We start from the raw sequence: 62,381 nt of genomic DNA, 5'->3' as shown, positions 1-62,381 counted from the left end.
AAAGAAAGAAAGAAAGAAAGAAAGAAAGAAAGAAAGAAAGAAAGAAAAAGGAAAAGAAAAAAAAATTTTAAAAAGGATCAAGTCAAGGTGGTAGAACATTCTGGCTAAGATGCTACCATCAGGACCACTGTATCACTGGAACCTCAACACCATCATCACAATGATTATTATCACCATTTCCCTACAAGCTTGCATCAGTCTCTCAAGTTTCAAAGTCCTAGGTAAAAGCATGCAGTTGCTGTACCTATATCACATGTCTACACACTGGCTGTCAGAATTACACAAAGGAATGGTTGAGCCCTTAGGCTCTTGTGCTAGGAGCACTAACTGAAGAGATGTTCAAATGGTAACAACTTGTAAAAGAACACAAATGCTCATTGAATGATATAGAAAAGAGTAAATTTGGGACTCAGTAGCCAGTTTGCAAAGATGAAACTAAGTATAACTAGGGTATAAGCGAGGAGAAGAAAAAATTTTCAGGCAAGGATATAAAATATAAAAACACGTAAGATCAAACTGAAGAGATTTCCACACACACAAAAGTTCAATCGTGTAATAAAACCACAGACTAAAATTCTGTCTCAACGTTTACAGAATCTTAGACTCAGGGACTAGATATGAAACAATGACCCTTTCTTCATATGTTTTGAGTTACGGATTTGTATTGGTATGGCTGAATTAAGAAATGCTGGCATCAGAAAAATTCAAAGCAAATAGACAAGACAAAATAAACATGATATGAGCAATAAACATAACTTTTAAGTGGGTATAAGAAAATCAAATTGGGATCATGCCTTTATGCAGTGGCCACTGGTTAGGTCATAGGAAATAAAGTATTCAAGATTAGCTTGTGTGTGTGTGTGTGTGTGTGCGTGCATGCACTCTAACACTCTCTAAGGCTGGAGTATCTGGATTAAAGGGAAAGAATAAAATAAGCAAATAAATTAGCTATTGATCTGCCCCACAGATACTTCTTTCTACTCTGCCCCTACCCTAAGTTCTGGTAAATTTATACAGATAGCAGAGAAAACATCAAAAAGGAAAGGGACGGTAAAATGTAATTATTCAAATGATTTTGAGCTGGCTCCATGACTGTTTGTCTATAGTGGAGCTTGCCTCTTTCATATCCACATGGGGAAAGGATTGGGCAACGTGCCATCTATTTAAATGTAGTGGTGACCCCAAGGTGGTGCATTCTCATCTACATGTTTCCTTTGGGTTCACTTGCGGAGGTGTGCTAAGGATGGGCAATAAACTCACCTTGGAATATTGGAAGTCATACACTGTGCTTTTAAACAGTGGTCGGTGAGCATATATGCTCTTGAATGAGATAGAGTGATGCCACTTAAATTTTCACTGACCCCCAAAATCTAAAAATAGGAAAAAATGTGAGAAGGACAAAGGAGAGCTGGAGGAGGAGAGCCAGGAGCCAAAGGACAGGGAACAGCAACAGCAGGAGGACTAGAATCAGAAAGAACTGGCCTGTCTTTTATTAATGAGGACGATGAGTGGTTTTTCATAGGATGAAGGAGGAGAATGTAAGCCTTAAAAAGAAAAGAAAAGGAACAGCTAAAAACACGTATGTGCTAGAGCCAGCATATATCATCTTTCCAAGCCAGTTGTGTGCATCTCTCCCCGACTCCTACCTCTGTGATGTCACACTGATAACCTGACATTGGCCATGATGGAAGGATTCACACCATGGAAACCGATGACTATTACAGATCTTTTTTTTTTAATTTAATTTTATTATGTTATGTTAGTCACCATACAATACATCATTAGTCTTTTTTTTTAATTTTATTATGTTATGTTAGTCACCATACATCATTAGTTTTTGATGTGGTGATCCACGATCCATTGTTTTCGTATAACACCCAGTGCTCCATGCAGTACGTGCCCTCCTTAATACCCATCACCGGGCTAACCAATCCCCCCTCCCCCCTAAAACCCTCAGTCTGTTTCTCAGAGTCCATCGTCTCTCATGGTTCGTCTCCCCCTCCGATTTCCCCCCCTTCATTTTTCCCTTCCCACAGACCTATACCTCTGAAACCAATAACACATTAGATGTTAAAAAAGAAAAAAAAAAGACTATTACAGATCTGAGCTTTTCTCTCCCCCCAGCCCCCTCAGAGAGCTACTGGTTAAACATTTATCATGACACCACCGGCTAGAAACCACAGAGTGGGAGGAATCCCAGGAAGAAGAATAGTGGGAACAGTGGAAGCATACACGGCATCTAGTCATGGAAGCCTTTCTTTAAGATTTTATTTATTTAAGAGAGCACGCATGAGAGAGACAGAGAGAGAGCACATGAGTGGGGCAGGGGAGAAGCAGAGAGAGAGAGAGAAGCAGGCTCCCCGCTGAGCATGGAGCCCCACACAGGACTCAACACAGGGCTTGACCTCAGGACGCTGGGACCATGACCTGAGCCAAAGGCAGCTGCTTAACCGACTGAGCCGGCCAGGCGCCCCCATGAAGCCTGTCTGTAGCAAAGAAGCAAGTGGAATGAGGGGACGGCAGCATCCAGAAGCTGTAAAGGCCACTGATGATGCCTGGGGTAATCAGATTGGTAGTTAAACCAAAGCAATACGGATGATCACATACCTGGCTTAGCATTTCTGTGAAATTCTGGCCACACAGTTCTACCAAAGGGAGGCAGAGTTTGGGCGTGCTGGTTGAATGCTATCTGAGGAGACCAGGAGGCCTTGCCCTGCTCTGGGGGGTGTCTGGCCTGCCTGCACTGGAGAGGCTGCACTGAAGGGCAGCGCCGTGCTGCACTGCAGCCTCAAGTCATATACCATTTGGAGCTGGGCAGAGATGACGATGCGTTATGGTGGCGAATCCCAAATCTAGACAATTCTTGCTACAGAACAGGAAATCATGAAAAGCGTCTACAGCGGCCTCGGTTTATCTCTTGAGATTAGTAAAAATAGCTACATATATGAAATTCTGTATAAATAAATAAATAACAACTTTTCCTCTGCCGTATAGGTCCATTTCTATTCATTTTGTCCACTTACAAAAATATTTTTCACAAAATAATTTTGTGACTAACTCCCTAATCAACATCATTTTTATCAAGCCATTTCATGGCTCATATATTAAACATCACAAGTAAAGTTATAGAGATCATTTCATTTGCATGAAATAACCATGAGGAAATTATGCAATTAAAATGATGTTAAGCTTTCTTTTCACTGCATTAGAGAGTCAGCCCTGCTACTACAAGTGCTTGGTTCCCCTATCTCTTTTGTTTCCCCTGATTCAGTGTTAGGAAGCAAACTTTATATGTATCCTTGATGAAACACCTTCAGGAGATTAAGCACGGCATGCATCATGGCATGTAACATTTCCTGACATCTACCTGCTCTTAGTTGGTAATTCCCGTATTTCTTATACATAACTTAAACATATTTGCAATACTTTTTCACATGTATCAAGAAATACTAATAGATTTTTTAAAATTCTTTAAAGATTTATTTATTTGAGAGAGAGATCACGAGCAGGGGGGAGGGGTAGAGGGTGAAGCAGACACCCCGCTGAGCAGGGAGCCTGATGCGGGACTCAATCCTAGGACCCTGGGATCATGACCTGACCTGAAGGCAGATGCTTAACTGACTGAGCCACCCAGGCGCCCTGGTCCTTGCAAATTTTAAATTTGTATCTTTTATTCTACAAATGTTCTCTATTTAGTTTCTTCATATAGTTTTTAAATTCATTTTGAATTTATTTGGTATGTGATATAAGGAATAGAGTTAATGTAATATTTCACAAATGAATATTAGTCAGCAACAAATTGTTCATAGGGTTCTCATTTTATTCTCTGAATATCTGTATCTGTATTTTTGATCTTGATAACATGTGCCTTCTCTCATTTTTCTTGATCCGTCTTTGATAGTTTATTTTCTATTTCATATTAGTTCTTATCTCAATTACTCTCTTCTTCTTACAGCCTTTGGATTTAATTAGGTGTTATATTTCTACCCTTTACAGGTGGATTATTAATCATTGATTTACAGATTTTTTTTCCCTGACATATGAGTTGAAGGCTATAAATTTCTTTCTGACCAACAATTTAGCTCCCTTTCACAAGTTTTGATATGCCATATTGTATTTTCACTTGTTCAAAATATTGTTTGGAGTTTTCATTCTGATTTCTTCCTTGAAACTTAGATTACAAAGAAGTATACCGTATTGTGACTAGAGAATTTCTTCTTAAGGAAATTAGTTGAGATTCTCCTTTGTGACCGAACGTATGATCAAAGTTGGTGACTATTTCAGGAAATTTTAAAAATAATGTATGTTCTCCATGTATTAAAAACAAGTCTATACATATTTATTATCTAGGTCAATTTTAATTGTGTCAGTTATTTTTAAGAGAAATATACTGAGAATTTTGAGAATTTATCAGTCCTTAAAAAAAAAGGTGATGAATGTTCTCAGTTCTTACTTAAAGACCAATATCAATGTGGTTTGGATTCTACACTAAAATTTATTTTCTCACAAAATTTTGAAGATATTAATCAAATGTCTGCTATCATATAATGTTTTTAAAATAGTAATATGATTTCAGTTCCTTTTCCCTAATTTTTTCTCTTTTCATTTTGTCTTCTTTATATTCACTGTGCTCTGAAATGTGAAACACATCCCATGATGGATCTATGTATGTTGTTTTTAAATTGATCTTATATAACCCTTGGAATCCTTTTAATCCAAGATTTCAGGATTACTTTAGGACGTATTATCTGGGATGACAACTTTTATTTTTCCCTACTTCCAGTATTCCATCATCACTACCAAACTATACACACACACACACACACACACAGAGTCCTCCTGTTATTTACTTGTAGGACTCCTAGTAGATATTTTTGAATATTTATATTAACTATGCCTTTTTAAAATCACATTTTACTTTTCTCTTCATCTGGGACAATCCTTCCACTTGCTCTTCCAATTGATTTATTCCATCTTCATCTAAGCCCATTCTTTATTCTGTTCATCTCTTGAATTTTTATATTTTGAAGATGGATTTTTCTGTCACCTGTTCCCCAATCTCTTGTGAGAGGGATGTAATCTTTCTAAGTATACTAATCACACTTACTTTAAAGCTTTCTCTTTGCTTGTTTTACACCATTGCCCAGGTCGTAGTTATATTGCTGAGTTTGTTGCCTGCCTTTCCTACATTGATTTTTCTCAAAGCTTGATAATTCTTGGTTTCATCTCATCTTTGTATTTCATAATTTCCATTTGCCTGTCTAAGGGTGTAAGTTATGAATACCAGATCTTTTCTTCTTTGAGAGCAGCAGTGATATAGGATGCGTGCAAGAAAAAATATGAAATTAACTTGTTTTCTGGTTTTGCAGTGTTTTTTGCCTCCTAAAGGTTGTTATTTGCCTTGGTCACTACTCTGCATTTCAAGTTCTAGCTCCCACCATCTGTGACTTAGCATGGACCCAACATTTCTGCTGCCTGCTGCTTGGCAAGGGAAAGTGACAGTGCAGCACACAAGAGTCAAGCCTGGTTGCAGTTTCATATTTAATCTCTCAGTATTTGCCTCTGACTTTCTCCTACTCATTACTTCTATTATCTCTGAGTTTGGATACCCTGCCCTGCTCCTTGCATCATATGTGTCTTTGGGAAACTTAATTTGTAACTTTATGTCCATCTAGCCAACCCATTTCTTTTTTTTTTTTTTAAAGATTTTATTTATTTATTTGACAGAGATAGAGAGAGCAGGAACACAAGCAGGGGAACTGGGAGAGGGAGAAGCAGGCTTCCCACTGAGCAGGGAGCCCGATGTGGGGCTCGATCCCAGGACCCTGGGATCATGACCTGAGCCGAAGGCAGATGCTTAACCACTGAGCCACCCAGGCGCCCTATTTTCTTTTTTCGAAAAGTCCTCTTATATTGTGTCTTCTAGCATGCTTATAGATGTTTGTGATACTTTTCTGTAATTTTAAGCTATCACAGTCTGTAGGGAATGTAGAATATGTTCAGCCATCATCCTGATTGAAGCCGTGGTGAAAAGGGACAAAGTTGAGACTCTTAACCCAGTTCTATGACGTGAAACAATTCTGGTCCCACTACACTGGGCAGTAACACTTAAAAGGCACGCTAAACATATAAAATTGGTAACCAGAAGGTAATTTAGCCCTCCTGTTCTCACTGGATTGATTAACTTTTATAAGTTTACCCCTAGGTATATGGGAAGCATATTTTTTCTTTAAATCCCAAAGGCAAGAGCACCTCATGTAAAATCAGATCAATTATGAATTTACTTGATGCTTATAAAAGTCCCAGGAGATAAGAAGGCTTATGTGCTAGCTTTGCTTTTTAATATAAATAATAGGACCAATCAGCAATATTACTGTTGAACCTCGACAACAAAATTTATAGACTCTTTGTTTACTAGACAGAAGGCTTGCTGAATATATAATGGCCTGCCTTTTTATTTATTTGGTGATTGAATTATTACTTCCATTAGCAGAGCAGAACTCCTTTGCCATCAAAACTATTTTTTTTAAGTACACAGCATATCTGATTCCAATCTGAAATCATTTATGCTGGTATTATTTATTATTAGAATTATTGATTAGGTCAAAATTAAGGACAATTCAAAACTCAAAGCTTTCTGTCCCCATTTTGCTCTTTCTCCTGGCTTTTCTTTACCACTTGCCAAGATTTACTAATAGCCAAATAAAACCACTGTATTCATCAGGCACCAGGATTTGTGACATGTGGTTATTTTAGCTAATAAGACAAAAGCATATATGTGTTTTTCTCCTTGCTTGGATTTATGTACACAATCAACACTTAACAAGCTTCTTTCGGAGAACAAGCTGAGTCATTTGTATTAATGTGTATGAGGATGTCATGTTACCTCTAGCAGTCATTTCTTCCCATTTGAAATTAGAATATAAAAATATTTTCCCCTCAAATTAGTACCAAGCCACCCCTAGAGATGCCATCTGTTTTCCAAAAAAAATTGCTTATGATATTTATTCTTCCCTTTCCGCTTTTGGTTCTCCTTTTTTGGAAGTCAAAGTCTAATAAAAATGGTTCAAAGTACTTTGTCCTAGGGAATCGTTGAAGTCAAATTCCCCTTGTAACACATATACTCAACAAAATAAAGCAGCAAATCTAGATCCTTTGTGAGCTCTCTTATGGTGTTCTGGACAAACATCCAAGTCATTAAGACAATTTTCCCCAGAAGCTCCTCAAAACAGGATTAAGACAACCCTGGGAACAACTAGATAATCCTGCCACTTTCAACTTTCCAGAACAGCAAGCTGGCTATTAAAAACTTTGTCATGATTTGGCATTAAGGAAATTTGTCTGTAATTATTATTCCTGTTATACAGTCTTGCTTTGAGCAGAATAAATGGGAGGAAAGCCCAGCAAAATAAATCTAGCTTTGTCTAGCTGTCTGGCTTGATCTAGGTAAAAGGTTTCTCATACCTATGTGTTTGAAAAAGTTACACAGGTAACGGAGGATTGATTCCTTAGCCCTTAGGGACCAGGATTGGTCCCAGGGCCTAGAGACCCTATATAATTGACTTCTGGTCATGCCATTCTCATATCCCATCATGTTATATTATTCCATGAGTAGCATGACTGGGCAAAGACTCTGAAGCACTGATCTAAATAACTACTAATCAGCTGAAATCAACTCAACTCATGTAACATCAATGGTGAGAATTTTGCCCATTTCTAAAGTAAATCAGGAAAGGGGGGAGCTTTTGTCTATTATCCAATTGCTCACTACTTAATCAGAATGAAAGAGAGAGATGAAGTGTGCAAAAATTGGAGTAACTCTATACTTTACTATTTCAGTTTTCAGAAAATAATTTCTTCACTTTTCAGTGGCAAAAATCATCACTACTCTGGCGATAGAGACACACTGTCCTCAGGTGGTGATATTGTATTATGGTAAAACAATGCAAATATTACCAAGAGAACCAGATATTTTTATCTGCCACTTTCAAAGCAAAATCATTAAACACACTAAACAGTGACTCCTATGAAAAATCCTGCATAAGCAAACTGTATATTTTAAAAAAAATGGTGTAATGTAACTCTCCCCCTCTTTACTAATACTTAATTTTTAATTGTTAGTTTTTTAAAAATATAATTTCCCCACATACGTATCCTGGTTAGAATAGTCTTTTATCATTTAATCTATTTGTTGTAAGTTGAATGTAAAATCTATTCCTAGTAGTTTGCCTTTTATCCTCTGTTTCACTCAGCATTAAAAGCCTCATTGCATTTTGCTTGTATGCCAAGGCTAGGTCAGGAAGCAAACTGCACTGCCTAGAACACAGTAGAGACTCAATAAATGAGTTGACTTACTGACTGACTTCAGTTTCTTTTTCCTTGTACTCTATAACAGCCCTGAAGACTCATTTCTTCACCCTTCAGCATAGAAAACAACAACAAAGAAGTTAAAAGCTATTTTCTTGGGGTGCCTGGGTGGCTCAGTTGTTTAAGCGGCTGCCTTCTGCTCAGGTCATGATCCCAGGGTGCTGGGATCGAGCCCCGCATCAGGCTCCCTGCTCTGCGGGAAGCCTGCTTCTCCCTCTCCCACTCCCCCTGCTTGTGTTCCCTCTCTTGCTGTGTCTCTCTCTGTCAAATAAATAAATAAAATCTTAAAAAAACAAAAGCTATCTATTCTAAAATGATAATTTTCTTCTAGTTCACTACCTTCCTCATATGCATTTTTTTCCTAATATGGAAAATCTGTTTTTCAATTAGTTCTTCTTTTCTTTTTCTTTTTTTTTTTTTCTTTGCCCTGCTGTGCTTCTCAAGCAGTAACTACTGGACTAATTTCATACAACTAGAAGATTGCTTGTCCATCAACTGGCCATTACTGATAATGGATTTAAATACAAACTGCCTCAGGTAAAGGAAACATGTCTCTAACAGCATAGCAGAATATTTTTTGAACCATAAATAAGGTTTTAAATGATTTCACCACAGGCTTCAGCACTGAGAATTTCTTCTTGGTCAAGCTAAGTCATATCTGGACCGTGAGAAGTTGTAAGATGGAATCATGGAGGAGTGCAAGGACCATAGGGTGGAATTTAGTGGATGTTTATGCTAAGGTAAATTACAAGACATTAAATGGGTCTCAAGCAATCACAGGTGTTAAGAATTTTTGGTGTATTTGAAAATTAAGGTAAATGCTTTGGACAACAGTTCCAAGGGCAATGCAATCTGTAATTAACAGGTTCAAATATGAAACGGTAATTAAACACAATGAACAACAGTGTAGCCATTCATTAATCCAATTTAGTGCCTTTTAGAGCCTAAAAAAAAACAAGTATCCCCTAAGTTAAGAACCAACATCCATGGTCCTATCAAAGTGATAGAAAATATGAAGATTCCCTCTTATAAAGGTATAAGGGAAAGCAATCAAATACAGCTACCACTGCACCTGCCGGTGAAGCTCTTAGAGGGAGGGGATGATATAAATTTCTTCTTCTTCCATATTTTTCCCAGGATTCTCCAAGCCAAGAAGCCAGAACTTCAATAGAGATGGAAGTCGCCTCACACAAACACGGAAGGGCAATTGATACCCATTTTGAGAACTAGCCTGAGCCCTCTCACTGCCCTTGGGAGCTCTGATGGGTATCAAAAGACAAGAGTTAGGAGTAATTGCTCATTGTTGAGAGGAGGAGCTACAGTGAGCTACACCTCCCCAGATGAACAAGATCTCTGAGAGACTTAGCTCTCCTAACAGGTCAGGAGTCAGATGGTATGTGAGTTTGTTTTTTGTTTTTTTTTTAATTCCCAAGATGTAGGAGCAACTCTGCCTGGAGATCAAAATCCTGTACTAGAGGAACTCTTGAGAACTGTTCTCAGTCTTTCTGCTTTTCTACAAGGTAAATTGGAAAAAGGTACAACATTTGTAATTTTTAAAAAAAGAAAAAAGACAAGTGCTTGAAATGTAGAAGAAAGGAGGAAAGCATCCTAAGCAAACTGGGATGCTTTGTTAAAAACTGTGAAGCCAATTTTGGTATCAGATGTGTAGATAGAATAGTATCAGGATCTTTTAAAAGAAATGCCTCAAGGGAAAGTAGGCCAGTTAATATATGATGAAGAACATGCAATTAATCATGACTGAAGTAAAAAGAGATGAAATATAAAATTTTAATAAGAAAAAATATCTGGAATGATTTTAAAGAAACATAGCAGTTGGATAGAAAAAAGCAGCAATTAAAAAAGCATATTTAAAGTATACAAGCTTATAGAAACCATCCAGATTGTACACACCTAAATGTGTTAAGTGAATTAGTTGCAGAATAGCCTTAATCACAAGCTGGTGAAAAGAAAGTAAGAGTGGTTTTCAAAGTTAAAGTGTGACAAATTATGCAAATATAAATAAAAAGCCAGGGAATAAATACAAAGAAAAAATGTTTATACAGAAAAATATTTATGTAAACCTTTATTAAATATCAAGAAACATATTTTTAAAGGTAACATAATAGGCTCAAATACAGCCACATTTAGAGAAGAAGGTACAGAGGTAACACTAAAGAGAAATAGTTCTTTTTTTTTAAATTTTATTTATTTATTTGAAAGAGAGAGAACACATGAGAGGGGATAGGGTCAGAGGACGAAGCAGACTCCCTGCCGAGCAGGGAGCCGGATGGGGGACTCGATCCCGGGACTCCAGGATCATGAGCGGAAGGCAGTCGCTTAACCAACTGAGCCACCCAGGCGCCCGAGAAATAGTTCTTATGGAGCAATTAAATTTGAGCACAAATTTTCTAAGGCTTCCCATTTCCCCCTCTTCCTTTCTAGCCTGCATTTTCTCCTTCAAACAACTCTTGGAGAGTAGTTGAGAATATTAGAATCAGGTGAAGAGATGGGAGCCACAGATATTGATAAAACTTTTGGGGAAACAGAAAGTATGTGTGGTATAATCAAACAAACAAGTATTGGGGGCTTCGATTTCTGAGATTCTGGTCCTATAGCCATCATTACTGGTTGTAATCTTTGGACAAACCTATTCACCTCTGTGAGCTTCAAGTTTTGTTTTGTGTTGCTTTTCTATCTATAAAATGAGAGAAGTTGGGCAAGATACTCTCCAATGTCTTTGCTTTATGTTATGCATAGTATTGTAATTTTTTCTCAGACTTGTCAGACAAACGTTGATGAAATATTGATTGAGGCATTGCAAAGCATTTGATAAAGCTTTGTATGTAAAAAAAAAAGCTGGAAAATTAAGTTGAAGAGTCACATTTACTAAACATACTTCAAAAATGTTGAAATAAGTGCTAAAATGCATTCATTATAGGAAACCACCCTAGCAATGGCCACAGGATATATAATGTCTTGATGAATGCTTTCCATCTCTAGTGTTTAGGATACTATATTAGATTTGGAGGAGGATTATAGTATTAAAATAATATCTCTTCAGAGTAGTAAGTTATCTGAAAAGACAAAAGGAAAGATTCTAAAATAACTATGCACCAAGAAGTTAAAATTGTGATTTATTATTTTTATTGGTCGTTATATAACTATTAATATGCCACTTTTTTCAGAGTATATCCTGTATAATGAGAACTGGAAAATTAGAAATCATGAACATTAATTTCTACATAAAGTAGCATGCTTAAGGCTTGAGCAAAAGCTTTTAGACGTCTGCATAAAAGTAATCTTTGAAGTCATAGGGGTGAGATTTCAGAAAAAGAGAGAGAAAACAAAGAGAACACATGACTGATTCTGGAAATGCCTTTCTGTAGGGTACAAAGAAGATATAGGTAGGAAAAAGGGAAATCAGAGGGTCAGTATATATGGATGCAGAAGGACTTTCAATGAAGGAATGGCTAAGAGGATGAAGAGCAGCAAAGAGATAAAAGGGAAGTCATTCCATGATATGTTCATGGAAACAGAGATTTTTTTTCCTACAACCAAACCATCTTGACAACATATACTTTCTTATTCAGTGGGGGAAGGGTGAGAAAGCTGCAGTGGACACTCCACCTTCTACCACATTCAGCCTAAACCATACCCTCTGCTCTCCTTACCTTCTCTTCAGAAACCCAGGGAGTGGGGGCGCCTGGGGGGCTTAGTCAGTTAAGCGAATCACTCTTGGTTTCAGCTCAGCTCATGATCACAGGGTCATGATCTCAAGGTAATGATCTCAGGGTCATGAGATGGAGCCCCATGTTGAACCTTGTGTGGAGCCTGGCATAAGCTGTGCACTAAGCGTGGAGTTTGCTTGAGATTCTCTCCCTCTTCCCCTGCCCCTCTCCCCCCACTCATGTGAGCGTGCATGCTCGCTCACTCTCTGTCTCAAATAAATAAATAAAATCTTTAAAAAAAAACAACAGGGAGCTGATTTCAAAGACTTAGACATATAAATGTCACTTCTGAACAAAGTGGGAGTGGTAGAAATAGCAGTGGTTAGGAACACAGACAAGGGCATTAGTTCATGTAGAAGCTCCATGACACATTAGGCGAAAGCAGCCGCACTGGGACTGAGGTCATGTTTCAGAACCGAGACTACTGCAGGATGCTTCACGCAACTCGACTTGCTTCTCAGATCAACAGCACCCCTTGCTTCACTTTCTCTGTTTGTTTTTTTCCTTTTTTAGTAGCTTAGCCAAAGGACCTCTTTGACTCTGTAACCTTTCCCTTTCTCCTTTCCTTCTCTTTCTGCCTCTCTCATCCTCATCAAGAAGGGCTTTTTCTTTCCCAGAGAAGAGTCATGGGTGTATTCTAGGCTCTTGATCTCCTGCTATGTCACCAATGTCAATGAAAACTCCTATATAAAGGAAAGTCCTAAACATTTTTACTTACATGGAATGGCTATTGAAATGTTAAAAATTTCAAGGATCAATCAAAGGCAAAAATATATAGCAAAAATTCACATTTAAACTTTAATGACTTTTTAAACAACCCCAAGTCTCATCTTTAAAGTGAAGAGTGTACCAGATGGTTCTTTGTTGGCACAAGTTGTTCCCTATGTTTGTAACAGGTTTCTCTGTGTGCTTTTGATTGACAGCAACCAGTTGTGTTACAAAACAGTGTGACATCAGGTCAATCATGATGAAACCTGATAATGCCACATCAATAATGTGACATTTTATGCTGTAGTTTGGAACAAATTGCTGTAAGGGAAGAAAGTGATACTTAGTAATGGATGAATATTCTAAACAAATGTTAGCTCATTACATTGTGGCCTTTGTTGATAATGTTCAAAGCCAATGGCATGATACCAATGACTCTCAGAATCCCTAGTGGCTCTAAAATTGAGAAATAAATACATCCTCCAATGCAGAACATAACATGTCCTGTTGTTTTCATAAAAACCATGGTACTATATAATATAATTTAATTTCACGTCAAATTATTAGATTCATTTGGATACATATTTCAAGAGTATACAGAAGTCCTAAAGACTTCTGAATGCCCAATAGCCACAATTATGGAATGAAGAGAGTAGGAAAAATTGATAAATCTTCTACATGGAAGGTTATTCAAATAAGCAAATCACCACATAAAATAAAGCTGACCCATTCCTGGCTCCATTAAGTAAAGTGGTTGTGCTCTATTCTTGTTGTCTGCAATGGTTATGCCAGCCTGAGTGTAGTAGAGATGGAAGGTTTAGCTTAGCTGCAGAAAATCAAGCAGAAAAACAAGTCACAAAGGGCCAATAGGAACTATCTGGCTTGCAGGAAACTTGATCTGTAAGGAGCAAGGTGGCTAGAAGTAGAGCCAGAGAGATGAGGTGGTGGCAACTGGTAGAGATGAACTATGGTGGGAATCCAGAATTGTCTGTTGGAGAATTTGATAAATTATTTATTCAATTTATTATTTGTTAATTTGATTAACTTGTCTGATGGAAACCCTCTTCCTCACCTCTTCATTTAAGTCTTCACGTAATTTCATATTTTAGTTGACGTGTTGAGGATGTGGATCTATTTGGGGGATGCGACATCATGTTTGGAGCAATTTTGAGGTAAGGTACTATAAAAACTAAGGCTTCTATTGGAAGTCTCATGTAACTTATGTCCTTGCTTTTTTGTAGTACCAATTGATTTGCTGTTGTCTGAATACACCCATCACTCTCCTGTTTTTGTAAATTGAATCTTCTCTTCCCATGAGCTGAACCTAACATATCCCTTCAAGTTGCATCCACAGTGCTGTATTCTCAATTAAGTTTGTTCTAATTTCCCACCTGGATTTGAACTCTTCCTCTCTAAAATATATATAGCATTTTGTAAGTATATTTCTTATGGTACTTTAAACAATCTGGCTTGTATCTGTCTGGCATTAAACTTGAGATAAGGAATTACGCTTTATTTATCTTTTAGCCGCTGAAGTGGCCAACCCAGTACTCAACAAATATTTTAAAATTGAATGAAAAATGCTAGACTCTTAATAAGAAATATTAATTAAAATATTCTCTGCCCTGCTCTAAAAACTCTCTATAAAATAGAGAAAGGGAAATGTTTAAATTTAAATATCTGAGTTTTCATACCCTCTTGTGAGATAAATTTATTTTAATAATTCCTTCCAACCATAGCAAGAGGACAGATATTTCTTCAAAAGGAGAGCATGATCTTTCACTCTTGCCTATTAGCTTTTAGAGGGGGCAGAAAGTGAGGTTCTCTGAACACCCTGTGTTAGAAGGCACAGTTGATTATAAGGTAGGCAGTGTTTGTGGCTGCATTTTGTGTTTTATCTTTGCTGGAAACAGGTTGCTCTTTTTCAGTAATTGAATAGAAGAATATATTCAGAGGTATATTTTCTTTGACAGATGTTTTCTAGTAGAAGCTTCTTTTGCTCCTTTGATTTCTTTGTCTATTTTTTTCTTTTAGTTCTTCCACTTTGGAAGCAGTTAACTGACAACCACACTGAACTTGCCCCAGTATCATTTATTTTGTAGTTCACTGTCCTGACAGAGACACAGAAAATGTGTTTCACATGGTGTCCTATATATGATCCCATTTCTTTTCTGGGCTCAGACATCAGCAGAAGACAATAGTGATTGATTGGAGGCACAAAAGCCCTTGAATTCTTTCACAAAATTAATGTTTTCCTTTGCATGTATAAAACTGCCTTATACTGCATCCCTGCTACTATCTGAAAGAAAAAGAGAGAGAGAGAGAGAGAGAGAGAGAAAAGAAAAAGGGAAAAAAGAAAAGCAATACTAAAATACCATATGCTGTGGACCAGGGCACCACGGCATATGCATTCCAGTTTGGGCTATTTTCTGTGAAAGTAATAGAATGTAGTAGCCATTTACAAAAAAAGCACTAAGAAAGATCCTTTAAATTAAACATGCTTGGAATCTACTGTTTTTGCATACAGATAGGAAAAGGAGTATTCCTTAAATAAAAATACAATTATTGTTGCATCTCCATTGCCATGGTACTTCAGAATTTTTCTACTGGTAGCTGTTGGGGATAATTCTGACTTCCTATAAGCAGAATTTAAGGTTTCCTGAAAGATGAAATAAAATGGAAGAAGTGCATTGCTGAGGATGTGAATTTCTTTACTCAACATTAAATTCATGGTCAACACAAATGTATAATCAGATATCTTATCTCAAATACAACATGACAAATTCTGAAGTAAAACTACATCTTTCAATTTACTGGACATCCCTGCCTTTTATAAGACTTCTTAGATGGTTTTGGCTTTCAGTATTCTCCATTTAGTGGTACCTGATCAAAAATGTCAATGTTCATTGAACATATATTTACTGAACATCAGTTATATGTCAGACAGTGTTATAAGCATAAAAATAAAGCCCCTGCCCCTCAAGGTGTTCAGAATTTTGAGAGTTAAAAAAAAAGAAATAAAAGATACTATTGAGTCCAGTCATGGTGGGATAGCATGTATTGGATGAATCATCCTGCCTGTACCAAATACTAACTCTTGAGAAGACGGAAAAGGAACTGTGGGTGACAGTGGAAATGATCAAAGAGAAAAAAAAATTGAGGGAAGTCCACACTTAAAAAAAGGGAATCATTCTGTGTTCAAGATAGATTTGCATTATTTATCCTCAAGGATTCTCCTTAGTCCATACAACATGAGACAGATAAACATAGGCAGACAGTGCAGTCCTATGAAGAGACACACTTGAAGTTTTGAACAGCTAGAGGGGCTGGAAATTTGAGGGAAAAACTCAGAAAGAAGGATCTACAGAGAGGAAAGCCCAAAATCTGCATATAATTTTTTTTAAATCCTTGCCTGATTCTTAACTGTGCATGTGAGAAGGAGCCCAAGAAGAAAACAGCAACTGGAAGGCTGCAAGAGCTTGGCAGAGATGTCAGCACCTGCTGCCCCTGGCAAAGGAGGCAAAATTTAGAGTTCAAACTTCACACATTAGAGGGGTATGGTAAATATCTCATACTTTTCATTGAAACCCCAGAAAAGCATTGCCTTAGGAGTAAAAAAATATATTTTAGAACTAAGAGATTTTCTGTAGGCCTAAAGACAAAAACTGAAATAAATCCTCCAAAAAAGCCAAAACCAAGCCTCTGAAAACTTAACCCATAGTAATATAATAACCTACTAGGAAAAAAATTACATAATTATCACAACTTTATACCACATAATCTACAATGTCTAGTAGACAAACAAAAATGATTAAAAATGTGAAGACATAGGAGAAAAACCTGTCAATGAAAACAGATTCACTGAAAATACTGATGATGGATATAGCAGAAAAGTACTTTTGAATACTTATACTAAATATATTAAAATATCAACAAGAAAAAATGGACATAATGGGAGAATATTTGGGAATTTCTGGAAAAATGAAACTGTAATAAAATTTGGTAAGCCTAGAAATTAAAATATAATATGTAATGGAATAGAACTGAATTAGCCATATATTGAACAAAACAAAACAATCCACTTGTGAACTTGAAAATAGCTCAAAGAAATCAACAAAACAAAATAACTGAGAAAAAGATACCAGATAGATATTTGGACATACACAAAGGAATGAAGAACCTTAAACATAGCAAATATGTTTGTGTTTATCAAAGATTTTTTCGTATTATTTACATTTCTTTAAAGCAAATATAATAGCAATGTATTGTGGAGTTTAGAACATATGCAGAAGTAAAATGCATGAGAAGAATAGAACACAGGCCAGAAGTTTAGTAAAGATGCATACTGTCTTAATTTTTTTATACTTTCAGTGAAAAGATATAATTTGATTTGAAGGCAGATGGTGTTAAGTTAAAGGTGTTTGCTATGAACCCTAAAGCAACCTCAAAAAAATTAATAAATCAACCAAAAGAGATGAAGTGGAATCATGAAAATATTCAAGTAATCTGAAAGAAGACTAAAAAAAAGAGAAAGGGGATCAAAGGAGAGATGAGAAAATACTAACATAGCAGATTTCTGCCCTCGCACACATATTAATGATCAAATTAACTATAAACGGTCTAAATCCTTCAACTGAAAAGCAGAATTTATCAGATTGTAAGAAGAAAATGCAATTACAGGCTGCCTATATAAGTCTACTATAAGTATCAAGGCATGCAAAAGTTGGAAGTAAAAGGATAGAAAAAGATTCACAGTGTTAACACTAAAAAAGAGAAAGAGTCAATTCATGATAGAAAAAGACAAGAAAGCCAAATACAAAGCAAGCAGAAGGCTGGAAATAATAAAGATTAGAGGGGAAATCAATAAAAAATAGAGAAAATCTACCATTTCAATGGATTCAGGAAAAACATTTGACAAAATTCAGCATCTTTTTATGACAAAAACTCTCAACAAAGTGGATAAAGAGGGAATGTACCTCAACATAATAAAGGCCATATATGACAAGCCTACAGCTAAAATCATACTCAATGGTAAAAAGCTGAAAACATTTCCTCTGGAGATCAAGAACAAGACAAAGATGACTGGTGTTGCCATTTTTATTCAACATAGTATTAGAAGTCCCAGCTAGAGCAATTGGGCAGGAAAAAGAAATAAATTAGAAAGGAAGAAATAAAACTGTCACTATCTGTAGATGACATGATAATATATATGGAAAGTCCTAAAGACTCCACAAAAAGCCTGTTAGAGCCCATGATTAAGTTCAGTAAGTTGCTGGATACAAAGTCAATATAAAAAACCTGTTGAGTATCTATACACTAATAAACTACCAGAAAGAGACATTAAGAAAACAATCCCATTTACAGTTTCATCAAAAAGATTAAAATACCTAGGAATAAATTCAATCCAAGAGGAGAAAGACCAAGACACTGAAAAAATAAGAAAGCCACTGATGAAAGAAATTGAAGAAGACGCAAATAAATGAATTAGAAGATTTAATATTGTTAAAATGTTCATACTACTCAAATCAATCTACATATTCAGTATGATTCCTAATAAAGTTCCTTTGGCATTTTTCAAAGAAATAGAACAAATAATCCTGAAATTTGTATAGAAACACAAAAGACCCTGAGTAGTCAAAGCAAATGTGGCCAAAGCTAGAGGCATCATGAGTCCAGATTTCAAACTATACTACAAAGCTATTATAATCAAAACAGTATGGTTTTAGCATTTAGGCTAATCAATGGTACAGAAGTGAGATCCCAGAAATAACGACCACACAAATATAACAATTAATTTACAACATACACCTGCCCTTTGACAGCAGTTCCACTTCTAGTTATTTACTTCATACCAGTGAAGACATGTACCCACAAAAAGTCCTGTACAAGAATGTTCTTAGCAGCGGGCGCCTGGGTGGCTCAGTTGGTTAGGTGACTGCCTTCAGCTCAGGTCATGATCCTGGAGTCCCGGGATCGAGTCCCGCATCGGGCTCCCTGCTCAGCAGGGAGTCTGCTTCTCCCTCTGACCCTCCCCCCCTCTCATGTGCTCTCTCTCTCTCATTCTCTCTCTCAAATAAATAAATAAAATCTTAAAAAAAAAAAAGAATGTTCTTAGCCCCATTATACATAGTATCCATTATACGTAGTACTAACAAAGCAACTCAAATACTCATGAGAGGAGAATGGAAAAATAAACTATAGTAAACGTATTCAATAAACTATTTCTGAGTAATAAAAAATGAATGAATTACTGATAAACACAAGTAAGAATTTTAAAAACACCAAAAAAAGCCAAGCATGAAGGAGTACATGTTCTATTATTCCTTTTGTATGAAGTTTTAGAACAAGCAAAATCATAGTATAGTGTTAGAAATCAGAAAAGTATTTCCCTCCAGGTATATGAGAAGAGGGAAAAAGAGAACGTTTTAAAATACTAGACATGCCATGATAGAAATGGTGGTTGAGCAGGTGTATACAAATCTGTGCATTTTATTGTATGTAAATTATGTCTAAATAATAAACTAGTTATAAAAATAAGATTGCTTGACATCATAGTGAACATATTATATCGAGAAACAGAAAGAGGTCTCACCTTACTCTGCCTGAGGGAAAAAGCAGGAGAGAAAATGCTTCATAGAAGAAACAATGCCTGAGCTGAAGGTTGAATAGGAGTTTGCTAATAATGTAATTTGGGGAAGAAAATTACCAAATTTAATGCAAAGCACGAACCTATGGAAGTTTGTGGCCTGTTGGAAACTGGACTTCAAAGAAAATAGAATGGCCTTCTTCGGATTTTATCACTCTTACTGCCCTTTTCCTCCTCCACCTTCTTCTCCTCCACATTTTTCTCCTCCTCCTCCTTCTCCTACTCTTCCTCCTCCTCCTCCTCCTCATCCTCCTCACAGTTAAGGAGCTCCTCTTTATGGTTTACAAGGTGCTACTGCTCCAGACCTCTCAAACTAAAGGGGTGTAACTTAGTGGAAGGCCATGTGCTTAGCATCTATGAAATCCTAATTTCAATACCCAACACCTTCCTTTGTTCCTTTCTCTAGGCCTGGCAATTTCCTCGAAAGCCAGGTAGGACAAGATAGTATTATACTTATTATATAATAAAGAAACAAATTTAGTCCCTTTCTCTTCAATGCAGACCCTGTTAGCTACAACAGACATCCAAATCATCCCTCCCAAAGTACTGTGAAAAGCAGAATAAACAGTCACCACAGCTGCCCTTTATAATATGCTTCCAGATTCCACAGTCCTTAAACCCACATGTTACCATAAATAACATACTCTATAACATATTTGTTATAATACTAAACTTTTGAACTTTTTTACCCTTAACACTTTATCCTGCCAGATTTTGAGTAAGAGTGATGCTCCGGGAAGATGCAATATGCTTACTCTTTCACCCTCAGCTCAATTGGCACCTCGATGCCAATGCCAAAGGGTGAACCGTGGACCCACAGAGTTAAGTATTTAGTTAAGTATCTTCTGCCCTGACTCTTGCTTATCTGCCCACTCTCATCAAATGCCACATATACACTGCAGTATATACACCCGCAGTACAGGAAAACTTGCATGATCTGAAGGCTAGACCTTGATAACCTCCAGAATGAATCTCAAAGATAAATGTTGAATATTTGTAAAACTGACTGACTTTCTTGATATAGGACTGTTACAGAATTGTCATCTCTGCTCCCACACAGAATCAAGAAATAAGAGAAGAAATAAAGGTAGTTTGGTTCTTCATAGTAGAAAAGTTTCTAATTGAAAGTCCACATCATAAATTGAACGTGTGACTAAAGCAATACTACAGGGGCTTCTAATATAAAACTCTAATAGAACTCCTACTGTTTGATGATTTTATTTTGATTTATTCTTTCTCCTCCTCCCCCCCTCTTTTTTTTTGTAAAGTTTTTAAGTTACTGATTTCATAGAATAAACATCTGTTTGGCTGAAAAACTTGGCATCATGTTTATGTCAGTTGTCAGAATTCAAATAGGTTTTATTCAATTTTCCTGATTTGTCATCTGTTTTTTTTATGAGACTGTATATCTTTATCCAATTTGTATTTATTTGGATAAAGGTTCATAAGGCTTGTCACTGAGTTCATCATCCTCTAGGACACCTAGAAAATGTTCTTCCCCAACATCTTTCCACAAGATCTCTCATGGGAGAACAGCTAAAAGCTACTTCACATTAGTGAAGTATTCTCAATTTTCCAAAGCTATCCAGGAAAGGAGTTTAAAAGTGCTCAAAGGGCATGTTTCAAGGTTGAAAGAAATGAATCAGAAACCTTTCACAGGTGCTGCAATTCTCTTCTGCAAGGGGCAAACTTTTGGCAAGCTCTCAGTCCCCATTTAGTATAAAGACAACCTGCCACCAGAATGCACAGCTGAACATTCCACTGATACCCCTTAGGTGAAGTGTCACCTACTTTTCATTATCTGTAAGATCTCCAATTACTCAGGGCTGCCCACTTCAAAAGCCAAGGGTTTTTCATGAATGCTTTCTTAGCAGAAAACATCACGTGTTGTTATTACTTGTGATAAACAGTCAATTATTTTTTTAGAGAGATTGAAACAATAATTTTAAAGTCTTATGTTTTACCCATGTAGTTACCATTTCCAGAGCATTTTATTCCTTTGTGCTGATCTGTATTTCTATGCGTTATTTTCCTTCTGCCTGAAGGACAACCTTTATCATTCTCTGTAGTGCAACGTTATCTGTAATCATTCCAGGTGGTTCTTTCTCTAGCCTTAGATAGTTTCTCCACACATATGATCTGATCAGTATTCAGCCGAGTACTCAGGGGGCCATCTTCAGATTTCTGGGGTTTTCTCTCCATTCAGCTCTCTCTTCTTCAGTACTCTGTCCTGAGAACTCTAGCCATCTTTCTTTCTTTCTTTTTTTTTTAAAGATTTTATTTATTTATTTGAAAGAGTGAGAGAGAGAGAGAGCATAGGAGCAGGGGCAGAAGGAGAGGGAGTGGGAGAAGCAGAATCCCCTGCTGAGTAGGGAGCCCAACACGGGGCTTGATCCCAGGACCCTGGAATCATGACCTGAGCCGAAGGCAGATGCTTAACCAACTGAGCCACCCAGGTGCCCCAAAGTCTAGCCATCTTAGTTTCCCCAGCCTCTCAGGTCCATCCCATGTCTTAAAGGTATAAACCCTCATGTGAATTTCCCCTCCCATGCCTGCCCTCTCCTCACAGAGCTCAGAAGCAAATCCAAGTGCTAAGCCAAGGAGCCAGCCTCCAAGACTGACGACAGGCTATCCTCCCCATGCAGGTTTTGACCCAGACTCCCCAACCAGATATACCCTTTCCTTTCTGCCTATTATGAGTTGAATTTTGTCCTCCAAAAAGATTTGATGAAGTCCTAACACCCAGTACCTCAGAGTGTGACCTTATTTAGAAATGGGGTTTTTGCAGAAGTAAGTAGTTAAGATGAGATCAGACTGGAATAGGATGAGCCTTTAATCAAAGATAACTGGTGTCCTTCAAAGAGACGATGTGAAGACACAGGCAGAGATCGCTATGTGAAGAGACAGACACAAAGGAGAGTGTCACACGATGACAGCCAGAGGCAGAGACTGGAATGATGAAGCTGCAAGCCCAGGAATACCAAGAGAGAGCATGGCCCTGCTGACACCTTGATTTTGAGCTTCTAGCCTTCAGAACTGTGACAGAACACATTTCTGTTGCTCTAAACCACCCAGTTTGTAGTACTTTGCTAAGGCAGAGCTAGGAAATCAATAAACTGCCTACAGTACCTAAGCAAACTTGCTCTCTCAGTCCACACTTAAGAGTTTCCCATATACTACCAGCTATGTCTGAACTCTGAGCCCAATCTAGATTCATGAGCAAGAAGGAAAAGTGCTTAGCTTTAACTAGTAAACATCAGGAAAATTTCAGAGAGGAACTTATCTTTAATCTGCATCTTATATTTTGGTCAGATTTTGCCATCCAAGGGTGGTACCTAAAAAAGTGTTTCTAGGCAGAGGGAATAGCATGTATATTTTTTCCAATCTTTATTTCTGTCAGTAATTCAGTTTAAAGGTCCAAATCCATCAAGACTTTTCTTTTTCCTCTTTTGTTTTCATAGAGTAAATTTAACTTCTCTTTCATTTGGGAATGGAGACTTTTTTTTCTCCTAAGAATAATTGATCAGGTTGAGTAATCACAGTTTAGATAATGGAACATTAGAAACTGTAACACTCTGTAGAAAAGCACAGATTGATCATCCTTCTGTCAAACAAATAGAAGCCTGCGGTGAAAACCAGCTGGGGGTAAATTCTATGCATTTGAATTACATACATAAATCTAAGACAAATAAAACCTCGAGAAATCATCCACATTTATGCAAAAGATTATTTTTGTTGTTTTATTTTTTTGGTTTTCAGAGCAAGTGCATTTACAATATATCTCAGCGTAATTTTTTCAACATTTGATACTGATGTAGCAAATCAAATCATATAAAAACCTGCTAACAATTTATCTATTGTAATCAATAGGCTCCTCCTGCCCTTGGGATAAAAGATTATTGTTCTTTTCTTTATTGTTCCTGTGTTGGTGTGAAAATAAGCAGAGCAGAGCTTTACTTCAGCAGAGATCTTTTAATATAGCTACTGGACATGCAGTTTATTATAGGTGAATTGATAACTGTTCCCTGTGGAAAGTCTAAGACCACATTAACTTTGGAGATCTTAGAAAGATCCAAGTGGTAGAATTTCTGTCCTACTTAACTTTGCCATTCCCCAGGTGAGTATTCCCATTATTTCTTTCAAAATATCATGTCCCTGCTTATACATTGACTTCATGCATTTTTAACAATGTAGAGATTAATAACACATTTCAATTATAGATTGGATAGAAACTTGTCAATGTAGATGGAGATATATATGAACTAGTACTTTATTTGTTTATCTATTTATTTATTTATTTATTTATGTGATATTGGATTTTTTTTTAAGATTTTATTTATTTAAGAGGGAGAGGGTGTGTGCAAGAGAGCACAAGTGGTGGAGAGGGAGAAGCAGGCTGCCCATTTGAGCAGGGAGCCCGATGAGGGACTCAATCCCAGGACCCTGGGATCATGACCTGAGTGGAAAGGCAGACACTAAACTGACTGAGCCACCCAGGCAACGAACCTAGTTCTTTTAAGTGAAAAGGCCTTTTAAGTTTCACCTAGGCCAACATCAACCATGTTCCATAGGGCTCTGGATTCCTCAAAGGATCTGAAATGGTTCCATAACCCATACAGCACATAGAGCATCATTCAAGTAAGACACCACACACAAAGTAAGAAGCAAGCACTATGGGATCGGGGCAGCTATTAAAATGTGCACTGTTGGTATTGCAACACCCACATAAGATGAACAGGTGGCTATGAAAAGCTAATCAATATCATTGATATTACAGCTCAGGAGAGATTCCAAAAATCTGCATCTCACTTTCTTGATTAGATTATGTGAAATTTTTACATTTCCAGATATTCAATGTATCTCTCCATTTTGCTTATTTTTTTCTGTAATATGTTCATGCAGACAGTTATGACAAGGGGTATTACCTATCTATTTGTAAAATACTGGAATATGTTTGATAGGAACGTATGTTTACCTACATATACATGTATATGTGTCTGTATAAGTATTGTACATGTACACATGGATTAGAGCAATACACTGATAATTGTTTGAGCAGCTTTTTAAAAATTTTCAAAAAACCACAAAAATGGAGCAATATCAGAAGATAAATGGCTTAGATTCACATAAAAGTTATTGCTAAAATGTGTTCAATCCCTGAGTATTGAATAAACATGAAGTCACTATTAAGAAGAAGATGCTAACGTCTTTCAAGAGTATTGGATAATATCATACAAAAGCATCAATTTTATTAAGACATTTTTAATTCTTCATCAAGGGTATAGGTAGTAAGTTTTAGAATTTTCTTTTCAATAACATCATTCATTGGCTATGAAATAAGATGTTGCCAAAGCTATTTGAAATAAAACAAAACAAATACATGGCCCTAGTAGCTAGCATATTGCTGATATTTTAACAGAATAACTAAACTGAATTTGATAATGAAGGGTTTGAAATGATTTTGTACTTATGGCTGAAGATAAAATGTCAGCAATGAAGCTGAAAATTAAAAATTGGACTCAATAGTCAAAACTAAATAAATTTGCCTACTTTTAATTCTTGGAGAGATTATCTGCCAGAGTCAGGCATGGAGGGAGCTGAGGTTCTTAATAGCCACATTAAATATCTTATAATGGCATGAGATCTTTTATTGGTTTCTGCCAAACAGTAAAGATTCAAACTTGTTGAGAAACAAGTCATTAGCCCTTTTCAGATTCAAGTCTGACCCACTGAGGGAGTCACTAGATATATATGTTAGTGATTCAGGTCTGAAACAGTTATTTCCTGATTCTGTATAGTCCCTGACTTCTCCAACTCTCCTCAGCAGCTTAATTGAGGACTATGTTGTTCTTGTTAGTTTTGTAGCGCCTAGAGGAAACAGGATTTTCCTGATACGATGCTTTCAAAACACACACACACACACACACACACATTCATTCACACTCTCGTACAAATAGCAGTTTTAATGTTCAGTCTACTATAAAGCTTCAAGTATATCATTTTAGGAATTAGATTCCTTAAAGGAGTTCTTACTGATTGCTAGGTGGGTTTTATAAATTTAGATTAATAAAATGCATTTATAGTTATAAAGTACTGTAAGTGATTGACAGATGATAGATGAGAGAGAGAGAGAGAAACTGCACATAGTCAACTTCAAAAAAAAAAAGTAGCATTACTCACTTAACCACTGCTTACTCTGGTCCAGCAAAGATAGCATTCCAAACTTCCCAGGAAAACGATGATTTGGTACCCTTTCCTTAAATACCTTCAGAAGAACAAACATCTGGCCAATAAATTCTAGTAATTCCCAAATTAAAACCCAAAAGTCTCTAACATCTACCCGACATTTCTCTTGTTCTTTTGCTCTGTACCTTTTGTCCTGACCTTTAATAGAACTGAAAACCACTGTCAGAGAATATACTTCAGAATGAAATTAAATCTCTTCTCTACACTTTATCTTCTTAAGGCTAGACAAAGTAAATCTCTTTAAATTTCAATTATAGGGGTATTTTACAGTAAATAGTTCTACAGTGAATAAGAGAAATCAAAACCTTTTGTCGTCAATGACCTTTGCGGCCCAGAGCTGAAAATTAGACAAAGCCTACCATTCCCACACCTGGCCTGATTAGGAGAGATAAGCAGGCCTGTTACCTTTATAAATATGATGGAAGGGAAAGGATTGTAGATTATTCGCAGACTGCCTTATGCAGGAAAGAATAGAAAGTCAGGACTGAAAATTATATTAGACTTAATGTTCCCAGACCCATTAACTTAACACGTCTGGATTTAGGAGGCATGTTTTTCAGCTGGATCCCAGGAACATGTAACTTCATCTCTGGGGGTTATTTCCAAATCCTCTTCAGAGCTTCTACAAAGAATTTTCTCTTAAGCACCTTTAAGAAAATCAAGAGCTCTCTACCTCTAAGCTAATATGGCAATATAAAGATTTCTATTCTCTCTTGTATGCAAATATTGGAGAAAAAAACCTTTTAAAACCTGTTTATGAATACGACATATTTTGCATATATCAGATGCAGTAATTTTGTCTCAGGTTCAACGTTTGGGTTTTTGCTCAGCTCTTAACTCAAGGCTAATTACTATAGTTTCAAGACACCTGTTGCACACAAACATCTTCTTTCCTACCGCTTGAACTTTTAAGTGTCTCTCTCGTTCTGCACATTTTTTTATTTCTTTAAATGGCTTTGATCAGTTGAATTAAAAGCCAGAGGTTTTAGCTAGTAATGCTTTCACTAACACTGTAGCAGATTTTGAGATTTCTGAGTTAAAGATGATTTCCTATTTTGTATAATTAGTACAGATGCAGTGAGTTGCACTAAATCACTCCTAATCAATTTACATTTCTTGGTTGAAAACTCTCATCTATAATCTAAGAACACATTGATATTTCATTTGTTAGAAAACAGAGAACAGAGTTTTCTCATCAAATTTTAATTTTTCATTTTAATTACATAACACATTCTCCCAATATGCAGAGAAAAAAAATACTTTAATTTCATACTTAGAACTCATACGGACATGTAGAGGGTTAGAAGTGTAGAGAGTAAAACTTATGCAGTTCTGAAAATAAATTTAAATAGTAATATACCTTTCCACCTTAATAGAGAACATTTTTAGAGACTATATAGCATTTTATTTTATTTATTTTTTAATGTGTTTTTTATATTTTATTTATTTATTCATGAGAGAGAGAGAGAGGCAGAGGCAGAGGGAGAAGCAGGCTCCCCAAGGAGCAGGGAGCCCGATGTGGGACTCGATCCCAGGACCCCAGGATCATGACCTGAGCCAAAGGCAGACACTTAACCATCTGAGCCGCCCAGGTGCCTTATATAGCATTTTATGTTTCCACCCAAACTAATTGAGCATGTTGACAATGAAAATTGACACGATTCATTTTATTCCTCTATTTACTAGAATTATTGAATATTGCATTGTCCAAACCCTATCACTATTGAAACTGGAAGGAGTTCTTACCAATAATGTACTAAGATGGGGGAAATCGGAGGGGGAGATGAACCATGAGAGACGATGGACTCTGAAAAATAAACTGAGGGTTCTGGGGGGCGGGTAGGAGGATGGGTTGACCTGGTGATGGGTATTAAGGAGGGCACGTTCTGCATGGAGCACTGGGTGTTATATGCAACTAATGAATCATGGAACACTACATCAAAAACTAATGGTGGAATGCATGGTGATTAACATAACATAACAATAAACAAAATAAAAAATAAAAAAACAAACCAGAACTGCCCTGGGTGAAATATGGAAACCTTTATATAAATACTAGAGTCACAAATAAAATTTTAATCTTCCTCATACAATCCAATAAAGTTAAATTCTACCAGCCTAACATGTAAAGATTTACAAATCTAGAAAACATACTTCGGCTTGAGGCAGATATTTTTGGTCTTGATAATAGAACCCCAGTATTATTTAGGCAGGGGGAGAGGCAATGTCCCCAGGGATGTCTTTTCTTCCAGCCTTAGCATATGAACCATGCTTGATGCTATACTAACTATAAATTACAATGTAATACTTCATTACTGAGGAGTACACATACACATGCACACACACACTTATACACACACAATTATGCTCCATGTGTACAGTGCATGGATATGTATTGTTTTTTGTATACTCCTGGGGTGGTTAGTTATCATTTGAAATACTCTAATCCTGGAATAGACAGTCAGAATTGAAAAGATTCTAGTCACGTGTATACAGTTCAGACACCACTAACTATAGGTGTTTTCACTACCATTCTTTCTGGGTCTTTGGGGTTTTTTTTAAGTGGGCTCCAATGTGGGGCTCAAACTCACAAACCAGAGATCTGAGATCAAGAGTCGGACCCTTAACCTACTGAGCCATACAGGTGCCCCTTACTACTATTGTTTCTAAAAAGCACCAGAGAGCTTGTTAAAAAATATTTTTTCATTTGTTGACTAAGTGTTGTTCAAGATGTGTAGATTGGCCTTTTCATTATTGCATAGGATGGGTATAAGAACTTAGTGAGCTCAATAGCCTATGGTCCTTAGAACTAAAGCTGAGTCCTTAACTTAGGCTTCGGAACTGTGTTAAAATGTTTCTGGAGGGTCTTCCCACCTGATCTGACTAGAAGGCTAGCTGAACTCTGCCACTACAATATGTTGGATCTGCCTCTACTGAACCTATCTTACGAAGTGTTTTTTTTTCAAGTGTTTAAAAAGATAAAAGCTGAGACTTCAATGATTACAAAATTTATTGTACCAGTTTTGTTCCTGCTGGGTAATAGATGTTGGAGTGTGTAGCAGAATTTAGTCTAAGACTTGTTCTTATTGTAACAAACCACGTGATTAAAAAGAAAAGTTAAAAAAAGGTTGTGTGGTAGCCCTTCCTCTTGGAAGTTACCATATCTTCCAGAAAGAAAAAGCTAGTGTGAATGACATACTCAGAGTCAAGTCAGCAAAACTGAAACCACTACAGCTATTTTAAGAGTGAATTTGATACAGAGAATTGGTTAACTGGAAGGTTTTTCGAAGACTACAAGGCAAAGAGGGAATTGTGAGATAAGGAAGATAGAAAATGTAGGAAGCGGCTTCCAGCCCCAGGTCTTGAGGGGAACAAAGGGAAGAATTCAGTTTATCAGATCCTAGAAAATGGGAGGATATCTGGATTCAGACCAAGGCAAAGGGTGGCACTTTCTGGTGTTGGTAACTCCGTGACTAGTCTAGAAACGCAGAATACGATCTGAAGATTGGAAGCAATCGCCTGGGGAAAGAACCATTGCCTGGAGCTGCTAACAGGAACAGGATGCAGAGCAGGAAGTTTCCCATCCCTTTTCTAGCCTGCTGCCTTCCAAGCTGCCTCTAGTGCCCTCTGCTGTCAGCCTAACAGGGAGTTGGCAAAGGGGAAATGTTTGCAGTTTCAGCCCTGGCTTCACAAAGCGGAGTTCATGGTCCTCCCTTAACTGTGGGGGCACATTCCAAGACCCTTAGTGGATGCCTGAAACCACAGATAGTACTGAACCCTATATACTAGCATTTTTTTCCTCTACATGCATACTTATGACAAATTTTAACTTATAAATTAGGCACAGTAAGAGATTAACAGCAGTAACTAATAATAAAATAGACCAATTGTAACTGTAATATACTGTAATAAAAGTAACATGAATGTGGCCTCTCCCTCAAAATACCTTACTGTACTGTTCTCACCCTTCTTTTGTTATGATGGGAGGTGATAAACACCTACGTAATGAGATGAAGTGAATGACATAGGCATTGTGATGTAGTGTTAGACTACTCCTGACCTTCTGGTGACATGTCAGAAGGAGGATCATCTGCTTTGCAATGGCACTTGACCCTGGGTTACTGAAACCGCAGAAAGAAAAACTGTGGGTAAGGGAGGAAATCTGTATAGAAGAATGGGTTTGAGGCAATGAGAAAATAGTTTAATAACAGCACATTGGCTTTGGTCACCTTGAGACCCGTAAAAATTCAACTCTCCTTTGGCAATGATTGTTTTGGGGCACATTATGTAAACCAGTTTTGAATAATAGAAGCTATGGAGAAGTCAGTTTGGGGGTACTTTTTACAGTGAAATATAAGGCTTATAGAGTACAATTTATAAAATAGACTTTCTGTAATGTATAAGTCAAGTTTAAAGACTAATAATAAAACCAGACAGCTTATACTTATAACCCAACTTAAAAAAACAGAACACTTTGTGTCCTAAAAGCCTTTCCTTGATCTCATACTTCACTGCTCTATCAACTCACGTGAAGGTAACCATGACCCTGAAATTTTTTAGTCCTTCTTTTTCTTTTATTTATAGTTCAATCCCTTATTTATGTATTGTTTTAAAATATATTATTTTAGGGGCACCCGGGTGGCTCAGTCATTGGGCGTCTGCCTTCGGCTCAGGTCATGATCCCAGGGTTCTGGGATCGAGCCCTGCATCGGGCTCCCTGCTCAGCAGGAAGTCTGCTTCTCCCTCTCTCACTCCCCCTGCTGTGTTCCCTCTCTCACTGTCTCTCTCTCTCTGTCAAATAAATAAATAAAATCTTTAAAAATATATATATATTATTTTAGAATAAAGAATCCTGAAATGAACCCACACAAATAGGGATGACCAATTTTTTAACAAAGGTACAAAGGTAACCTAGTGGACAAATGGCAGTCTTATTAACAAATGGTGCTGGAATACTGGAATATTTGTCCAAATGCAAAAAACAAACAAACAAACAAACAAAAAAACCATGAACTTGAATCCATACCTCATATCATATAAAGAATAATTCAAAGAGGTTATAGACCTAATAAAAAACTTAAAACTATAAAACTTCCAGAAGAAAATGTAAGAGAAAGTCTTAGTGAACTTGGGTTAGACAAAGATTTCTTAAATATAATACCAAAAGCATAACCCATTAAAGAATAAATTTTTAAATTGTACCTCATAAAAATTAAAGCATTTCTGCTCCTTGAAAGACACTGTCAAGAGAATGAAAAGATAAGCCCACAGACTAGGAATAAATATTTGCAAAGCTTATATTTGATAAAGAACTTGTATCTGGAATATGTAATGAACTTTTAAAGCTCAGTAATAATGATATAAAAACCCAAATACCAAATTTAAAAATGAGCAAAATATTTCACCAAAGATAGATGGTAGTTCACCAAAGGATAGATGGATGGCAAATAATGATATGAAAAGATGTTCAATACCATCAGTTACTATGTGAATTAGGGAAATGCAAATCAAAACCACAATGAAATACTACTTCACACCTACCAGAATGTCTAAAATTTAAAAAACCAAACCATACCAGGTTTGGGCAAGGATGTGGAGAAGTTAGAATGCTCATATCTTCCTAGTGGAAATGTAAAATGGTACAAGCTTTTTGGAAAACAATTTGGAAATTTCTTAAATATTTGAGCACACACCTAACAATGATTCAGACATCCCACTTGAAGAGAAAAGGAAATAAATGTGCATACAGAGACTTGTACAGGAATGTTCATAGCAGTTTTATTAATAATAGCCCAAACCAGGAAACTATTGAAATGTCAGCCAACAGGTGAATGGATAAAATACCTTGTGGTATATCCATACAATAATATTCAGTAATAAAAAAGAATGAACTATTGTTATAACAACAGCATAGTTGATCTCAAAATGATTATTCTGAATGAAAGAAGACAGATCAAGAAATAGTCATACTGTATACTTTCATTTATATAAATCTCTAGAAAACATTAACACATAGTAATAAAAGACAGATTTGTGATAAGAATGGGGGACGTGGCACAGAAGGAGATGAAAAAGAGGGATTACAAAGGTGCAGAAGGAAACTTTGGGAGTGATGAATATGTTCACTGTTTTGATTATGGTGATGGTTTCACAGATATATGCATATGCCAATATGTATCTGATTTTACACCTGGAATATACATATCGATTATATGTCAATTTTATTTTATTTTTTTTTAAGATTTTATTTATTTATTTGAGAGAGAGAATGAGAGAGAGAGAACACCTGAGAGGGGATAGGGTCAGAGGACGAAGCAGACTCCCTGCCGAGCAGGAAGCCCAATGCGGGACTCGATCCAGGGACTCCAGGATCATGACCTGAGCCGAAGGCAGTCGCTTAACCAACTGAGCCACCCAGGTGCCCGATTATATGTCAATTTTACCTAATAATGGATTAAAGACCTAAATGTAAGACCTGAAACCATAATAATCCAAGAAGAAATCATAGGCAGTAATTTCTTTGACATTGCCTATAGACACATTTTTCTAGATATGTCTCCTCAGCCAAAGGAAGCAAATGCAAAATTAAACTGTTAGGACTACACCAAAATAAGAAGCTTTTGCACAGAGAAGGAAACCATCAATAAAACAAAAAGGCAACCAAAGAATGGGAGAAGATATTTGCAAATGGATATATCCAGTAAGGAGTTACTAACCAAAATACATAAAGAACTTACACAACTCAACACCAAAAAAACCCCCAAATAATCTGATTAAAAAATGGGCAGAGGACCTGGACAGACATGTTTTCCAAAGAAGACATACAATGGCCAACAGACATATATAAAGATGCTCAACATCACTCATCATCAGGGAAATGCAAATCAAACCCCAATGGAATACCATTGCACATCTGTCAGAATGGCTAAAATCAGAAACACAAGAAATAAGTGTTAGAGAGGATATGGAGAAAATGGAAACTTCTGCACTGTTGGTAGGAATGCAATGGCCAATTTGTGGATTAAAAGAAATCACACCCACTTCTTATGGGTGAATAAATTGGAACAACCATGTTGGAAAATAGTTTGGCATTCCCTAGAAAATCTGAGCATGTAAACATCCTACATCCAAATTGGCCAAATGTTAAGACAGTATGGACATTCCTGAAAAAATTAAAAACAGAATTGCCATATGATCCAGTAATTCCACTACTGCGTATTTACCCAAATTAAATGAAAACATTCAAAAGGATATATGCATCCCTATGTTTACTGCAGCATTATTTACAATAGCCAAGGTATGGAAGCAATAATGAAAAGCAATAATGAAAAGATGAAAGGATAAAGAAGATGTGGTGTGTATATATATATATATATAATCGAATATTACTGGGTCATAAAAGAATGAAGTCTTGCCATTTGCGACAACATGGATGGACCTAGAGGGTATTACGCTAAGTGAAATAAGTCAGTCAGAGAAAGACAAATACCATGTGATTTCACTCATATGTGGAATTTAAGAAACAAAACAAATGAATAAACAAAGAAAAAAGAGACAAAAAAAACAGACCCCTAAATACAGAGAACAAACTGGTGGTTGCCAGCAGGGAAATGGGTAAGGGGATGGGTAAAACAGATACACGGGATTTAGAGTACACTTACCTTGATGAGCACTGAAAAATGAATAGAATTGTTGAATCATCATATTATACACCTGAAACTAATATACCACTACATATTAATTATATTTGAATAAAAAATAAAATAAAATGAATTTTGTTTTACCTGTTTTTGAACTTCACATTAATTGTAAGAATTCTTTTGTGACTTGCTTCTTTCATTTTATTTATTTATTTTTATTTTTTTATTTTTTAAAGTAATCTCTGCACCCAACATGGGGCTTGAACTCATGACCCCAAGATCAAGAGTCACATGCTCTACCAAGTGAGCCAGCCAGGTGCCCCCTTATTTTTTTATTTTTTTAAAGATTTTTTATTTATCTATTCATGAGAGAGAGAAGCAGAGGGAGAAACAGGCTCCCAAAGAGCAGGGAGCCCGATGCGGGACTCGATCCCAGGACCCTGGGATCATGACCTGAGCCAAAGGCAGACGCTTAACCATCTGAGCCACCCAGGTGCCCCAGCTTCTTTCATTTTATATTATCTTTTTGACATTAGCCCTGTGGGTTAGTTACAGTTTATTTTCACTGTAGTACAGCATTCTTATGTATTATAAATGTATCACAATATATTTGTCAATTTTGCTGTTGATAAACTTTCAGGATTATTCTAGTTTTAGGCCATGATAGACAAAGCTGTTTTACACATTCACGTGCTTGTCTCCTGGTGCACATTTGGAAGTGTTTCCCTAATTTCTAGGTGAAAGGTAGGATGTTTACATGCTCAGATTTTCTAGGGAATGCCAAACTATTTTCCAACATGGTTGTTCCAATTTATTCATCCACAGCAATGGATGTGATTTCTTTTAATCCACAAATTGGCCAACACACATGACATGATTTCATTTTTTAATAGCTGCCAATCTGATGTATGTTACGTCTTCGTCGACTCTGGTTGCCATAATAAAATACCATAATAGACTGGGTGGCTTAAAAACAGAAATTTATTTTCTCACAGTTTTGGAGGCTCGAAGTTTGAGATCAGGGTGCTAACATAGTCAAGTTCTGGTGAGAGCTCTCTCCCTAGCTTTCAGACGGCTACCTTCTCAGCATGACCTCATGTGGCAAGAGAAGGATCTCTTTCTCTTCTTCTTATAAGGCCACTAATCCCATCCTGAGGGCCCCACCCTCATAAACTAATGAAAACCTTTCAAAGGCCTCATCTCCAAATAGCAGCGCATCAGCAGTTAGAGCTCCACCATATGAATCGTTGGGGGACAAAAATTCAGTCCATTGCAACTATGGTTTTAATTATCAAATTACCTAACTATTAAATAGGTTGAACATCTCTTTTATGTGATTAAGGGCCTTTTTTTGCCTCTGCTATACAATCATATCTTTTGCTCATTTTTCTATTTGAGTGTTTATATTTTTATTAATTGATAAGTATTATACTGAATATATACATATTCTGAATTTATTTCTTTATTGTCTATCTGTGTTATAAATATTTTTTAGTTTGTGGTTTATATCTTTACTCTTTATAACAATTTGATCAATAGAATATGTTAATTTTAATAATAGTTAAATTAATAATTTTTATGATTTTTAAAATTTTGTGTGACTTCTTGAAGAGTTCCTCCTTCCCGAGGATAATGTCATAAAAGTATTAGCCTCTATTATTTTTTGCCAAGTTTATAAATTGCACTTATAAATTCCACTGGGAATTAGGGATTTTTGTTTTTTATTTTTATTTTTTAAAATATTTTATTTATTTATTTATTTGTCAGAGAGAGAGAGAGAGCACAAGCAGGGGGAGTGGCAGGCAGAGGGAGAAGCAGGCTCCCAGCTGAGCAGGGAGCCTGATGTGGGACTTGATTCCAGGACCCTGGGATCATGACCTGAGCTGAAGGTAGACACTTAACTGACTGAGCCATCCATATGTCCCAGATTTTTGTTTTTTAAATTAATAACTGGTCAATGTGGTCTCTGACCAACCATAATCACCATGAACATAGTAAATGTTGGATGGTAGATTGGAAAAAATGGCAAGATCCTTAACCCTTGATGATGTCATTGAATCCCTAAATAAACCCTGGAACCATCTATTTCCAGACTTCTTACTCTGTAAGATAGTAATGTTCTTACTGTCTGAGCCACTCCTGTCTAAATATTCTGTTACTTGCAGCTAAGCTCTCACTATTTGATAAAATGTGCCACAATTAATTACCTGGGCACTTATTCCTAAGTGTGACTGGGAAATAGCAGAAAAGTCAGGACGAACTAGCACAACCCTGATCCAACTGGTTTTTTATCTTGTTCCTGGAGTTTACATGATGCATTTATTGTTACCTAATTGGACCAGTTACCTTCTCTCTGCTGAGGACCTTTCTCTGATTATCATTATGACATCAGGGTCCAAAAGAGAAAAGCAAGCTATAGGTGTTTATTGTAAAAGAAGACACAGTTTCAGTACTGAATGCAGCCTTCACCCGTGGCTCCTTGTTATCAATACTGAGCATCAGCAATCTCTTCAAACAGCTCCCCAGGAACAGCCTTGATCATGGGGGTCGGCAGGATCTGAGAGAGATTTAATGCACTATTAGCAGTAGACATGGTGCCATTCTGAGCACTGCACTTGGAAGAACATTACTGCAACCGAAGGGCTATATTAATGTCTTATGAAGCTATAAACTTGTTGAGAATGCACCTGAATTCTCAGAGGTACGGAAATGAAGATGTAAGTAAGCCTGGGGTGAGCGTTTAGGTTTGCAGTTTATTTTCTGCTTAACAATAATGGGAGAAGGAGTAGCAAACTACTATTTCTTGTGATTCATGCAGCAATCCTCTAATACCACAGGTGAACAACTTTGGGAAGATGAAGGGGTTTGCATCTTTATGCCCAAGAGAGTGATCCTCCAGATCTGGACTGTGAAGATTTGACAGGATAAGTCATCAGACCATTTAGAGAAACCCATTATGTGCAATTTTTTTCCAATTAATACGAAAGTCTAGCATTTCTCCAGAAGTACCTCCTGGTGTAAGCAGTGAGTGGATTGATATTTTACAGATTCTGTTGATTAGGTTAAGCAGAGCATAAGGCATTATGACAATCAGTCACCAATTATTATGCTTAATGGGTATAACAAAGTCTTTCATTCTCCAGGACAATAGCCTTTTTGGCCTGACCTTTAAAACCCCAAGTCACGGGCGCCTGGGTGGCTCAGTTGGTTAAGCGACTGCCTTCGGCTCAGGTCATGATCCTGGAGTCCCGGGATCGAGTCCCGCATTGGGCTCCCTGCTCGGCGGGGAGTCTGCTTCTCCCTCTGCCCTCTTCCCTCTCGTGCTCTGTCTCTCATTCTCTCTCTCTCAAATAAATAAATAAAATCTTAAAAAAAAAAAAAACCCAAGTCACTTTATTTCTGTTCAATTCCTTTTGTAGGATATGACCTCCAAATAGAACTTACCAGTTAGCAAAGTTTTGTGATAAAGCCCGACCCAAAAAGAGAGGCAGAGCAGAGCACACACCGTAATATTGGGAAACTGGGAGACCAGGGACATAGGCCTGATGGTGCCTCAATGTACTGTGGGAACTTAGGTAGATTATTATCTGTGCCTCCTTTTCCTTAGCTGTTCCCTAATAGCAGAAGTTGAACTAGATTTCATCTATGAAATTATATGTGTTCATTTCCTTCATTCTGAATTCTACAAACCCATAATATTATGTTGCCTTTTTCAGTGTTCATCCCCTTTAACAACTTCCATTAAACAACTAATAAAATCCCATCTCTCAGAAAAATTTCCTTTGCTTTCGAAGATATGTTGGAACTCATAATCTTGTTACATCTGAAAGCCTCTCTAAATGTGTGGTTTTGAAAACCAGGAAAAAACTAGAGCATGAACTTACATTGAAAGTGAGCAAATTACTCATGAAGCACATGTGTATAATATTCCACAGCCATGTATATAATATTGCATTGGAAGTTAACAGGGTAGAAAAGAAGTGCGAGGAAGGGTTCTGTGAAGATTCTATAATAATCGAAGCAAGGGGCCATGGTCACCTGGTGTGGCAACCTGCAGGAGAGCCGTTTGTGACCCGGGCCAGAGACAGCTAGCTGGGAGGATTGAGCACAGCGGGGGTGCCAAACGGGGCCATTTGTGCCCAACATCGTACTTCTTTAATGGGAAATCTTTGCTCTGGGGCTTCCTACAGGCCTGCCTGAGACTTTCTCAGAGTTGTACTGCTACTCAATTCCTTCCTTTCTCAGATGTCAGATCTGCATCGTTCATGATCTGAAAGTGTTCCCTGTCTGCTCCTACTCTCTCTCCTTTATTCTTCATAGGCACCCCCTCCCAGTTAAGCTTTTGCACAGCGAATTCCATCTTGATGTTTGCTTCTTAAAGGATCCAACATAATACATAGGACTATTTGGAATAAGTAATATTCCAGACTCTCTGGCATCCTAGTGTGACCATGTCGTTCTGTGGCTATAAGTGCATCTGATGTGTAAATAACCTTAAAATGATCTACCAGGAGGCTGGTCTTCTCTTCCTCACAGCCTCCATCCTGCTAGCTAGAATGTGGGCATAGTGGTTAGATTCGCAGCAGCTAACTCAGATCATGAAGTGGAAGCAATATATTTAGGATTAGGGCTTTAGATCCGTGCTGGTAGAGAAACTGTCATATCAGCCTAGATGATCCATGTTTACACAAGAGAGAAAAGTAGTCAGTGACATTTTCGCTTTCCTATCAAAGAGCACAATGTAATTCTAACTCATACAGGTCCCTACCCTTCAGGGAGGTGGGGAAGAGTCAAGTAAAACACTCATTAAACAGGAACAAATGCATGGTGGCATACAATAGTGTGTCTCACACACAAACACACACACTAACACTCCCAGAAAAGGAGACATCGTTGTCACCTAGAATATTTGGGAAGGTCAGTCATAACCTGGACTTTGAAAGACAATTAGATGTAGAAAGAACTGTAGACTGGGAAAACAACCTGAGTATACCACTTTTTTAGGGTTAGAAAGAGACTACCCTTGATGCAATAAAGGTGGTTTGGTGACAAAAAGTGCAAAATAAAATTAGGTGGGGAAATCTTGACAACTCTGCTTAGGCAATATATCCTAAAGAAACCTGGCTGGTTATTTGCCTCTTGGCTGAGGTCTATCCCCTGCCCTTCTCTACCCTGCTGTGTATTTCAAGGGCCTGATCCCTGAAGCCACACTTACTGGGCTTCTCTGACTAATGTCTTCTTAGCTGGGTTTGGCCAATGGGAAGTACTGGCTAGACTCCGGAGAACAGGAAGATAGACAAAACCAGGGTATATCTTTATCTGACTCTTTTTCAATCAACATCTCTAGTAGTTTCCTTGTCTTCTCAGTGATTCAGACTTCTGCTGCACAGCCCTGGCTCCTGGCCCAGACATATTCTTTCCTCCCTGTGTTCCTCTTGCCCTAGGGGTCATATTAGCTTCCTGCAGTTGCTAATCTTGATATCACCTCACTTTTCCCCTTTGTTCTTGTCGCACTTCTGACAACTTCACAACCAATTTCCGGTGTTAAATTCCTTCTATGAATTACCTGGTTTAGCAGATGGTGTTGCTACCCTGTGCATATGTCTGCAACATTCATTTATATACATCCGAGGCTGCTTAATGTAAATATCTGCCCTTATTGGTCTTAAGGTTTTATTTAGCCTCAAGAGCACATTTGGCCATGCATAAGGAAAGCTAGAAGTGACAAAGAGTCAGTGTCCCCAGAGGTGAACAATGGTGGACAGGGAGCTGGTGAATAGAAATCAGATTCTTCAACCTGGGGCAGAGGATGGTAGGTAACTCTAAGTTGTATACCATAGTGTTTCTCCTATTTCCCTAGAGGGATCGAGTTCCAGTTGTCCATGGTGGTAACTGGCTTGATCACGTACACTTTATATTGGCATCTTTCTCTTCCCTGTTTCATTTCCCCACTGGTCTACCAGCTTACCAAATAAACTACTTGCAGTTGAATCCTTGTCACAGGGTCAGCTTCTAGAGAAATCTAGACCAAGACAATTGGCTTGGGTTTGAAATCTCAGGCAAGATACTAAGTAATGCAAAACCCTTTCTTGAACCTCCATGCCCACCCATCTTCCAGAGCTTCCTGTATAAAACCTTTATCATACTAGCACTTACTTCTTAAAGTTGAAATTGTCCATTTACATTTCTCATGTCTCAAAGAAATTGTAAACTGTAATTCCTCTACTTAGTACTCTTCCTGGCACAAAATAGCAGTATATTAAATATTGGTTGAATAAAAGAATGAATGAATAAACAAGAAGAAAGAAAGACTGGGATAAGGGAAAATCTCACCATTGTTCTCAACACAGTGCTTAGCAGGCCAGGAGATACTCAATAAATATTTATCAATGGAATTAATAACTGAATGGATTTGGTGATAACTAACTTGAAGTTGAGAGTTGGAGATTTGGGACTGGATGAATTATTTGAAGAACTGCATAAGCAGAAGAGAGAATATTGGTATTGGATAAGGAAATCTTGTAGCAAGAGGACTATAGTTGACAAATTTGAATGGGAAAAATATGAAATATAAATTCTAATGACATAATTTTTTATGATGTCCTTGAAAATGACATGAGTCAAAAATCAAGGGGATACCCAATACGTAATAATGAGAATTTCGAAGTCAAAGACCAAAATAGAGCATTTAGACAAAGGTGACTAGGTTCAGATACAATGTTTGAAAAATTAATTACAAATAGCCTCATGAATGATACACTGAACTTAAAATTTATGTAAAAATTCATTTTAAAATTAGTTTCACCATCAATGTGACTTACAATCACAATTTTTTTTTTCTCAAAAAGTTGCTGAGAAGTTTTTGAGAGGTCATATTTTAGCAGCCTTAAACTTTTTATTTAGTCTTTTAAAAAAGGATTTAGAAGAATTATGCCCCCACTCCCTTCATATTTAGCTCAAAGTATAATAAATCAAAAACAAAAAATATTTGATTCTTAAAAGTTTCTACTGGAAATCCAATCATAAATCTTTATGATAGTCTTATGTGTTTCCAGAATCAGGTCCTTCAAAATTTACATTCCAGATAAATAATTATGGACAGATACAACAAAATCCTGGTGCCACATTATAGGCATTATAGGCATCATATGATAAAAGTACATACTAAATACTGTCTGTTTGTTTGTTTTTTAAGATTTTATTTATTCATTTAGAGACAGAGAATGCACGCAGGTGTGCTTGGAGCGCAGCATGGGCAAAGAGTAGGTGCACGAGTGGGAGAAGGGGCAGAGGGGGAGGAAGGAGAGGGACAAAAAGACTGTGTGCTGAGCGGGTCCCATGACCTTGAGATCACAACCTGAGCCAAAACCAAGAGTCTGATGCTTAATGGACTGAGACACCCAGGCGCCCTGTCTGTTTGTTTTTAACAAACATTTCCTAAGATGAAATTTTTATGTCATGAATCCTGGGGAAAGCCAGACATCATTGACACTGACTCTTGATGAAAGAAAAAAAAATTAATCTGAAAAGATTGCTTACTGTTTAAAGCTACTTGTCTGCCTGTTTCAGGCTCCATGGTAAATCTTTGGTTTTGTCCTAGAATTGTCATTCCTGGGCGCCTGGGTGGCTCAGTTGGTTGGGCGACTGCCTTCGGCTCAGGTCATGATCCTGGAGTCCCTGGATCGAGTCCCGCATCGGGCTTCCTGCTCGGCGGGGAGTCTGCTTCTCCCTCTGACCCTCCCCCCTCTCATGTGCTCTCTCTCATTCTCTCTCTCTCAAATAAATAAATAAAAAATCTTAAAAAAAAAAAAAAAAAGAATTGTCATTCCTGATGAAAGCCCCAGATAGTTGTATATTTGGATAAATAGCAATGGCAGCCTGTCCCAAGGCAATCCTCAATGATGTGATCTATGTGTTACAGCATTTTACATAAGTGTTAACGCTCAAGAGGCTGGTATTCATTTTATTGTATCAAATTAATTGTTTTGCTAATTTATACAAATCTATGAGAAACTATTATGTATTAAATACAAATAATAGATCTACTAAGACATATCACTATTAAAAATAATGATAACAGATTATATGTCTATGAAGCATGTGAAATTCTACAAGAAGTTTTCCAGAAAAGAAAATCTGTCTTCCTGGATCAGTCTACATCAATTCAACCCTCTTCCTGCTATTCACAACTTAAATTCAAATACACCATAAGAGACAGATAAAAATGCATCATCTTATTTTGTTCCCTACTTACTCATCCCCTAGCTTCCTATTTTATTTTATATTCTGATAAAGCTTCATCTGCTAGAAAGAGTTTTTCCTGTAAGTTGATACCGTTGTTTCTATTATTTGCCTGTCCATCACCATTGTCATCACTGTCTGAGACATTAATAAATTTGGAATATGAGAAAATGACCAGCAACTGATGGAAGTAGTCTACAGAACCGGTCAAATTAGGTTTTACATAACTCGCATCAGGGTGCTTGCTTTGGCAGCATATATACTAAAATTGGAACGATACAGAGAAGATTAGCATGGCCCGTGTGCAAGGATGACACGCAGATACATAACTCCCATCAGGTATCAGGATTTAATACTGATGTGGAAGAGAGTGTAGAAATCTCTTTCAACATCTTTAATTCACAGATGAGAGAACGGAGGTGCACAAAATTTAAAATGACCAGACAAAAGTCCTATTATTGCAAGTTAATGGCAAAGCACCCAGAGCCCAACTTCTCCACCTCCCATCTCAGGAAATTTTCTCATTATAGAATCATCTTGAGTTTTTGAGCTTCTTTTAAATTATGTGTTACATGTTTTCACTCCCCTGGCTAGTATTATTTCCCCAAAAAATAATTTTAAATAATATTTCATTGATAAAACTTTCGTTTGCTACTGATATAAGATTATTTATTCAACTGATTTGCTCAACAAATTTTTATTGTGAAAGTACTATCCTGAGTTCTGAGACTATAGAAGCAAATAAAACAAGCAAAAATCCCTGCCTTTGTTGGAACACATCATCTAAATTACCCATTACAATTTATAGTTGTCATATTCCATCTTGGTCAGTGCAACTGTGTTTTTGGTTAGAATTGTTTTAGACCAGGAGTTTATGCCATTTCTGAGGTGAAAAATCTCAATGACAAGAGCAGCAATAGTATTCCAGTTTCAAAACCAGAATTACAGTGTACAGATAAGGGAATAAGACAAACAAAATATAGGAGAAAGATAGGGACAGCTTTCACCATGTCAGGCTTATGGGAAGTCAAGAGTCTGGCTGATAAATACCACTGAATTCAACAAACATTTCTTCAGCTCCCATGTGACTGTTAGCCCTGTTCTCTTGTTTGCTGTTTAATTACAAGCACCTAGAACTGTGTGTGCCACATCCTAGATGTTCAATAAATATCCTGGAAATGAAAGAATGGATAATGTAAACCAGATACTGTACTAGATTACAGAGATACAAAGATGAATAAAATATGGTCCCATCTTGTAAGAAGTTCATAATCTCCTAAGGGATCATAAATATAATATTTATTAAATGTCTTCTATTAATAAAACACTATACTAGGCACTGCATTAAGGAAAAATAAAAACAAATAAAATACAATCCTTCTAGGGTGCGTGTGATGGCTCAGTTGGTTAAGTGTCTGCCTTCAGCTCAGGTCATGACCCCAGGGTCCTGGGATTGAGTCCCACATTGGGCTCCCTGTTCAGTGGGGAGTTGGCTTCTCCCTCTCCTTTACTCCTCCTCCCTGCTTGTGCTCACTCTCTCTCTAGCTGTCTCAAATAAATCTTTTAAAAAAAACACAATCTTTTTCTCAAGGAGCTTACTTTATAATAAATATTTTGAAAAATAAGACCATGGACAGATTCCATTTTTCACTGGTTAGAATCAGAACAATTTTCTTGGTGCAGCATTTTTGAGTCAGGTTCATGACTTCAGTTGGACTATCTATACCTTCTGTGCTCATTCTCAGTAAGAAGCTTTTAAGAAGGCTTGGTCAAATAAGAATTGAACTAATCAAAGCCCTTTAAAAGGAAAATAACCAAATACCTAGATAATGTTTAAAGTCCTCTTTGGCTTCCTGTATAATAGTCCTTCCCATCTTAGCAGAATCATTCAAAATGAGGTGCAGTTCCCAAAACATAATGTATTTCCTTTTTGACAAGTGGTCCTTGTCTCTGACCACTACTGTTTTCTCTGCCAAAGATGACCTCCCAAAAAATCTACCCTGTCCTGGGTGTCTCCAAGACTACCCCTGGGTTGATTAGCAACGAGGATTCATAGAACTAAGCATACAGTCCTACCATTGTAATTTATTACAGCTAAAGGATACAAATAAATAGGAGCAAGGGAAAAGGTGAAGGAGTGAAGTCTGGAGGAAACCAGGTACAAGTTTCCAGGATCCTCTCCCAGTGGAGTCACATAGGATGCACTGAATTCTCCCAGCAATAAGTTGTGACAATACCTGTGAAATGTTGTCTAGCAGGGAAGCTCCTTAGAAACTCAGTGCCCAGGATTTTTAATGGGAGCTGGTCATGTAGGCATCCACTGTCTAGCCCCCTTGCACATACCAAATTTCCAGACTCCCAGAAGGAAACAAGGTATTCAGCAAAAGCTCTATTATTTGTACAGATAGTTTAGACATAGTGAACCATTCGTATCAGGGCACGGTAGGAACACTTCTAAAATCTAAGTTTCCAGACACCAGCCAAGGGCCAAATTTGCAAGTAGGACCTTATAAGGATAGCAGTCTCAGTCTTGCTCTGTTGACTTTACTGTGTACTTTGCATTCCCAATTCTGAAATATGGTACTCATGAACCTAGACTCAACATAAACATCTTGTAGTAAATACTTCCCTAAAGACATTCAGATAAAATTAATCACTCTCTTCCTTCTACTACTATAATGGGTGTATAACTTAAAGGTAACTATATGACATGATTGATGCATTAATTAACTTGATTGTAGTGATCATTTCACAAAGTACATGTGAAACTTCTTGAAATTTATGCCATTAATCTAATCTGACTTTTTAAAGTTTGTGACAATCTTACAAAGGTTATGGATAGTACTCTGATTATCTTTTTTAAAGATTTTATTTATTTATTTTAGAGAGAGATAGGAAGTGTACGAGCAGGGTGAAGGGCGGAGGTAGAGGGAGAGAGAGAAACTCAAGAAGACTCCACACTGAGCACAGAGCCTGATGCAGGGCCAAATCTCAGGACCCTGAGACCACCACCTGAGCCGAAATCAAGAGTCGGATGCTTAACTGACTAAGCCACCCAGGCGCCCCTAGTATTCTTACTATTTTTATATCAATATGGCAATCAAAAACCTTTAAGTGAAAGCAATAATTGAAAGGCAAATTTAGGACAAGTGACATAATTATTGAAAATTAAATTGCAATCTTTGTTGCCCTGACCAGTCTCCACAAAAAATTATGAATTTTTATGTTTTCAAATAGTACAGGTATGAAAAACTGAATTATTACACTTCTTCCCTTGCACTGTCTGAAATAAGAGAGCAAATAGTCACAAAATCACTTACTGGATGTATTAAATTTACCTAAAATAGAGCCCCCAATTTATAAAATACTAAAGTATGAAATATATAATCACTGCGACTGTTTATTTCCTGCCTAAAAGTACAGCTTAATATGTTACTTAGCTCTAGAGAAAATGAATAAAAGTTATAGAATCAGTCTTAAATCAACCAATTGTGTAACAACTTCTCCCTAATACTTGCTTTGCATCAGAATGTGGAAAAGTCTAGAAAAATTATAAGTGCACACTACTTCTCTGTAAAATCTCAGTCTTGTGAGGTTCTTAAAAGTAAATTATCATTTGACTTTAGTCTTCCTTAGAATGAAAAATACGATCAACAGAATCAGAGCTCAAACTGAGAATTATTCTAGGCCCAGAGAATATGAGTAAAGGTTGGCCATTCTTCTCCCACCTTGATTTTTCTCATGTATTTCATCCATACTTGGGAGATAAGTCAACGCCAACAATGATAGGCCACATAAATTGTTTATTAGGTGTGCTCTGCCTGTGCCTCACAGGAGCCTACGGAGATGTTTGAGAAATGAAGCCTCATCTTCCATGCAAACATAGAAGAGGTCGTTTCATTACAAGTGTGTGCTACGGATTGTCAGTCTAAGCTTAAACAACCATTAGGAAAGGGGAGGTGTCTCCTGAATTTTGGGATTTTGTATATGGCTTAGACCTGTGTTTGTTTTCAGCTGCATCTGAGAATAAGAACTCAAACTATATTCTTAAGTCATATAGTTTAAATTTTTGGATACCAAGGGGAAGTGCTGCCAAGCATGAAATTTGTCTACAAGCTGCTAATCCCATAGCTGTTCCCTTGTGCAGGGGTGACTCAAGATGATAAAAATTATCAGAAGTTCCAGGAGAAACTTTTCTCATTTTACTCATTTGATTTGTTTTTGTTTTTAAATATGCTACATATCTATTTGATCAGAACTATTTAAATCTCATTCTATCTTAGGGGTAAATTAAATAAGAGACATTCTCATTTTTAGGATATCAGAATTTTATTTTATTTATTTTATTTTATTTATTTATTTCACAGAGAGAGAGACACAGCAAGAGAGGGAACACAAGCAGGGGGAGTGGGAGAGGGAGAAGCAGGCTTCCCGCGGAGCAGGGAGCCCGATGTGGGGCTCGATCCCAGGACCCCGGGATCATGACCTGAGCCGAAGGCAGATGCTTAATGACTGAGCCACCCAGGCGCCCCAAGGATATTAGAATTTTAGAGTTCCAGAGATTCACAGAAATTGTATGATCCGAGTCTCTCATGGGAAAAATGAGGTCCCTCAAAGCTAAGTGCCTTCCTCAAGTCATATAGCTGGTTCGTAGTAGATTCAGACTATAATACTCTGATCATATACAAACTATTTATCATATCAGCAACTTTCTTCTTTTTAAAAAGTTACTAAGAATTAGGAGTATGTACTCAAGGTAATTACTTAGCTTCTCCCTCATTAAATATGCATATATGAAATAAAATTGTTTTCAATTTTTAAGTGATCTTATATTCAAATTCGATGTGTATCAGAGTAACCACTAAAATTTGTGGACTCTTAGAACTTTGTTGATTATAAAAATAATTAATCTCTGTAAAATGCCTCATAAAATTTTGTATGTATAGCACATAAGATGCAATATTTGGTTTTGTTTCCAAAGTGCCATTAAAATGCTGTTAAAATTTAATTATAAAATATCGCTAGTTATTCTTCACACCTAATGCAAAATTAAACTGGATGCTGAGAGTATATTAAGAAAAATGCTTTGTTATTTTCCTTTTGTGACTTATCTAGGCTTTGTCTAGTCTAGTAGAAGGCAGTCCAATAGAAAATTCCATGGTCTGGGAGGCTGAGCTTCTGGATTATCACGTCTGCCCATTCTCTTATTGTAATATTCTCTATCAATTCAAGGAGTGCTTTAGTATGTATGTGTGAGAGCTACCTCGACATATATGGCCTGGTAGAGCAATGGGTTTCAATCTCAGAAAAAGAAAGAGAATGTTTATTTTAAAAATGGAACATGAAAGTTTAAGACAGTCTAGCATGCAGCTACAAACAGCCTAAAGCCAATGGTGTCTGTGAGCTCCATTTCCTCAGCCTGCAGAAGACAGATGCATGGGCTTAATCAGTACATTATACAACTAAACTGACACATTGACTTCCTACATGATTCTGTTTTACTCTGTTTCCACTGTCTTCCAGTGAATGCCTACTATTCTTCCAGATTACATGTGCAGAAGTGTTAACATAGGGTCTGGCAATTTGTAGGTGCCCAATAAAATGAGGAATTCCTCTCATCACATTATAGAAGACATAGAGATAAAGATTGTGTAACTTTTACCTAAACAGTACAAGAAACTATAAAAATACTCTCTGGACTGTAAAACTAGAAGCCATAATCCATATAATCTGGAAAATGTCCGTTTTCAGGAAGCTCAAATAACATGCCTAACATTCATTGCCATTACTGGAGTCCTGGTAATCACTGGAAAAGTTGAAATCCATGTTTAACTCCATCTTAAAAGTGTCCTGAATGAAATGGAAAATAGATCCTGTGGGAACTTCCCTTCCGTTCTTGTTTCCGAGCTGATTAACCTTGCTTTCTCTGACAACTCCCATCCATTCTACTAGAAGTTCTAGGTTTTCCCTCTCATCCTTTTTCTTGTTTTTACTCTCTTTTCAACCCTTTTCTTAATCATCTGCTCCTTCTGAGCAGATGTGAAATGAATATTTCTGATGCAGTGTGAAATGAATCTAGTGGTTATCTGGTGGCTTTCACCTACCCCTTCCCTTTTAGTCTCCCCAGGACTCTTCAATCTTCCTTTGAGAACAGCCTCTTTCCCACACTTAGTCTATATTGCTTAGGTTGGCTGACCCTATGCCCCATTTTTTCCCTTCTCCCTTCTCCAGCCCCCACTCCAGGAATGGGCATGTGGCCCAAACTGAACAATCATCATATTCCATCTTTCTGGAAACAATGAATGGGTCAGAGATACATATTTGACTTGACCCTTCTGAAATTATTGAGAAAAGGGGGCTCTCACTTTGCAGGTGGGGCGGAGTTATGAGAATGTCGTCATGGAGTTGCTAGTAGACATGTCATTATAAGAAAATAACTCCACCAAGAATGAAGCCACATGCAGGAAATAAAAATTAAGAGAGCAAAAGGAGGCTTGGTGACATGATTTGAGCACCTGGAACCCTGGATTTTTTTCAGTATGTCAGCAAATAGATTTCGGTTTTGCTGTAACTTGTTTGAGTTGGGTCTCTGTTATTTGCAAGAGAATAAGTTCTGAGAAATACACTTTCTTTCTCTGGACTCCACCTTAAGTGCAATTTAGTTCTTCTATTAATAAATTCAGAACCATGTCACAGCCCCTCCTCCAACAAGAACAAGTTAGGGTAAGTGCTTCTAGCTTGAAACACCTTTTAATGTGAACAGCTTTTTGAAGTCTACAGTCTATTTTGTGCCAACATATTCTTGAAAGAATGCATCTAATCACTGAGTGGTGAATAATATTTTATTATCATCATTAATATAATAATAATATTAATATCACTAATATTAAATTATTTCATTTCTTTAGTCACTAAACTTTGTTATTTCATTATTTGGTCCATATGTGGATACCATTTGAAAATGAAACCACAAACATCAATTACTTAACAAAATTCCAGTTTAAATTCACAAAGACTTGAAATGAGAGTTGGTGTACAAAACATGTAAAATCTAGTCAAATATACTATGGCATGCAGGCTTTTTAATATAGGATTCCAGAAATTGCTGGAAGTAAAGAGCTTGAAGGACATTATAAATCAGATATTGTATTATTTATTCGTTGTCATATTTAGTACTAAGAGAAGATGTTGTGACTTAAAAAGAACTAAGCAAATTTCTACTCAAGACTATTGTGCTTAAGAAAATACAGACACAAGAAGAATGTTGAATATGCCCAGTATGTAAATACAGTTATTTTGTGTTTGCTTTAAAGAAAGTGAAAACCCAAATCTTACTTATGCAAAAGAAATTAAAATTTTAATTGTTTTCCTTCTCCAAAAGCAGAAATAATTTTCTTATGATTTCTTTACACAAGAAATTTTATAGAAGATACATTTAAGAGTAATGTGACCCATAGTACACCTAGAAAAAAATTAGTCTCTTTTTGGTAAGAGATGGTAGGTACCAGCTTTTTTGTTGTCTGTAATAGAGGCTGTAGAATTCGGTATTCTCCATCAGTTTAAAAGCGGTTTTTAATTTTTCTCAGTAAAGCCAACAGGAGGATTTCTTTGTTGAATCTGTACTCTGGAATGAAAATTAAAACATGCTCTGTATATATGGAAACTTATATAAACCAAATTATAAAAGATACAGCCCTTATATAATCTTTATCCCTCATGAATTAGGAAATTCTATTGGCCTCAATTGGATTTTTGTCTCTGTTGTACCATGTGATAGTCATTGGTAACTATAGTCAGGTAGTTTCAATTTAATAATACATTCAGTTATTCATGTAACAACTATTTATAGAGTGACTAGTATGCATTCAGAGCAGCAAACAGACTAAGTTCCTATCCTAAAGGAGCTTACATGTTAGTAGAGGAAGACAGCAATAAACAAATAACAATTATATAAAATCAGATAATGATAAGTGCTATGGAGAAACATAAAGCAGAATAAGAGGTATGATGGTTAAATTTTATGGGTCAAGTTGGCTAAGCCATAGTTCCTGATTTTTGGTCAAATATCAGTCCAGATGTTTCTGTGAAGGTATTTTTTTTAGATGTGATTAACATTTAAATCAGTTGACTGAGTAAAACAGAGTACCCTCCATAATGTGTATGGTCCTCACCCAATCAGTTGAAGGCCTTAAGAGAAAAGATCAAGGTTCCTTGAAGAAAAAGAGATTCTGTCCCTGGACTGCCTTTGAACTCAACATTGCAACAACTCTGCCCTGGGTTTCCAGCCTGATGGCCTAGCCTATAGATTTTGGACTTGCCTGCCCCCACCATCACATGAGCCAGTTTTTAAAAATTAATCTTTCTCTGTCTTTCTCTGTCGGTATAGACACATGCAAACCAAACACCCTATTGCAAGAGGAATGGGAAGGGCCATGGTGAAAAAGTGATTGCTATTTTACACAAGGTAATAAAGAAAGGTTGGATGAGGTGATATTTGACTAAAGGCCTACAGGAAATAAAGAAGCTAGACATGAGGTCATCTGAAGGAGGATTCTAAGAAGTGAGAATGGTAAGTACAGAGGCCCTGAGACAGGAGTATGTTCCGCATGATCAAGAAACAGCACAGTAGCCATGTGGCTGAAAAGGAATGAGCCAGGTAGACAGTGGTCCAAGATGAGTTCAGAGGTGAAGGAAGAGGCTGATGTCACAGATACTTAAAAAAATACTGGTTTTATTCTGAGGAAAATGGTAAGCTGCTTGAGAGTTTTTTTCAGCAGAAGAGTAACTATGATCTGACTCCTGTGATTAAAGAGTAAACCTGAGGGCCATGATGAGAGTAGAATCAAAAGGACACATGCAATAATCTGGATGAGTGATGATTGTGGATTGGATTAGGATGGTATTACTTGGGTAGTGACAGGGATTACTTTCTTGATAAATTCTGATTAAAGCAGACAATATCGAATCAGATGTGGAGTATGAGAGGAAGGAGTCAGCATTTTTGACCTGAGCAACATTAGAATAATGGAGTTGTTATTGATAGAGATGGGTCCTGTTGAAGGAAGGAAAGTAGGTGTGGGTGGAGAGATCCACTGTGAGTTTTGCTTATGCTTAGATTTGAGTTGCTGATGATTCAGTCAAGTGGCAATGTAGGGTAGGCAGCTGGAGGCAAGTATGGCTCAGGGTAATAGTTTGTGAGTCATTTCCTTCAAGACCCTAGTTATTAACCTGGGTTTTACTACCTCTCTGGGGGCATGTTGGGAAAATATTGGGGCTTTTCAGTTGTCCTAATGACTAGGGAGAGTAAACTGACATTGAGAGGGCAGTGGCCAAAGATCCTAGGATTTTCACAATGCACAGAGAGCAATCCTGACAGTTTCTGCGTTTCCCTGGATTTTTCATAATTCTTGAATGTCTTCTGGAATCAATTCCAGTGAGGTTAACAATTTGTTTTCTGATATTTTCTGAATTTTTCCAGAATCTGACTGCTATGCAAATCAATAGAATATTGCATATTATTTTGTTTTCAACTTCTCAAGAGTTTTTCATATCAGAAAATGATGTGATCAGCAGTATCATCATTACTGGTATTTGAGTTAATAACTGACCTGTCCCTAAATACCAGTCTGCCTTTATAGCTGTCTGTCATATTCAAATATATGGGGGCAGAGTTTTGAGGCTCTTTCTTAAATATACTTAGAATCAAATACTATTAAATTAATGAAGATACATGAAATGGAAGGATCTTATAAAATATTATTAATAAATATTATAAAATATTTAATCTCACTTATTTTTGTGTATTAAAAATTTTATAGCACTATAATAAGATCTGTGCTGTGAAATCACTTATTGAAATTTTTACTGAGAGACTGCTTCTTTTTCCAGTTCATCTTCTATTTCTACTTGCCTATCAAAGAACATGGTCTTCGTGATCTCGTTAAGAACTAGAAGCAATGAGTATACTTCTAAGTAAAAATCTATTTTATGTGATGACATTTGTATACCATATAGAGTACTTTTGACACAATACTTAAATAAATATGGCTCAGCTAATTTATGAGAATACAGAGTATCATTTTTTCTCATTTCTGTCATTTTAATAGTCTATAGTTTGACTAAGAATGTCTTTCTTACTTTAGTTAAAGTTATTTACCTCTTATCATAAAGTAAACCTCAGTTCTTTTTGTTTTTCTTTTTTTTTTCTAACTGTAGTTTTTACTTTAATGTCCACCTAAAACCTTTGATTCCTCATTTACTGCTACTTCTGACACAGAATAGTTTCTGGTCTGTTTATTCATCTTACAGTCCATTTATTACAAATAATTGCAAGCACTTGTCTACTTCATTATATGTCTTTTAGGATAGTCAAGCTTATGCATTTGCATGATGAAATATATACCATTTTATTATAAGTGTATGTTATTATAGTTTATTTTAATTTTGTATTACACTTATAGATAGCATGATATTGACTATTAATCATTTGTATTGGTAGGTTATATTTATTCACAGGTTAACTTTTAGGATGGAAATATAGAGGTATTATAAATAGTTGTTATAAAATGCAGCATAGCATTTGATAGAGATTAAAACACCTATCCTAGGGAATAAGTTGCTGTATTAGCCAGAGTTCTCCAGAAAAACAGAGGAGGTCAGTCTTCTGTTCTATTCAGGCTTTCAGTTGATTGAAGGAGGCCCACCCACATTATGGAGGGTAATCTGCTTTACTCAGGTCCACTGATTTAAATATCAATCTTTTACAAAAAATATACTCACAGAAATATCTAGAATGTTTACCTGTTTTTCTCCATTATATCAATCATTATACTGTATTTTAATATCTGTTTCCTTCAATAGACTGCACATTTCATCAGAAACAAGGATTATATCTGACTTTTTCTTCACTCTACTCTGAGCCCTTCACACAGTGCTTGGTGTGTAGTGGGTACTCTCTATGCCACTCTGAATTACCATATTCCATTAAGCCAAAATCCTTTGATGTTGGCATTTTCTTGAAGCTTTTTACATGACCAGGTAATGACTGCTAATTAGCTGAACATGATCATAAAATACCAGAATTATAAGATGCATCCCAATTTGAAAATGCTAAAACATTTTCAAATAGGCAACCTGGAATTGATAAAATGTGGTAATTAATCAGTCAAGCTCACAGATTCCAGCTATTAACTTCTGATGTGGGGTGTAAACCACAAAGATGTTAACTAATAATTATTTGAATATTTCAGTATTTTTTCTTCTGACTTTTGAAATATTTGAAATTATAGACTTACTACAAGGAGTATGTACTACCTTCTTCAATTTCTCCTAAGAAGCAGAATACCTTATTGTGAATTGCTCTTCATATTGTTGACTCCCCAAAAGGCATCCCAGAGGTGCAACTGCCACAGAAAAGGGAGGAAATAGGAGCAAGCACTAGAGGTTAAAGAAGACAACATACACTGTGGACTGGCCCGAGGTCACTTGGAACTCTCCTCACAACTTCGGACTCTGAATACTCAATCTTTTACCTGCATCCTATTGGGCAAACGGTTTATATTTCTTTTACAATTGTGGTAGTCTCATATTTGTAAAGAAAAGTGGAGCATATTCCAAATAATGTTTTCACGTGAAATATTGAGAAAAATACCAGAAACTATCGCATCTCTGTTTTTTTTAAATCTCTTCAAGTTTAGCGTGAAAAATATGGATAAAACCACTTTTAGTTGTGGAAGTTTTTACCCCCTTCTCATGGCAGTCCTCCATAGAAAATTCTAATCCCCTTCCTACCCTTCCTCTCTCCGCCTCAAAAGGATTTCTAGGGTATGCAGTGGGAGGTTATTACTCAGAAATGCAAAAGGTTCTAAATTGTAACCTTGATTACACACACACACACACTCGTGCACACTGGGATATTGCCTAGTGGAATATCTTGACCTAGTTGTGGCCTCAGGTAGGGTCTATTTCTTCTTGCCTCTCTACCTTCTGGCTTCATCCGCGCCGCCTCATGCCAGAAGCTTTATTTAACATCCAGTAAAGTCAGTTACATGTTTTTTCATCCTCTTTTCATGGATATAAGAATATTACCCAACTCTTTTTTTCAGGAAGTGAGACTGGCTTAAGTACTAAGCCTTGCATAGTGAATTTTTTTCCTATTTAAATTTAGGTATAATATACAGTATAAAGTACACATATGGAGACACCCTATAACTACCATCGAAATCAAGATGTAGCTCACTTCCAGCCCCTAAAAGTTTCATCAGTGCCTCTTCCCCCCACAAAGGTGAGTATTATTCTAATTTCTGCAATGATAGATTAGTTTTATATGAAGCTATATTCATGTAAGTTGAGTCCTATACAGTATGTATTCTTTGACTTCTTTAACTCAGTGTTGTCTTAAATTGATTCATGCTGTTGCATTGTAGTTGTGTTATATTGCATTGTATGAGTATACCACAATTTATCTATCCATTTGAATGTTGATAAGCATTTTGGTTGTTTCCAGTTTTGGACTGGGAACTTTTTGGGGCAAAATATATATAACATAATATGTATCATTTTGACCATTTAAGTGCACGATTCAGTGGCATTAAGTATACCCACATTGTAGTACAATCATCCCCACCATCCATCACAGAAATTTTTCATCTTCCCAAACTAGAACTCTGTAGCTATTCAACAGTAACTCCCTATTCCCCCATCCCCCCAGTCCCTGGCAACCTCCATTCTATTTTCTGTCTTTATGAATTTGACTACTCTAGGTACATCATATAAGTAGAATCATACAATATTTGCCCTTCTGCCACTGTCTTATTTCACTTGGCATAATGTCTTCCAAGTTCATCCAGGTTGTAGCATATGTTAGAATTTCCTTCCTTTGTAAGGCTAATTAATATACCATTGTATATTACCACATGTCATTTATCCATTCATCTGTTGATGGACACTTGGTTTCCTTCCACTTTTAGACTATTGTGAATAATGTTAATGAATGTGGATGTACTATTGTCTGGTTAAGTCTCTGCTTTCAGTTTTTGGGGGTACATACTCAGAAGAGGAATTGCTGGATCATATAGTAATTTTGTGTTTAATTTTTTTCAGGAGCTTCCAAACTATTTTCTCCAGTGGCCATACCATTTTACATTCTTACCAGTAATGCACAAGTGTTCTAATTTCTCCACATCCTTGCCAACAGTTATTATTTTCTATTTTTATTTTTATAATAGCCATCCTAATGGGTGTGAGATAGTATCTCATTACAGTTTTAGTTTGCAATTCCCTAAGAATTAATGATGATAAGTAGCTTTTCATGTGTTTATTGGCCATTCACTGATCTTCTTTGGAGAAATGTCTATTCAAGTCCTTGGCTCATTTTTTTCATAAGGTGTTTTTGTTTTTGTTTTTGTTTTTGTTTTTTCTTATTGGAGCTGAAGACTTTTGGATCCCTTTCTGCAAGGGTAGAATTTTTTCTTCACTTCTGCTATATCTGTACTCATAAAAAGGCAACCCACTTATGTTGGTATGTTTCCTCTCACTGCCAATCTATGACAGTATTAATCTTATTTTAAAAACAGTAATGCATTTTTAATGTTCTTTTTTTAAACGTGTTATCCATTATTGTTATATTTTTGAATCAGGGGAAGAACCATAGATTATAAACTGCAAAAAGTTGAATTAGAATTTTTTTCCACATATAGTTTTTGAGGGGTTTGAAAAACGTATTTATTATGGTTACTTTAAAAGATGTTTGTATAAATAAATACTAAGGAAATAAACATCCAATACATGAATATGAATACTTCTAGGTGAACATCGTCTTACTGCTCCAGAGAGATCAGTACATGAGGAAAGATCAGTACATCTGGCAGAGATGTCCAGATGTGGAGGGTGGGGAGTGGTAAGAGATAAAGCAAACCAGCTCCACAAATACCCAAAGTGTTGTTCTGTTTTACCGAAGATCTAAAAGCTTTAGGACAAGATTTCTCAACCTCAACTTTATTGATATTTTAGATCAGGTAATTCTTTATTATAAGAATGTCCAGTGCCTTGCAGGATATTTAGCAGCATCCCTGGTTTCTACCCATTAGTTTGCAGCAGTATCCTCCCAGACATGACCATCAAAAATGGCTAAGGATATTGCCAAATGTGCCCTGAAGGTAAACTTTCCTTGGTTGAGAACCACTGCTTTAGAGCTGTGAGTGTTACTTTAGGGTGTGAAGAATATTTAGAGTGATCCCTCAATAGAGAGAAAGTGGATTCCTGTGGCCAACATCACATCGCCCTGGGGGTCATAAGGTAATGTAAGGTATTTAAGCCACACAGACCTTTGCTTGAATGATAGATGCCACTACGACTTTACTTAATCATGTTGCCTTTCAGGGCATAGTCATGCTGTGTAACCACTCTATATACACACACTAAAGTACACATAGAAAGATCTAAAGAAAGTTTTCTAGAGAAAACATCTGGGCAAATTAAGTAGAATTTTCCAAATTAAGGACATGGAAGGAAGTCAGTATGGTGACAGGGCAGAGGGAGATGCTTCACCCTAGAGGTAGGTTGGGAGACAATGTGGTGGTGATGGAAGTGGTAAGAAGATGCATACAGAAAGGGAATGAAGTAACATCAGAACTTCAGAAGACCTAAGTACCTTCTTACAGATGTAGCCTTACATATATAAGATTGGGGGTCATCCTACAAATAGTCTTGCCTGAAAATGTGCTGGAAAATTTTTGCCTGAGCCAAATACTTCTCATCAACCCCAGAATTATTTTATGCATGATATACAGTCAGGCTTGAATGCACTTCTCATCGTTTATTACCAGCCTCCCCAAGCTAGCAGAGCCTGGTCTAAGTAGATTCAAGAATTCCTAGGTATGTAACTAGAACCATGACAATTTATCCAGAAGTCATGCTAACAGGTCTTTGACCTACAATTGAATCTCAGAGAGGTTTGCTTTGAGAATTAAATAGAATTAAATGAAACAATGTAAGAAAAAGTTCATGAAAAGTAGCTTCATTATTATCATCATTACTGTTATAATGTTATTGTTGTCTTTAAAGTAGCACAGTGCAAATACTTGGCATTGAGGTTACTGGTGGAAATGGGGCTCTAGCATTGGCTTCTTCTGGCCTGTCTTTAGCAGTAGTCTTGTAGGAGATCAGAAATTAGGTCTTTGGTTGCCTCTAGAAGAGTATATTTAAAGGATTATTTCTGCTTAAGTCTTTTAGCATGTATCCAGCAAAGAAATAATTGGAGCATAAGAAAATCTGGATAGATTAAAGAAACAGAGCAAGATTATAAAACTAAAAGAAATAGAAATATCATTCAGATCTTTGCAAAAAAATGTTCAAGAATGTGTGTACTCTGATTCGGTTACTGACTTCTGTTTCAATATATTCCTATGGTCACTAAATTTCTTAATGCAGATTTAAAAAAATCTTTTGAGTAGAACTAGTTTGAGCAAGTGGGTGAAGATGATTCAAGATTTCTTTACTCAGAATTTTAGTTCTGCAGTTTGGGAAATTCAAAGGATGAAAGGCTGTATAGTCACACTTCATTTTAAATTATCATAGCTGTAATTAAAAGCACTATGTGTTTACTTTGTGTAAACCAGCTAATTAACAGGACATGATTTGTCCTATTGTTTGAAATACTGTATGTTTACTTTGTGTAAACTGAACTAATTAACAGTAAGTCATTTGTAAGGTTTCCTCCAGAAGTTGCTGACAAATATCTAGGAAAACGATTTAACTTAATCTTCATGTATCACTTGCAAATTTTAAGATTATCTTTAGCACCTTCTTTCTCAACTGGTCACAAACTTAAAATAACAAATTGGTATAAAATCAAGGAAAGACTAAGAAATTATGACATTTCTGCATTTAATGTTAGTGAGCTATCAGACTCATAAACTAATTTTGTTAAAGTATAGATATGATTGATCCATTTTGGCAATCTATATTCCAAGAACATGGGAAAGAAGAAAATTAAGATTGCCATGTGAGAATTAAATATGAGCCGCCCAAAATGGAGTAAAGCAGAGGTATGCAAAGTCACTTAGTGTTACATAGTAGGTCCCAGGCCAAAGTAAATCAAAGAAAAAAAAAGTGTCATTTAGAAAGAGGGTGAACAAACTAGGAGAGCTGAAAAAGTGGCGAGATAGAGAGCCTCCACTAGCTGTGTGCAGGTCATTGCTTCCCAAAGTTGGTGTGTCCTGGCCCAATTCTTCTAGCATCTGTCCTTATGGCTAACATGTACCTACCGTGAAGGCAACTATATATCCTACGTCATCCAGTATACGACTCATTTATCTAATCCCCTTTGTTCTAACTTCATGTTCATCAAGCCCTATTTGATTATAATCTGGTATTATAAGCATGACAGTGTGAATATATCGATTCTAGTGATAATTGTAAATAACAAATTGTGATTCTATCTTACACATTATAACATGTGAGCTTGAGAGACATAGGTTTGCTCCTAAAAGGTGTATGACCCTTCAGAGGCTGGTAGATCAAAGTTCTGATCCTGCATAGCAACACTCTAGCCTCTAATCTGTGGTGGATTCACTAAGATTAATGCCACTTGGTAACATTTCTTGACAGCTTCGGGGTGGCTTCCCTGGGTGACAGCCACCTTTCCAACTTCCTGAAAACCTTACACAGTATGTTAGCAGTTTTCATCAGAGCAATTAAATAAACAGGCATATTGATATTACTCTGAATTCATGACAACTAATTGCAGTTTGGCTCCTGAGACTGCCCGATACTCTTCTATGCTTCTCTTTTCAGCTCATTCTTCCAATCTCTCAGGAAAATATTTTCCATCTTCTTCATTCCCCCACAAACATCCCTTATCAGTCACTTTCAGCAGATGACCAGCCTTCACACTCTCCAACAAAAACAGAAGGCATCAGAAATTTACTCATCTTCCCATCTCTTCATCCACAAATTTATCTTAACCTGCAGCTATTTCAGAGGAAGGGGTCTTCTATTCAGTCTCAGAGGTGCAAGTCTTTCTACCGAGGTCAAATTTATCATATGTTCTTGGTTTCATCCCAATCAGCATTTTTAGGATTTTTGTTCCATCGAGTATCCTGCCTCCTTTATATCAATCTCTGATGGTTCTACTGGGTCCTCCTTATCAACATTCAAATATGCTTTCTTTCAAATTAAAAACAATAGAAAAAAAGAAATGAATAAATTAAACAACAAACTTACCTCTGCACCCCATATCTCCCACCAAGCCATTTATCTGGTCTCTCTTCTTGCTTTCATAGCCAAGCTTCTCCAAAGAATTCCATCCCTTTCCATTTCTTGCCTTCTTTTTGTGCCTTGGATTCCATCCCTTTCCATTTCTTGCCTTCTTTTTGTGCCTTGACCCATTATATCATAACATCTCCATTAAAAGCTCACCCTCTATCGTTAACACTGACTTCAGTATTGTTCCATATAGAGAAATGTTATGTTTTCATAACAAGGGATGCTGCACCACTTAAAACAGTGAATAAATCTCTTCTTAAGACATTCTTTCCTTCACTCCTGTGACTCTCTACTCTGCTACTCATCTGGCCCCTATTTTCATGCTCCTTGGGGTTTTTTTCTCCCCTACCAAGATTTAGAAGAAAACCAGAGGAAATGTAGTTGAAGTCTGAACTAATGGAGATCTATTCCTAACACCAGCAACTGAGTGGAAGTTAGGGCCATTCCTGAGATGGGAAACACTAAAGGAAAAAAAAAATTCTTAGGAATGGAAGGAAGAGCCCTTTACAACGCATTTTGAACATGTTCATTTTGAGAAGCTTGTGAGACAACAACTGGTGATTTTTTTCAGGCATATGGAAAAAAGGGATTGAAATTCAGAAAACACAGTGGAGATGGATACATGTAAGAATTTTCTGCTGGTTGATAATGTTTGAAAGTCTGAAATTAATAACATCATCCAGGGAATGAGTACATGGTAGTGCATAGTAAGATAGCTTACTGATTCCTAGTTCCAAGATATTCCAAAATACAAAGTTTAATAGATGGTATTTAGAGCCTGGAAATGGATAAGACCACCTAGGGAAAATGTAAGTGTTCTAAAGACAAGATGCTAAAGATCAAGTCCTGGGCCCAGCATATTTTAAAGACTGAACAAAAAAGGAGACTCCTGCAAGAGAGTGAGAGGGGGTAGCTAATGAGGTTTAAGTACATCTTGGAGATTGAAGCTTCCAGGCCAAGAGAAGGAAGTGTTTCATTTGTGGAAGGAAGGAAAGAAGGAAGGAAGGAAGGAAGGAAGAAGGGAAGGGGAGGGAGGAAAGAGAGGGAGGAAGGAGAGTGAGGAAAAGAAGGAAGGAAAGGCAGAAGGGAGAGAGGCTTGATACAGTTTGATCTGTGTCCCCAGAAAAGATATGTTGAAGTCATAATCCCTGGTACCCATGAATGTGACCTGTTGGAAAAGAGAGTCTTTGCAGATGTATCAAGTTAAGATGAGGTCATACTAGATTAGAGTGGGTAGATTAGGAGAAATTTTGGACACAGACACAGAGGGAAGGCAGCCATGGGAGGAAAGAGGCAGAAATTGGAGCTTTGATGCCACAAGCCTAAGATCTCCAAGGATTGCTTCAAAGATTGCTGGCAACCACCAAAAACTAGGGCGAGTCAAGGTAGGATACTTCTCAAGAGCCTTGAGAAGGAGTGTGACCCTGCCTACAACTTGATTTCAAACTCCCAGCCTCCAGAACTGTGAGAGAATAAGTTTCTGTTGTTTTAAGACACTAAGTATGTACTAATTTGTTAGATAGAATGAAGAAACTGAGTAAGGGACAGGCGAGGCTGGGTAGGGAGAGAAAGGTAGGGGGCGACGTGACTAGGCTCATGCAGGGGCGACCTGGCTCACAGAAATTCCAGATGTGGAGAAAAGCTAAAGGCAAGATATTAGCCAGAGAGAAGGGAACATAAAAAATCCACCTTGTTTGTTCTAAGTATAGATGAGATATTTTCATTATATTTACAAATCCACCTTGTTTGTCCTAAATGTTATAGACAAGATATTTACCAAGTTCCCTGGTCGGTTTTCTATAAAAGACTGACCATAAAAGCCCTCAATGGCAACCCATTTGGGACCCCCTCTCACTCTAGAGAGCTCCTTTTCTTTCCTTTCTGTTCTCACCTTCCCTCAATGAAAACTTTCACTTCACTTCACCCTATTGTCCTTGAGATTCATTCTTCAACTCTGTGAGACAAGAACCCTGCAACACTGCAACAGAACTAATATAGCAATGGAGGAATGTCAAGCTGACATTCACAATGCAATGACATTGACATAAAATTTCTCTCTCTGTGCAGGGAGGAATACAAGCTTTTACTTAATTTCTTGCATATAATTATTGTATTGTGTTTTTTGGTTACTGATTTTCTTCTAAAAACTTCAAAATTTCCTACATTTTATGTGAATTTTAAAATAGAAATTCCTGTTTTATGTCCTTGAAACGAAACTCATATTGTGAAGTAAACTATTTAAGCAACTCAGCAGAAGGAGAGCATGAACTCCGTATTCTCTAGATATGAAACACATTTTGTTTTCCTTCTGTGCATCATTCATGCTATGTTTCACAGACGTCATGAAGACCCATGCTTTTTGAAAGTGTTCAAGAAGCATTAAAAGATGAAATGATCTTATAGAAAATAACAATAATTATGACTTTCTTCGCTTTTGCCTCTCATTTTCTTCATTGAGTAGGAACTGAAATTATGTGTAGTTACAGGAATGGCTGGTCCTAAATATGAATACTAGCAAAGAAAACACTCTGATTCACTTATTGAAAGTTTAAATCAAGAGCAATAGTCATTTCCAAAGAGTAGTATGTGTTTCTGATTATAAATGAAATGCATGCCAGTTAGATGCAATTTGGAAATCCAGATAAGTACAAAGACAAAAATGATGATCATTCACAATTCCTACCGCTTTAAACAAACTCTATCAAGTGGATTGTTAACAGTGTTTCTAATATTTTATCTATGCACATAATTTTTACCATGGTTTAGGTCATGCTGTATATTTACTTTGAAGCCCTGGTTTTCACTGATAATACTGAATTCTAAAAATTTTTCTATATCACAAAAAGATTTTTAAATCATTTTTCATGGTGGAGTAATATTCTATGGTTTAGGGCTCTCGTAATTTATTTAACCACTCTATTGTAACACTTTAGGTGTTTTGTTTTGTTTTTTACATTATTAACATGTTGTGATGAACATACATAGACATTTCAGTGCCCACATATTTTACTATATCTTTAGATGTGGAATTACTGCTTCGATAGTAATAATTGTTGAATGACAAGTATATTAACATTGAAAATGAAAATCAAAAATATTTTAAAATGGCTTTTGTTTTGAGAAGCAAACAAAACATATATGTCCTAAAGTTTCCCAAGAATCAATGCTAATCATTAGCTCTGAGTAAAGAAGAATTTCTGCACAAAGAGCTAAGATACTCCCCCACCCCTATCGCAGAATGGCAAAAGAATACTCTGGAATCCACAGGCACTAACTATTAATCGAGGAAATGTCATTACACATGGAATTTCTCCAGAATATGTCATTACAATTACAATTGAAGCTGGCTCTCATTTCTCTTGCTACCAGAGTAAGCCACTCTGCTGAGATGACTAAATTATTTGTGCAAAAGGAACTGTGGATATGTTTATATAATTAAACTATGAACTTCCATAACTATTGAAGATTGTTTTTTAATTATAATCTCTGGTGATTGCTTTGTATACCACATAAATTATTCAATTTGAAAATGCACGAATG

General features: G+C 36.7%; 1 non-coding gene across 1 annotated transcript; it reads left to right on the top strand.

The window, feature by feature from the left end:
* The first annotated feature begins 41,814 nt into the window (after positions 1-41,814).
* LOC123325584 lies at positions 41,815-41,921 on the top strand. Its single transcript, XR_006540520.1, has one exon. It is a non-coding gene; the product is annotated as a U6 spliceosomal RNA (small nuclear RNA).
* Positions 41,922-62,381: the final 20,460 nt, after the last annotated feature.

This window comes from Neomonachus schauinslandi, chromosome 8, assembly GCF_002201575.2.
Source record: "Neomonachus schauinslandi chromosome 8, ASM220157v2, whole genome shotgun sequence".
In the NCBI taxonomy this organism is placed as follows: Eukaryota; Metazoa; Chordata; class Mammalia; order Carnivora; family Phocidae; genus Neomonachus; species Neomonachus schauinslandi.
This window is presented reverse-complemented; position numbering and strand designations above follow the sequence as displayed.